The sequence below is a fragment of the Dermacentor andersoni genome, chromosome 3 (assembly GCF_023375885.2).
Source record: "Dermacentor andersoni chromosome 3, qqDerAnde1_hic_scaffold, whole genome shotgun sequence".
NCBI lineage: Eukaryota > Metazoa > Arthropoda > Arachnida > Ixodida > Ixodidae > Dermacentor > Dermacentor andersoni.
Genome location: NC_092816.1, coordinates 186442420 through 186514508, shown reverse-complemented (window position 1 = coordinate 186514508; position 72089 = coordinate 186442420). Strand labels below are relative to the sequence as shown.

At 45.4% G+C, this 72089-nt stretch overlaps 1 protein-coding gene and 1 long non-coding RNA gene across 2 annotated transcripts; both read left to right on the top strand.

Annotated features, from left to right (window-relative positions):
- The first annotated feature begins 30576 nt into the window (after nt 1–30576).
- LOC140216491 (uncharacterized) lies at nt 30577–40194 on the top strand. Its single transcript, XR_011893178.1, has 3 exons — nt 30577–30642; nt 33881–33993; nt 40161–40194. It is a non-coding gene; the product is annotated as an uncharacterized lncRNA (long non-coding RNA).
- Nucleotides 40195–46268: 6074 nt separating this feature from the next.
- Nucleotides 46269–58786, top strand: LOC129382945 (uncharacterized). Its single transcript, XM_055067161.1, has 8 exons — nt 46269–49541; nt 50138–50211; nt 51981–52068; nt 52651–52814; nt 53399–53608; nt 54417–54588; nt 55083–55168; nt 57469–58786. The coding sequence occupies exons 4-8, from the start codon at nt 52812–52814 to the stop codon at nt 57757–57759; spliced, it is 762 nt and encodes a 253-aa protein (XP_054923136.1). The 5' UTR covers nt 46269–49541; nt 50138–50211; nt 51981–52068; nt 52651–52811; the 3' UTR covers nt 57760–58786.
- Nucleotides 58787–72089: the final 13303 nt, after the last annotated feature.

Below are 72089 nucleotides of genomic sequence, written 5' to 3'. Positions count from 1 at the left end.
CAGCACAAGATGAAGCGCGAATACCCTCAACAAGCGTGCACATGTCAGCAGAGCAGCGCCGCTCACTTGGCGCAAAGCTCGACCGCAGCGCCCTAACATTCGCAGGAACAAGCCGCGCCCGACTCGAAAGGAAGAGTTGTGAAACTGAGAAAATATATATAAACCTCGGTCTGCACTGCAACTCTATGGACTGACAACCAAAGAGGGGAAATGACTGAATTTCTCATAATAGACGTATGCTATGTTGTTTACATCGGCATCGCTAGTTCCGGCGACCCTGATCACATGGGTAGAAGTGGCGTATTATTTCCATGTTGAGCATGTTACGCGGCCTGTTTCAGTAACGTTAATGACGTAATAGTTCTGCGGAAGCCGGCAAGGTGGAGAGCGGTAAATAAATAAGAGAAAATTATATATCCACCCAATAGTAAGAATTGCTATGAAGGAAACCCATACGGGTTGCTGGAATGAAAAGCCTCTCAGTTGAAGAAAAATTTGTCCTGGTCCGGGACTCGAACACGGAACCACCGCCTTTCCGGGGCAGCCGCTCTACCAGCTGAGCTAACCAAGCGGCTAGCAGGTGGCAGGGCGAAGTCGAATTTTCAACAACTCGAAGCAATGGCAAGTGTTTTAATTACCTCTCTCCACCTTGCGGGCTTCCGCAGAACTATTACGCAACGAAAGGAATGACGAAGTAAATTTTGGGGCCCGCCGGCATTGAATCGCTTGGCCAACTCCACAGGGGCTGCAAGGAGATAACGAAAGCTGCTCGCGGAGCCGGACTGGCGGTGACCTCGGACACGTGACCAAAGGCGGGGGGGGGGGGGCAGGGGAGGAGGTGACATCGGCGACACAGATGCTCTCTTGCCAGCCAGTTTCAAGAAGCCTGCCAAGGGGAAGAAATGGTTCGCGTAGCTCCTACATGAACTCCGCTATTCATATTGTGATCGTTGGGATAGGTAGTCTGGAGGACGGGCCCCAAAGTACTCATTTTCTGCAGCCACCTATTGTTATTAATTAGAAAGGTAATTACCATAACTTTGCTATTCTGGCACGTAATTGCGAAAACTGCTCTATATCTAGAGCCTGCCAATCCGTACAGTCGAATGGCAAACCTAACGTTAACGTGATTTACATGTTTCTAATTTAAAAGATTGGGTGCACCTAAAAAAAATCCTGTATTATTGGCGACAACATTAATGAAAGTTCTGGTGTATGTAGGCGCGTCTTGCACCCAGGGATCACTTTGTAACAATGGTTAGCCGGTAAAAAAAACGGGTAAATGACAAATAAATAGCGTGAGGAGCCTACGGGATTATCGTTTTCGGGTTTTATAGAATTTTGAAAAGTCGCTGCCGGCGATTTTTCAAAATTATTTTTGACCTTGAGCTGGATAATTCAAAGAGGTGGACATTACTAGCACGAGAAACCGAAGCATATGTTCAACCAGTCAACCACTCAATTGTACTTTACGGCAGATATTGCTGTTTAGCAATTGTTGCAGTTGAGCAACTGAGCATACTTGAAATGAACTTCCGGGATTATATTATTTCCCAAAGTGTGGGACGAAGTGAATGGGTGTTCCAATTACTTTTGTATTTCAATACATATAAGTCTGTTTTGTGAAAAAAGGAAGCAGAACAACCTGGCTCTGTACGGCGACATTGATGGCGCATGCTTCCAAACTGGCGTCGTTCTGCAAATTCCAGGCTTTCCAAGCTCACCAGCTACCATTCGAAAATTTTGTTACAGGCGGTAAATTAGATAACTGAGAAGATAATTTGATATTTTTTGCTAATCGGTTGATAAGGCGTTTAGAATTCTCGTGCAAGTAATTTCCACCTCTCTGAACAATCATGCGCAAGTGCTAGAATTATGTTATCTGCGACAGGCTATATTTAAAAATTCTGTTTAGCTTAAAAATGGTCACGCTGCATGCAGGAAGAGTGCTAATTATTCTGACGTGTCGTGCGCTATTCGCTTTCATATGACTTTTAAACCTAAATGCAATGCTAGTGCGGTTCTACTGTTAACTTAGCACATAACATTTCGGCTAAGAAAGTGCGTGCAAAGGTCGCAGGCTTCAGCAGTGACAATTAGGGAGATGCAAGAATTCCGGACATTGGCTATTTCCCAATACACGCGCTCTGATGTCCTTAACGCAATACAAAACTTGCAAGGCGTGAGGCACTGTGGCAATCGGTGTATGCGAAGCTTTGAGGAGCCTAGAACGACAGAAAGCTGAGCTAGTTGGTAAGGATTCATATTGCCAAAAAGAGTAAGGTGTGCAGACACGGACACAAGAGAAGTGGACGACACGAACGTCGTGTTGTTCGTGTTGTCCACTTCTGTTCTCTTGTGTTCGTGCCTGCACGCCTTACCCTTTTGGGCATGAAGGAGCCGGCAGGTCAAGAAAAGCGCATCAGTACGTACATGCAACGTATTTCGGCGCAGAACGCGTCTCATCGTGATGGTTATCAGCCACGGTGGTATACCTTCCATAAAAAATGAGGGTCTTACTCAAGGGCTGTGTTCTTAAAGGATCCCTTTAGGCGATATACTATCACCTCCGCGAGATTCGGCGTGACTAAGCGCTCGGGTGCATCGACATGCACGGCCCAAAGTGGTCGTGTGCAAGATGGTAAGCTTCAGGCAGCGCTAGAAACGTCACCAGCCGTTGCCAGCGGAGTAACACGAGACCTTGCGAAAGTGATCCTAACCCCAAGACTGATAAACCCGACGAGGTATCCCCGTGGCTGTGGCGTGTCGCCAGTTAGTGCGAGGTTGCGGGTTCGATCTAAGCCGCAACGATAGCATTCCACAGAGGGTGAAATGCAAAAACGCTCGTTTATATACTGTGGAATGGGTGAACGTTAAGAAACCCAGGTGATGCAAATCGTACCACACACTACAGCGTGCCTCACTGTGAAATAGTGGTTTTGGTAGGTCGGGCCTCCTAATAAATGAGGGTTATTTCTGACAGAATTGCTTTTACTCGTTCAGACAGCCGACGTCCATCACGACGACGACAGGCCAAATTACGCAATTTACAAACTGCAATTTAATTAAATTACGCCCTCACATGTGGCGCAGTAGTTAGCGACGGCTCCCGAGACCCGCCATCCGAAGGTTCTTTGCGCCGATGTCTTGATGCCGACGGCAAACCGCTGTCGGTAGTTCCAGCAGACGACGATCCTTTGCGGTGGTGCGCTCTCGAGGCAGGGGGTGGTACAAGAGGAGCCTGCAGATCCATAAATCGAAATAATATTTCTACGCGCCCGCTTGCCCTACAGTGGTTTCACTGCTTTTATCCCGAAAATTTACAACATTCCTTTGGAGCTCCAGAATCTACCACATTTTTATAGCCCAAAAATAAAACGACGTGTTCAATTAGAACTTCATAGCATAGACTTCATTGCAGATGCCTTGCTTACTGCGATGGCAGAGAACGATTATAATCAAAACGCGACCGCTATTGAAGCCAACATGCTTGCCCAATACATCACTTCTGACTTCTTTCCATGGTTCGTTCGCCATTTTGTTAAGCAATCGTGAGCGCACGTTGTTTTTCAGCTACTTCAATAATCGAAGAGTCGAAAACTATACTTGAGGTTGCGACAAAGATTCAGCTGACATATCAGTCGGAGTTCTGAATTACATTAATTTTATGTAATTTGAGAAGGTTTATACAGAAGATTCCTTCAGAATTTTTCTCTCCCACGAGCCATGTATTGGTGAAGGAGCGATGAGATATGTCACTGTCTGTTTGAAACATTTCTTTTTGTAAAGCAGTGACTGTATTGTCAGATGCACGAGCACATCTGCAGTTTCTAAAGGACTAGTGGACTCTTAAAGATACTGTCAAAACAAGCCTTCACACCTTAAAGTATTCTTTGATAGGTACGTGCATCAGTCCGCAAAGAGTGTACGTTCTAGCTCGCATCATTAACAATGCGTTCATATTAATTGAACAGACTATATTGCAGTCATGCATTTTACCCTCCACATTAAAAATACATTTGTCCCTTGTGCAACTAATGTCCTGTACAAAAGCCTTTGAAAACTGAACCTGGCAATATCCAATAAAAGAATACTCTCTAGAGACGCTACCTTAGCCGGAATTTCAGAGGAAATATCAGGCATTGCCGTGAATATTGGCTTTAGTTAGATTAGAAGAACTGCTGAGGCTGATACATTTATACTAATGGCCACTTTTTCGAGATAGTTGAGTATACGTGGTAGAATTTTTAATTATTATGGACATAGCGGGCAACACTGATGCAATACTGTAGCAATAATGAGAAGGTAACTGTCATCATAATAATGCTAAAGAGGCGATATATATTAAAGTAGTACAAGCCTACAAGCCTACGCTCCAACCTCCACTCATGATGATGAAGAAATAGGACAACTTTTTGAAGACGTTGGATTAGCAATGAGAAAGGTGCAAACTCAGCATATTGTAGTCATGAGCGACTTCAGTGCAAAAATGGGGTGAAAGCAGGCTGGGAAACAAGCATTTGGCACCTGCGGCATTAGTTTTGCAATGATAGACAAGTGGTCTTGGTATAATTTGCAGAAAGGAATAGATTCATCAAGAAGCGCCGTAACAGAAAGGGGACCTGAATAAGCCCTAAAGGAGATAAACAAATGAAATAGATTTCAAACTCTCTGTCAATCCGAGCATAGCGCAATATGTAGAAGTGTTAAAATAAGGTAAAGGGCAGTGACAATAGGTTAGTGATGTCTAGGATTTGTGTCAATTTGAAGAGACAAAGAGGAAAATTGTGGAAGTTCAAGCCGTGCCTCATTTAGCAACCCATCATGTCATGGTGTTTATAAACGTTCGGCTCATATTCCGACATAGCACGCCAAAGTTACTGATTTTTGACTGTGCCCAACAGAAAATCACCAGCGTCAGGCCGTTTAAGCTGCTCTGTGGGAGGACGCCAAGGTTACCGCAAGAAGACCTTCTTGGATTCGACACGTCTGTGCAAGGACGCCCCGCAAAAGTGGACATCAGCAAGAACTTGCACTGGGTTCGCCACTGACCTCGACTAGCAATAGTGCAACTTCAAGAACCGTTCAATAGGTCTTTTCGGCAAAAAACTGCTTGCTCTTTTCAACCGGTCGATTTATTCTTGGTTCTAAGGTCACTCCGTTTACCCCAGTACTGCATTTACATCGGTACTGGGGAAAATTCTTACACTGGTTTTCTGACCCTTTCCGTGCTGGGGAATCTCTGGGTCCTGTGACATTTCGTTCAACCGCGATTTACGAACTTGCTTTACGCTTCCTTCTGCGCACATTGTCGCCCATTTATGTAGTTCTTGGACGGCGTTATCTTCTGCCTGTCACTGACACGAGGCTGTGCAAGCAACGGTCGGCAACACGTTAGCAAATTATCGATTCAAGCCGACTCTGTAATGCTGAATGATTCAGTGCAGTGTCCAAATGCGTATGTAGCACCTCAGCTAGACTTGTCTCGGTCTTTCATACTGTCTCCGTTTTTTATATTCATTGGACCTTTTATGTTGCTTACCTAATTCTGACAGTTACATATCATGTCACCTTTTGTTATGACTATGCTCTCGTGCTTTCGTAACTTTCCTCCTGCGCTTACTGAAGTGAAGTAGTGTGAGCGGTTTGTAAATTCAAGTTCGCTCGCCTTATTCCTCCTCCGCGCCCTTAAAGCAAAATTATTTCAGATGAATCTAAAGAAATATATAGAGCCCCATTTCTTGTCATTGCCGAAAAACTACCTGCAGTCTGCGCAGTTGTAAATGAGCCATTCGGGCTCTGCTGGAGATGTAACAATGTCGCAGTTTCACCCAAAAGGCGAAGCCTTGATTGCGAGAGCAAGTAAGTGGACAGCAAGTATCCTTACGAAAAAAAAAGAATGATAAAACTATGTTCCTAACGAAGTATAGAAGATTTATCGGCCGTATAAGCTTGCACACACAGGCATACTAAATAAATTAAGAAGCATGGTGTCACTCGCGCAGACGCAATAATGAGCACATCTCACTCGTTGACCGCGGAGATTAGCTGTCAAAACACAGCAGTGAGAAAGCGCGGCAGCAGCAGCGAGTCAATCGACCTTCGTGCTCCGTCTCGCACCAAGAGCGCACGTCCGAAGCCTGTCCGCGTCGCAGATGGTTTTCAATATACAGCGGCCCGGGCGGGGCCGCGCGGACGCCCGGGCCGCCCGGAGTAGAACGCGCTTCCCTCCCTACCCTCGCCCCGGATCGTCGCTTGCGACGGAAGACGGTGCGCTTCAGTCCCGCTTCCCTCGCTTGCGTGTCCCGCTCAGTCCCGCTTCCCTCGCACGCTTTCACTCGCACATACTGCACACGGCGCGCGACTACAATTTGATCGCCCTTGGGCTTTATACGTAACCTGACGGCGACGGCAGAAATGCGCCTAGAGTGGCCAGATGACCTCCTGAGAAACCGCAATGGGGTGTTGTCCAATATATTGGACACTAACTAATGGCACAGTATACTCCTATTACAAGGCATTTATCCTCTTAAAATGCCGCTGTGCAATGTATTGGGCACCTGCTGGCGCCATCTATGCATCGTTGATAAAAATACTTCAAGTTCCCAACAAAACAGTTCTAGAAGGGCGAATATCAGCGACATGGCGTTTTATGGCACATGCCGAAGAAGTAGTTTTTTTCTATTTGTAACTACTTTCAGCACATATCACTGATTTAATAGAAAAGTTAATACAACAGCGAATTCGCAGAATGCAAACTTTAAACTGTTCACGTGCTTACACTTATCTACGCTTTCTTTAATTTTGCGTGTTCATTACGTTGGACGCTGAGTTATGAAGCCGTGATACTTTACCGCGCTTTTGCGATAGTCTTGCGATGAACAGCACATGAGTACTGTTAGTATTTAGCGTCTTGTCTTGGAAATCGAGTCTCTCTTACAGCGAAACTGCTAGCCTCCCAGTGGTCGGCATTTTTTGTGTCCGTCCGTGAACGAAAACTGCCATCAGCAGTAGCTCATACCCACCGAAGAAAGCAACAACGCAATGGATCATCCCACTCCTAATGCGGAGTCTACAAGCGCTCAGAAAAGTGAAGCGAGCAGTGCACACACTGATTGCAACTACGCACAGAACAGCGTACGTTTCATTAAAGAACGAGTACAAAAAAAGCCTCTATAGGATAGGGATAACTTTAATAAAGTGCCGGCAAACGATGGCTTAACGCGTCGTGACGCTGGCCAAGCGTCGACCCGGGGTTATACCCTACTCTGCACTACCCCAGTTGGGCCCGTTTGTAGTGGGTCATGAGGCTTATGCTTTTCGAGCGCACCCCGGGCCTGCTGGACGGCCCATAGTTGTGTGTCCTTGTCTGCAGACTGCAGTGCACCTTGAAGTTCGGGCGGGTAAGTCCTGGAGGTAGCTGCTGTCGGGAATCTGGCACAGTCCCACATGATGTGCCATTGGTCCACCGGACCCGCTGCACAGACACTGCACAGTCCACTCGGATAGAGCTCTGGGTGAAGCACGTGCAGCATTGCGGGCGCGAGGAGTGACGTGGTCTGTATTTGCCTTAGGATTACGGCCTCATCCCGACTGAGTGTCGTGTGGGGAAGTGGCATTGTCCGTCGAGCTAAGCGGTAACACTTGGTTACTTCGGCATAACTGGTCAATCTGTCCTTGGTTTCGAACCACCACACGGAACGGTCACTCTCGGGGGCACGGAAGGTAAGCGCTCGCGCAGCCGAATGGGCCGTCTCGTTGAGGTTCGGTGAGCATGCACACTCGCCGGCGTGCGCCGGGAACCACTTGATACGGACGGTGTTGCCGCGGTCTTGAAGTTCGAGCTTGCCGATGATGGCGGTCTCCGGCGCGCATGTTCGCCCCTTGCCAAAGTTGCGCACGGCATTCCACGTTATCAAGCAAAAATGTAATCGCTCATGCCCCTATAAGCAATGGCTCATACTCCCGTAAGCAAGCAAATAATACAATGGTTCATACGCTCTTAGAGAGGTTACACAGGCGCTCAGCTAAGGGAAGCGAACAGTGCACGCATTCATTGAATTCATCCATACAACACACAGAACAGCATGCGTCTTTTTTTCTGTAGAAGACCGGCCTCGCGTGTCTGATGAGACAGAAGGCGCAATTTTGCGAAGAATTTTCGGAAGGAACACGTCGAGTTAATAAAAGAAGTTTGCACACCAGTTTGAGCGCAATATCTGCGTTACGTCATTACATGCGCACTGGGTGAAAAAAGACCGGGTATAATGCCAGTGTCCAATATATTTGGCATCGCGCTGAGCAGGAAATATAAGGGCTAGGGAAAATATTCAGCACTTGTCACCTTCCTAAACTACTAATATATTGTGAAAGTTTGAAAAGAATCTGTCCACCGAAATGGATCCCGGATGTAGCTATGGGGGATAATTGCTAACGAAATAAAATTATTTCACTTATTAGCACTTCGTTCTTTGCCTATAGCGCAGACAGGCTGCGACGTTACGCTGGATGCTGAAAGACACGGAGGGACATAGCGCTAATCCCATCAGCAAATACGGACGCGCATTCGTCGTATGGTGATGAGGGGCACAATGCGCACCGGGGCTGCTTTGTCGCATGTGTGTTACCTTACGAGGCTTAACAGCGGAAGGCGACGGTGCAGACAGCGCAGTGTTTAATGGGATGCTATATAGTCTAAGGGTACCATTCACAACATCTGCCGGACCTTCTTGGTCTCTCGCAACGCGAAAGGGTGCGCATGCTTTCCATGAAGGCAGCGTGCTTTAATGGGCGCTGATATCATTTGTCTATGTGATTCAACAGCCTCATTTAAGGGTTTAAGATGGAAGAAAGATACCGTAGTGTGAAGCAGTTGTTTCTGCAGCTGTTTTGCACATAGATGATTTATTGTTGTCTTTGTGCTTGGAAATTTTGCAGCAGGCGCATGTCGCACGCTGAATAGGTATTGACCGGGTGGTGTATGTAGGAGGGCGGCCAGCACATGTCTATTTTTTTTTTCGTTTCAAGAAATTAAGTTGTGAGTGTGCGCCCCCATTGTTTAGTTTCTGATGCCTGTCCCGTTTTTTACTCCACAGTGTTCAAGAATAGCCGCGCCTGTTTGCCGGTACTTGCATTCGGCGCGCATATAACCTTCTCGTACTTGCCATCGACAAGTATATCTATGGAGGTACCAACCGACCACCTACCGACTGGCCTGCCTCCGCCATCACCGCCACCGCCACGCTAAACACGAGAAGGTAGGCGAAGGAAACTTCACTTTAAAAGAACATTCTCACATCTTCCAAAGCTGTTGGCGATGGTCCCCGACAACTGCCTTCCGAGGGTTGTTCACGCCGGTGTCCTGATACCAACGGCACACCACTCTCGGTAGTGCCGGCAGGCAAAGAGCCGTCGTGTTGGTGTACGCTGGAGCCAGGTGATGGCGCTGGAGGAGCCTGCAGATCCATACATGAAAATGTTCGTGGTGGAATCCTTGCTCCACAGGTGATTTCATAATTTTTATGGAGTACTTTTATAATGCCAGCCTTGCCGAGTATTTGAATTTGACAAACTGACATAGCATCCTAATGAAGTTCTGTGTTCTCAAATGAATTCGCACTACAGTTAGCAATCGCCGACAGATTACGGTAACGAAGTAGTATTAGTCACAGAGGCTGCCACGAGTAGCACAGAAAACCAACGAAGTAAATCAATTGTGAGGTATGTCCTCCGTGTATTGGCTGAATTCTTCAGAATTTATGAGTGCAAATTGTTTCGCTACTGCAAGTTTTATTCTAGACAAACAAAATATGGTACTTGAGGCCTGACACAGACTCGCTTTAGTCGTAGCTCGGACGAGCAACAATTTAGAGGAACTCTTGGAATGCTGATAGAGAAGAATGGCTACTGCGGTTTCTTCTGTTCCAGCAATGAGCTACATAATAGCAATTACAAAAAGCATTGTATCGAGGGGATTATTCCAGAGGATGTGACTGGCTCCCGGAAGCATTGACAAACGTACGAGTAGCTGTAGCTCTCAAGCGACTAGCAAAACTTAAGGACAAAGGAGCGACATCCGTATGGAGGTAGGAAATTTTTTCATACTGCCACAAGTTTGTTGATACGTTTCAACGTGCTTTGCTACGCAAATATAAGCACGTTTGAGTTTCCTTCAATGCATGTACCAATATATCACGCAAATGGAATGTATTCCATTCGTGTGCCTAACGATCGACTCGGAGAGTTAAATTGTCCTTGATGCAAATATTGTTCAATACGTATGCTTTTGTGCACTTCAATTTACGGAAATGAATGGGCTGGTTATATGAAAACAATGTGAAAGGATTCCAAGAAATATTTGTTACCGAAGAGAACTTGCATATTTGCGTGGCTTCAGCAACTCATCTTTTAGTGTACAGTTAAGAGAATGAACTTAGCGGCAGACAGTGCGCTGACAGCTTTCTTACTGCACTGCAGCCTAACTTAAATTGCAGTAAATTTCTGTGAAAATTCTCATGGTCTACTTTTATGAAAATACGCAGCATTCAAATACGTGTTAAGTGAGAACGCCAGAACAATACGATGTCTGCAATGAATTACTGCAGGGAAATGTGATATGGAACAAAAGACAGGAGAACATTTCACGACTTCTTTATTTCATTGCTTTAAAAAAAGATGGGGCACTAAGCACTAGTGACAGGAACATCGTAGTACTAGACGCTGTGTTGTTCTTTTTTTTAGAACACTATGCGAAGTCATTAACAAAGTGTCAAAATGTCGTAAGAACTCCGCAGCGCCACGACTACGAGCACGCCAACCAGCAGCAATGCAGCACCATGCACGTCTTCGCAAAAACTACGAAAGAGAGCGGCCAGTATTGGCCAGTGTGCATTGTCGCAGTGTCTGTTGTGACCGCGTGCTTCGACAAAGTAGGGAAATCACCATCCGCGTTACCGGTAATATGGTGAACTCTGATGTTCTCGGAAGATTTTAAACGTTCTTGTCGACAAGCACAACGATGAAAATGATGTTTCGTTGTTCGTGCGGGAACGTTGTTCACAACGAAGAAAGTTATTTTCCACTCTACGGCCACCGAAACGACAATCTCGTCCTTGTGCTTGTCGTCGTCTAAACTTTCCCTGTGTGTGTGTTCTTTTTGTGCGCTAGAAGCTAAAATGGGATATCAACATGCTCGAGTTTACTTTCTTTCAAGATAACAGATAAGATGGCATTCGCATATGACAAGATTTGCAATTGCTTTATGCGACAACTTTACATGACCAGACGGTTAACCGTCAGACACTTGACTGCCATGCGACTAATGCATCAGCCAGGTACAACTCATGTTAAGGTGTACACAAAGCATCTGTGTCCTCTTACATGTGTCATTTATTTTGGCTGTAGTGTTCGCACCGAGTAGCATTGGCAACAGACAAAAAAAAAACAGCTATTATACTTGAATTAACGTCACGAGGAATAAGACGGTTTCTTTTTAACGAGGTACAGACCATTCTAATAGTGCTCGAACGACATGACATTTTGGAATTCTCTAGCTAAACGATAATTAGACAGTAGTCGGCCGCAAGACAGTGAATTGTCGAGTCACGCAACCTGTTAGATTCTACATAATTGACTGCAACATGCAACGTGATCATTTAGTGCCTTCGCTGTACACGCTGCATTCATTTGTGTTTGTTGGTGCCGTTTCCGAAGGTTTATCTAATAGAACCTGCGGCAATGGACCGTGAGTGCACCCAACCTCTGGTGCTTTGAGAACGTCGACCTTCCACTTGCTCAGGTGAAGTAGGCTGAGCGGGATATACACTCAAGTTGGCTGATCTGTTTACTCTCCTCACTCTTCGGCATTGTTGCAAAGAAATCTAAAGAGATCAATGGAACGCGATTCCTCATCATTTCCCCAATGCTGCCTACAGCCGTTGTGAGTTGCAAAATAAAAAGAATAGATGACTTTCGCGTGAGATTTATAAAACCAAAACATTTATTCTAATAGCAACGAGTTTGATTCGTAGCCGGAAAATAGTGTGTGCTCCACAGCGCGGTGCTGAAAACTGCGGCTAGACATAGTGCCACTCACATAGGCAGCCCTGGGCGCATTCGCCATGTGCTCACGTTGGATTTTGGCCGCAGTAGGACTGCGTCGCCGGGTGTCTTTCGGTCGACTGCCCCTATTGCGCTTCCCCACGAGGGAAGCCGGTTGAGATTCCGCAGAACTCGGTGGCTCGCTAGTCCTAGCTTGCCGTGTCGAGTGTTCCCCCGGCTTCTTTGGTCTCTCTGTGGGCGAAGGTGTGCCCGTGCTCTGCATCAAGACTGTGTGTCCGAATGGGCGATAATATCAGCTTGGATGTGGGACTCAGCAGCCTCGTTTTTGTTTCAGACTGCATTGGAACAATGTGGAGTGAAATATTTATTAGTGAATTGCAGGTTGCGCGCGAGGATGAATTGTCATAGTAATGCTGAATAAAAAAAAAACTAGTTGAATGTACAGCGCATTCTCATTTATTTATAGAGAGCTACATTCTATGAGCAACAACCAGCCTACGCATACTATTTCGTTGTATAAAAAGGATCAGAAGGAAGATGGACGCACAATGTACAAATATAGGAAACTTGCCGTCTTCAACACGATATCACAATCTTGAAAATCTTGTTTTCAGCTTACCTTCTTTCCTTTAGCTTGGTGATCAAAAGTGAGCATGGACTTCAGAAAATTCCTTCAAGATTAGGTCGCTTGTCTTGTCTTGTCTTGTATCCTAAACAGTGGCGCATACCCACTATGGAGGCCAAGAAGCAGGCGGTTTTCCGTAAGCTTCGAAGAAAAGCGAAACTAGATTTTAATAGTGGAGCGTGGGAGTATAAACTGTAATTTAGAAGTGTAATGAAAACATTGTTAAGCATTTTGATAAAATAGGTTAACGTGAAGAAATGAAATAATAGAAATTATTGATAATTTTATAAATTCGGCATGTACTCTTTTGTCTCTGTAATAAAATTGTAAACTACAAGAAAAGCATCCCTGTGACTGGATCCCAGTGCGTCACCCACATGTTCGCTCTCACGATCCCCCGATTAGCGACCGAGATGCGCCACACATCGCTCCGTCTGCAGTGTGCCGCTGGAGAATGATTGTCCACGGCAGCCAATATATTGCGAAACAAGATCACTTATAGAGCTGGGCTCATATTTAAAATTCGGGAGTTCTCAGATCCAAACCATTTCTCAGTATCGGTCAAGTTGGCCAGGCGCAATCCCTCGTAGACGTTTTCTAATTGTTGTGCGCAGGTGCGCGTCGACCGTGTTACCTGACAAGCCAGAGAGGCTGGTTAGCCTGCTCTCTTGTGTCGCCCGGGGAGCTTTTTCTCCCCTCCCCTCCTCCTTGGATGACGCTTACCAAACGTGTACATGGAGGTCAGCACATTTCAACGTAGTGGACATTAGTCCCGGGAAAAGTAGGTTTGCAGCACTTAAAGGTCGTTCGGGGACGAGCAGGTTGAGGGCAGCGTGGGACGGATGCGGCCATTGGTGGGAAGAGCCCAGTGAGTGTCCCGGTGATTGGCTGAACATGACGACACGTGTCGTCATGCTTGTTGCCCTTTCGATACTTTATCAGAGTCGCACTAACAGTAAATCTAGAGAAGGAGCTCGCATGGCTTCTTGAGCGCGTCCTCTTTACCTTTCTACAAACTGTGTGCCTGCACTCAGAATTGCTTTTTTAAGTTTTTCTTCAATAATATTCCCTTGTTGCTTGTTACGACATCTGGCAGTGACACTGAAAGCTCGCTTAATCTGTGCGCTGCAGAGAAGGGTAGTGTTATAACGCACGATTAAACTTTTAGTTACTCAATACTGCGATGCTCGGATATTGTTACTTGGGCAAAGGGAAATAATTTCTGAGAGGGCCAATGAAAATCGAAAAGTCGCTCACAGGTAATTCTTTGGCATCAATGCCCAAAGTGGCCTTCGATATTTGTTGGACCAACAACTTTGTCGGCTAACGTCTGATGGACCTCCTCCCGGTGCCCTTTACTCGCTATCCACGTAAACAAATAATTGTAATAGACGCCAGCAACCGTTCACATTGATTGATAAGGTGGGCATAAATGTAAAGAAACTTAATATGAAGCTGGGTATTATACAGCCCGAAAATTCAGCCGTGCTACATTCGCAAGAATTGGTGTGTTGAATCGCGTATGTATGAAATAGGTAAAAACCTATTCAAAGAACAGCCTAGAGCTTTTGTCTCTATCACAGAAGTCGTGGCGTGCCCTAAGCGGTAAAGAATAGAGAAGTTGTATCTCGTAACACTTATGAAAGCTGCTTAGAAGTGATTGCATAAAACAGAGAGAAAATTATTAAAAGAGAAAAACTCAGAGTTTATACTTCCAAGAGAGATGTGCAAATGTCCAGCCTTGTCACTTTCACGCCATGAAGGAGCTGCTACAAGGCGCTTACATTGGGTAGGTGGTAACCGATGTAGATGCTTGTACCCCTTGAGACAACGTACTTAGCGCCAAATTTAAGTGCGCAAAGCTATGGCGTCTGTCGAAAATGCAACTGGTGAAATGTAATTCGTTAATGAAAAATATTTGAATTACGATTAGCTTGGGCAAGTAAACAAAGTAAGAGGTATATTACAAAAGTACCGAAAAACATGACAGATCAGACGTAATTAATTACATGTAATTTGTTACGTAGGGGTCTGCTCCACAGTCAATGGGTGACAGTTGCCTAAACGCACCTACTATACGTTATCATTAGCACGTTTGTATCTTTCAAGTGCTGCTGCTAGGGGGATATAGTTCGGATCTTTCGCCACAAGTTCAGTTATTTACAGCTAAAATGAGTTAGATATTGCATAGAATAAGGCAATCGAAGCTCCTCCTGGAATGAGTTGCGGAAAGTATATGCATGACGTATGAACAATAAGCTTCACTGTTCGTCTGAAACGCGGCTATACGCTTTTTTATTTCGTCAGTCCTGGTTGTTCCCGAGCGTAGCATGGCCCTTATACTGAGGTTCATGTCCATTTCGTGTATATCTCAAGGAATGTTAGAAATGGCCAAGAGCTTTCTTGACTAAGGAAAGAGAAAAAAAAGAAAATCTTTTGGTGTCAACCGAATATAAACACTAAAGTAAAGACACTCAGAAATTGTGCGGCAGTTCGTTAGGTTAAACATATTGCTTCGTGACTCCTGTATGACGACGATGAATTAGAACTTGATAGCCCTGAGCATTACGGTGCATTTCGAGACGATCGGGCGACGAGGATTCTTTGTACGACAGCTAGTAGAAGATGGGTCTAGTTAACTGTGATACACGTTCTTGCAACATTAAAATTTGCACATCTCTTCTATATCCATTGCGAATTACACACATTGCCTTTCCAATAAGTATTATCTATGAATGGACCGATAACAAATCATTCAAGTTCTTTATGAAATGGGGCACCAAAATTTTCATTTGGTAACGTGTGCAAATGGCCAAAGGCCGGCTCATTATTATAGACTTTGACTGGCTATTTGTCGTCCAGCGGGAATGCACTGCCGTCGGGGATCCTGGCACAGCTGAAAGACCTCGACGACAACAAAAATTCGCATGTACTGGAGGGGCAAGTATGATCGAAGAGTAGTGGTCGTTGGCCTACATTAGGTTCTTGTTTTTATGAGATGTGAAACATGGGGCTCATGAAATTGTCCTACTCTTTCACCAAGCACCAGGTGTTACCCTAGGCTGTAAAGGTTCTGCCAGTTGCATGCTCTTTGCCTGGTGTGAGCACATTCTGAGAAATTGACATGAACACGTCACATGTAACATGTAACAAGGCACGCACAAACAGACGTAGCACGGATACATAAGAAGACAACACGTTGTGTTGTCCTTGTTACCCTCCCAGACGAAACGGGCACGTGTCCTCAAATGTATTTATAAATCAAGGGTGAAATCTGACACAGATAGCTGCCGCTGATGGACTGATACCCGCCCAAGACGTTCTCTAGTAAAGAAACACTATCAGATTTTAAACTGTGTTGTCAAAATTGGCGCTTTATGGAGAGAACTTCCTTACGCACGCTATATAAGACAATCACAATAGTTGCATGGTTTGCTAAGTAATATTTTGTTTATATTTTGTGTGGAACCGGATGAAACGCGGTTGCCTTGTAGGATTTACAAGGAATATTGCTTGTCAGAGAATACGCGTATGTTCAAGAAGAAATACGCTCTAAACGTTTTTTTAATATTGCTGGCAGAGGGCCTACTTCTTAAAGATTATCGGTCAAGAATTTGGCTGCTACAGCAAACGGAAGTAGGCGCAGTTCGTGAAGGATTGGGCTGTTGTGAGAGACAATGCTAAATTACGCCTCTGCAACCTGAAATATGGGCAGATGATTTTTAAGTTTTACAGATGTTTTAGAGCGCAGCTCTTTGGCGTCCGTTCCTGGGTTTCGCGTCGTCGTCGGCGTTGTCGTCGGCCTCGTAACCAGCTCCGCCCCCCTTTCATCCCCCCAGCGCTAGCAGCGACCTACTGATACCGCTGGATGCCGCTGACGCCGCTAGAGAGTCAAGATAACGTGACTGCATAGAACACCGTCGCCGCCATGCAGAAAGAGGAGGTGTCAGTCAGTCGGTGCTATCTCTTCCCTCCTCCCTTTATCGTGTTGTCCGCTTGCTGCGCGCGCTTCTGCCCCCATCGTTTGCCGCTGGGTGTACACGCCGCCCCCCTCCCCCCTCTTCCTGCGAGTCTCCGGTTGTCAAAGCGCCGGCTCGAACTTAATTCCTTTCTTCGCTCCTCCTCCAATGCAACCCCTGTGCGGTGGCAATCAGAGAGCCAGATCGGTGGCGGCGGATCTGTATATGTGCACCGCCCGAGCCGAAATTGCCGCTGCCGTTCGCCCTGTGCGGTGGCAATCATAGAGCCAGATCGGTGGCGGCTTGACATAAAGACAAACAGCAATTTCCTAACACTTATGCGGGAGAACATCCCGTTCCTCTCGCTCGTAACGCGTCCCACGGCTGTGACAACCTCGCGAGGCACTTGTATAGATCTCGTCTTTGAGAATCAAGCATTGGTGTACCAAGTCGAACATATATCAGTCTATTTCTCCGACCACAAAGCTTCCTTCATGACTGTCAAGAACTGTTAGTGGAGTCTTTGTTAAAGGAATACGTGTGAAAAATTAAAAAAAAATTCTGTGATAGCGCATACATGTGTTGCTCGATTTCTTTGCCTCAATCTATCGAAAAGGTGAAACAGCTTATTTGCTGCGCTCAAATTTCGCATTAGGAAGTAACGTAATCGTCGGTAATTTTTTTATTTCAAAATCGCCTGTTGCAGATGACGTAATTCTAGTCCTTGAACTGGATTACTTACAGAGGTTGACAATACATGCACGAGAAATCAAAACACATACTGTGACGACCACTAATATGGGGGCCAAGGTTCGTGTTCTCAATGTTTTAAACGGTTCCCTTAGGCGGAGCCTCCGAGAACCCAATTGAGGACAAAGCCGTTGGTTTGAACACACACACAAAGACTTTTAATCAAAAATAAAAAAAAGGCGTGAAGCAAATAGAACGAAACGGAAAGCATGCACAAAATAAACATTCAAGGAAACATTGCGGTAAGGAATGCACTTGGGGCTTTAACAAGGGTGCGAGTCCGGGCTTGCCACGAGGGCGGGGACGCGTCGCAGTCTCGACGCGGCAACGCGGCGACGAGCTGGCAGAAGGAGTGGCGCCGGTCTCACCAAAGGTCGTGGCGTAGGTTGACCGACCGGGCGCCGGGAGCGCGCCAGCTCTGGCGAGGCGAGATAACGCTGGCGGCTGGGTGGACGGCGGCGGCGTTCTGGCCGGGCAGAGAGCTCGGGCCCGTAGCCCGACTGCTCCCCTCTCGCCCACGGCGCGGAAGCTCGAACGCCGGCCTCGGGCAGCAGGCGGCACGGCAGACGGGGGTGGCGTTCTGGCCGGGCAGCTGGCGTAGAACTCGGGCCCGAAGCCCGACTGTTCTCGTCCTGCCCACTGGCGCAAAAGCTCACCGGCCTTGAGGAGCTGACGGCACGCTCAGGTAGACGGGCGACGCACAGGAACAGGTTGGCAGGAGGCCCCGGGCGGGTGAAGTCCTGGTGGGCTCGGGTCCAGAACCCGACGGCCCGTCTTCAACGCCCGCACCGGTGGTTGACCTCCTCCTGCCGTCGTTTCCTGGGACTCTCCTGGCGTCTCCCCGGCGTCTCCCTGCGTGTCCTCTTGCGTGTCGCCCCCCCTTCTGCCAGCGCACCACGCTTTTTCTTCTGGTCTGGCCGATTTGGCATTTACTGATTGGCTGCCCGACGCCCCGTGGTCTTTTCTAATTGGTTGCTTTTTTCTTTTTGTCTTTCCTGCGCCGCGCGTTCACGTGCCGGGCGCTCTTCGGCGTCGTCGTTTTGCTCCTTCCAGCTCGGCGCGCGTGCACTCGGCGTCGTCTGCTCTCGACCGTCCCGAGCCCCGCACCACGTCGCGCACCACACATCACATATAAGCCCCTTTTTTAACAAGTTTTTCTGAGGAAAAACTGCCGCTCAGTGCGCGACACAGTTCACAACACTATAGTCATTGTCCGTTCACAAGAACGCACTGTAATGTTTCAATGCACAGTTCACAGAGTGGCATAGTTCACTGAGCATACAGATAGAAGACATTACAGGAAAACACAATTCAAAGAAAGCATACTAAGAAAGAAAAAAAAACCAAGGAAACTAGCACTAACACACTAACAGCGTAGCATTACGATGACATAACCTTGCTAGGGTAACAATAACATCTAGAGGCGTAAGGTTGTAGTTTCCCCTGTATCCTACTCATGTGGTCCGCCCCACGACGTTTCGCACGTTGACCTTCTTGAAGGTCATCGCAAAGCTTAATTGCTTCTGTACCCGGGCCCTCATTTGTTGTGAAGGTAGGTATAGGGGTGTCTGTCTCGCCCTCCTCCACCACGATGCATGATGCTGACTGTGGGGAACTCCCCGGTTCACGCTCTTCATAGCGCTTCAGCATGTTAATATGGAACAGTTTTGTGGTATGTCCCAAGTCCAGCCAGTAATGAAAGTTGCTTTTCTTTCCTGTGACCAAGAAAGGCCCCTTCCATTGCATCGACCGTTTGTTGGCCGTCGTTGGAAGCAGGATAAGGGCACGGTCACCAACTTTCAGCTGGTGTATCTTGCTCTTAGGATACGTTCACTGGCAAGTGTCACAAGAGCGTACGTATCTTCTCACTGCTTCTTGGACTCCTGGCCAGTAGAAGGACTCTCGAACACGATCGATCGTTCTCTTGATTCCTTGGTGTCCTGCCATCAGGCTTTCGTGCGCCCAAGTGAGCACTTGGCGACGCAATTTTTGGGGCACTACCACTTGTTGGATCGTTTTGCCTGAGGACAGCCGGCAACAACGATATAGCACTCCCTTTACTACTTCGAATGAGTAGGATGCCAATCGTTTGCCCTGGAACACTTGACCCACTTTGTTCCTGCAAGACTTTAAGGTCTTATCTTCGTTCTGGGCCGTGGTAAGGTCCTGCCTCGTTATTTTCAAGGCGCTGATATTGATAGTGGATGTTTTCGGCTGTTGGTCTCGGCCCTTGATGCCGACCAGCAAAGCATCCGGGGAATGGTCTTCTCCCTTGGTTCTTCTCGGACTTGCTGTACCATCTTCGATGGGCTTCCTCAGTCTTTTTGTCCAGGTTTTATCTGGATCATGAGGTTCTCGTGAGCCTGGTACATTTCCGATAATAACATCGTACAGAGGAGCCGTCATACACTTTACAATTGCTGTACCAGAAAAATAAGGTGAATTAATTTCAACCTTGGCCTCGGGAATTTGAATGCTGCTGCCATCCGCCAGGACAAGCTTAGCGGTGGTACCTGTCAGAGCCTTGTCTGGTACGAGGGAACGACGCACGACCAGCGTGTTGCTTCCCGTATCTCGCAAGACTGACGCGGTCTGTCCGAAGACGAAGCCCTTTAGCACTGGCATCTTGCGTGCCCCATTCCTCGTGGGAGTCTTCACCGTGCTAACTACATCTTGTTCAACGACTACTGCGTTTGACTCTTCCAGGCGCTCTTCTGGCGACAATAGGCAAGACGTCCTAGGTGGATCATTTTTCTTGGTGCAGGCCAGCGTTACCTCGCCTCGCCAGAGCTGGCGCGCTCCCGGCGCCCGGTCGGTCAACCTACGCCACGACCTTTGGTGAGACCGGCGCCACTCCTTCTGCCAGCTCGTCGCCGCGTTGCCGCGTCGAGACTGCGACGCGTCCCCGCCCTCGTGGCAAGCCCGGACTCGCACCCTTGTTAAAGCCCTAAGTGTGCTCCTTACCGCAATGTTTTCATGAATGTTTATTTTATGCATGCTTTCCGTTTCGTTCTATTTGCTTTACGCCTTTTTTTTATTTTTGATTAAAAGTATTGGTGTGTGTGTTCAAACCAACGGCTTTGTCCTCAATTGGGTTCTCGGAGGCTTCGCCTAAGAGAACCACTAAAACATTGAGAACACGAACCTTCGCACCCCATAAGTGGGGTCGTCACAAATTGGCGTCCGCGCGACAGGACAAAGCCGTTCGTTTGGATTTTTTTTTTCTAGCGGTTAGGAACTATGGCTAACACAAGAGACTTGTTGGCGCTAGCCGAACGCATGGGCCTGGAAGGTGCGGAATTGAGGGCATGGCTGAACGAGCAGGAAGCGCGTGCGCGAGAAGAGCGGGCAGCGGAGCGCGAAGCCACGAAGCAGGAGCTTATATTAGAGGAGAAAAATTTACAGTTACGACTTAAAGTCGCGGAAGCTGAGGGCAATCGTGGCGAGACGAGCCAACGGCAGCTAGAATTGGAGGAGCGAACGCTTCAGTTGCGCCTCCAAATGGCGGCAACGGACGCTGCAAGGACAGCGGACCGAGGGCCAGGAGGGAGTGCCCCATTCAGCGTAAATCCTCACAGTTTAATGCCGGGATTCAACGAAAACCGGGACGACTTGGATGCCTATTTAAAAAGGTTCGAAAGCGTCGCCACCGGACAAGAATGGCCTAGAGACAAATGGGCCACGGCTCTAAGTTTATGCTTGAGCGGAGAAGCTCTGAAAGTCTTTGGACGTCTGTCTCCGGAAGACTCCCTCGACTACGATAAAGCCAAGTTGGCGTTGCTCCAGCGTTTTCGGTTTACGGCGGAAGGCTATCGGGAGAAGTTCCGACAGAGCAAACCCCAAGATGGCGAAACTGGAAAGCAGTACGCAACTAGGCTACTGAGTTTCTTTGATCGGTGGGTGGAAATGTCCAAAACCGAAAAAGAGTATTTGGCACTTCGCAACCTGGTGGTGACGGAACAGTTTCTGAACAACTGTCATCATCGATTAGGACTCTTCCTGCGCGAGAAGAGCTACCGCCAGCTAGATGACATGGCCGAAGCTGCCGATAATTTCCTAGAGGCTCAGAGACAGCCCAATTTGTTAGTGTTCCGGCAGAAATCGGAAGGCAGTAACCCTACAGAGAAAACCGGAAGCCCATCTGAGAGAGTTCCAATGCGATGCTTCGTATGTGGAAAACTGGGTCACGGGGCATCAGACTGCCGATCTAAGCAGAGGCAACCTTACTGCGGGTATTGCCGTAAGCCCGGGCATGATGTCAAAGCCTGCTGCCCGAGGCCGGCGTTCGAGCTTCCGCGCCGTGGGCGAGAGGGGAGCAGTCGGGCTACGGGCCCGAGCTCTCTGCCCGGCCAGAACGCCGCCGCCGTCCACCCAGCCGCCAGCGTTACCTCGCCTCGCCAGAGCTGGCGCGCTCCCGGCGCCCGGTCGGTCAACCTACGCCACGACCTTTGGTGAGACCGGCGCCACTCCTTCTGCCAGCTCGTCGCCGCGTTGCCGCGTCGAGACTGAGACGCGTCCCCGCCCTCGTGGCAAGCCCGGACTCGCACCCTTGTTAAAGCCCTAAGTGTGCTCCTTACCGCAATGTTTTCATGAATGTTCATTTTATGCATGCTTTCCGTTTCGTTCTATTTGCTTTACGCCTTTTTTTTATTTTTGATTAAAAGTATTGGTGTGTGTGTTCAAACCAACGGCTTTGTCCTCAATTGGGTTCTCGGAGGCTCCGCCTAAGAGAACCACTAAAACATTGAGAACACGAACCTTTGCACCCCATAAGTGGGGTCGTCACAGATACCTATTAACTACTTTATGGCAAACATATCGATTTACGAACGGTAGCCGGTGAGTCTTCAAGGCGTATAACTTCAAATGGATTTCCATGGTGACTCCAACTTCGAGATCTGCGCAATCAAACTCCTCGTAAAATGCGCTGTTGTTCCACTTATTCTTTTTCTTCAGAAAACGCTGTTTTATGCATTGAAGCACAAAAGTAACTGGAACACTCACGTATTTTGTTGCAAAGTTCGGGAAATGTAAATATTGTAATCGGTTTCATCCTGGAAATTAACCTCAAGTGGTGACGCCTTGCGAACTCAGCAGCTACATTTTGAAAACTGCAATATGTGCCATAAGTAGTTAAGTAAGAGGGTAACTAGGGAATTTTCATTATTTAGTTGAATATGTGTTTCCATTTCTCGGGCTAGTACCGTCGGCCTCTTCGATTAACCTAGCTCAGGGGCAAGAATTTCGCTATTTGCGTTTGTCGATTTTTGAAAAATTCCGTAATACCTAAAAGCAATAGCTTCGTATGCTACTGCTAAGGTGAGAAGTGATTTGCCAAAATACGAAGAACGCCAAGACGGCATATAAGTGACGATGGAAGCTTCAACTTTGCGCACCATCTCCAGAGGCCGTCTTGTATTTCGCCAGCCTCTGCTTAGGTGTACTTATTTCATTATCTACAAAAAAAAAGAGCTTTGCTTTCCAAAACAACCATGAAGCAAATTTGATGAGTTTTGTGAGGTCTTCATAGTGCCAAGCGAGTGAATGTACGAGAAGCTTCCTAAGAATCCCTGATGTCAAGGTGATGTTTCGGGATTACGATTTGAAAGCCGTAATTCACGATGTGTTTACCTCGTTAGCACTTCATCTGCTTATGCTTTATGAATAAAAAGTCGGCTTATTCAATGCTCTTTTTTCCCCCTTGAAGGGGCTCAAATAAACGGAGTGGTGATGGGGATGAATATCCTTTATTCGCTGTTCCCTCCCATTTTCAACGTCTTCCACATTTTTGCAAATAAACAAAATAGTGGCAGCATTCATTGCCGTCGGCATAGCCGTAACGATAGTGCCACGCACGCGTAATGCGAAGGTTGTGGATTAGGCTCCCACAGGCGGCAGGTTCTCGTTTCGTACAGTTTAATTTTTCCTTTCCGTCGTTATGTAATACATTTCAATTTCGATCCCCGCGAATTACTTCTATGCTTTCCTTGACATCATTGACTGTTGGCTTTATCATGTCTCTTTATGGAATTAATTTCCGCAAGTGAATATATAAATAATTAATTTTCTTGGAATTCCATCTAAACGCCATTTGGGTTACAATCACTTCGAACTACACGATGTTGTGTTTCCAAAGAGCTGACGAGAAACTGTAGTTTTCCGGGGCGTAGAAGAGCCACCCTTGCACTCAAAGCACAGGTCAGAAAGTAGAATTGGTGTGAAGCATAATAAGGTTGTTGGCGACTCATAACGTGCCTCATACCTGCCAGGTGGACTGGTCGTACTGGAGGAAATAAGATGAGAGAGACAGATATTCTTTAGGGAACGGCAGAGAGGTCGGCATGAGCAAGTGCATTCTAGCCTGCTCTTCTGCGCAGCTGTAAGAGGAGAAGGGCACAAAAAGAAGGGACCAGTGATGACGAAGACATATTAGAGAGATGCTAGAAGGACGATCTTGCGCCACAGCTGCTAGCACAGCCATTTAACGACGCTATGGAAATATTCCAGAACCTCTCTCCATGAATATAGTTGCATACCTTGTCAAGCGACCACCGTCTCATGTAAGGTCCTTAAAGGCCTTCCGGGTGTCGAGGCGCATCAAGGAGTCAAGCTGGCGACTGACACCCATGCATGAAAGGCGTACAAAGGCATACAAAGTCCGAGCTTGTAAGCTATTGCGGAAGGGCTGCAGTCTGTGGCTCCAGTACGGCGAGCACCCATGAAGCGGAATTAGTAGCCGGTTTCTTGTACTCAGAAAAAGGAAAACCCTCGTGTAGAGTAGAGTAACTGATGCAGCATGCTGTGAATAATCTTTCTGCGGGTAATTACAGTCCCTTTCTGTCTGAGAGCGCTACTTGGATAGTTAGCTTCTTTGTACTGCTCCTTGCGCAAAGGTTTGGTGCAGAGTGCAGTACTAACCACAGGTCGGGACTGCAGCGAAGGCCATTCCACGACCATGGCCATGACCGTCTCACGCTGTCGTTCTTTGTCGATGAATTGAATTCTGTTTTTCGTTTTTCCTGATGGAGAACGGCTCATGTGGTAGGAGAGAATACTGGTCTCGAAGGGGCATTTCATCTGGACGAGACGTTCTACGACCTCTTTGTGTCTGTCGTGAACAGTACGTACAGCTGTTCCGGTGTCTTTGTGCGATAATCGTCTGTAGTGATATTGCTAGGAATTTTTTTATCTACGCGCATCGTTTTGATCTTTCCTCGTGGTTGCTAGAACAGTATGGACACATCACGGCGGCCTCGAAGCTTTCGTTTTCTTAGAATTCGCCGCATCGTATGCACGTTACATTGCAACTGCAGACTTCGCTGGTATGGTCAAGTTTCATTCACTCAAGGCTCTGCCGTGCCCTACCATCGCTCACGTCGCCGCTTTTGACGTGCAAAAGCAGGGTTGCCGACTTTGAAATACTAGTTTTACCCACAGAGATTGTCGTAATCGGTGGATCTGAGCAACTGGTGCTGATGATTAGACACGTTTAGCAAGATCATCGTCCGTGATTAGCTTGTCCACTTCCGAAATAACACAAGCTAGTGAAAAGTGCGCACAATGCCAGACAAAACAAAAAGAACGAAAACCACGCACATATTCTGATATTGCGCCATCGTAGGAGAATATCCTATCCTGTCCTATACTGATGCTGAGGTGAGGCATCCTCGGTTTCGTCGTCGTTATGCAATAAATTTCAGCCAACAAGAACTCCACCGTAGCTGTAAACGTTGCCAGAAGCAGGGAAAACACGGGGAATGCGGGAGATGGAAATTCAAGATGAGCAAAACAAGAACAATGTAAAAGCGGGAGCCAACGTCCACTTGCCGAAGCGTTGGCTCCCGCTTTTACCTTGTTTTCGTTTTGCTCCTTATCTCGGAAGCAGCGATATGTTCTTATTGTTCGCCATATTACAATCAAGCTAGAATTAAAGAGTAATTCGGATATACACAACAAGTGTGGTAAACACATATGCGCTAAGCGCAGCTTAACTGCCTGCACACTGTGAAAGAAAAAGAAGACAGTACGGACTTCGTGGTCGTATGCTCCTAATCTGCGAGTCATGTCGGCGCACTTCAAAGGCAACCAGAATGCTGGCGCACAGGTAAGTGTTAGCTCCATTGAAAACAACCTAATTACCTGCTGTCTGTATATATATGAATGACGTGATGGACTCTTTTCAAGTTATAATTTGTCGTAGAGCACAATGTGCAAAGCCACCCCAGGCTAAGTTTAGGTCAGTAGTTAGCACGTGAATGTTTCCGGTACAGCCACAATTTTGCTAATACAAAGAACGAACGACATAAAATATACGTTGCACGACAATCCCCAGAAAAGCAGTGACCTTCGTTCGTTCCTACTGAGTTTTGTTTACCTCTCAGTAATCATGAGTTTAAACTCCTGAAACTGCACGGTTAGTTATGATGGACGCCGCAGAGGGCTCTAAATTTTTTCGGACCACCGGAGGTCCTTTCACCTTCATCAAATGAACGGTACTGAAGCGCTTTTGCACGACGAAATGCGGCTTCTCCAGTAAAGAACCGAATCCGCAGCCTCCTGCTCAGCATCGCAGAGCGCCTTACTGACTGTGCCAGCGTGGCTTCCGTGTAATCATCTATATGCGTTCTGGAGGCAGTTTGAAGTGGAACTGTCCCAGTGCCTAATGAGGGAGTAGAAAAGCCAAACTATCGCATTGACAAAAAAAACTATTTGGAGGATCAAAAGATTAGGAAATAATCTGAGAAAGTAATCACGCCTCATGGGCATCCCAACGGCGCGCGCTATAAAGAAGCTGTCGTCTTTCTTTGCATTGAGTTATGAATACGAATCAAAAGATGTCAGATTGCCATTTCGCAAGTTTTCATATTTGAAAGCTCGGCCGTAGCGAAGTAGTAGCCTTTATTACATTATTGTATTTTCCCATTAAACAAGTCAGTATTCGTTGATCTATGATCCTGGCCGTGTTTTCAATACAAATAGGAGAAATGGTGCACGCATATTTCTTTTAGCTTTGTGTACATTTTAACCAATTTTTTCTAGAAAGCAGCAACAAACCAGATACGCCGTCGTTCTTGCCTGATGCTTTTCGTCTACTGTGGTATTTTTGGGCTCGCTAGATGTTTTCACCCGCCGTGGTGGCTTAGTGGCTATGGTGTTGGACTGCTAAGCACGAGGTCACGGTATCGCATCCCGGCCACGGCAGCATATCGATGGCGCCGAAATGCGAAAACACCCGTGTGGTTAGATTTAGGTGCACGTTAAAAAAACCCAGGTGGTACATATTCCCGGAGTCCTCCACTACGGCGTGTCCAATAATCAGAAAGTGGTTTTGTCGCGTAAAACCCCATAATTTAATTCTTTTTTGAGATGTCTTAGATGGGCATTCGGAAAAACACGCGCACCTCACGTGGATCTTTACTTCTGAAGCCTTATACTGTGATGCGCCGTTTCTCATCTCGTTGCTGTTTTGCTTTTGGAGATTCTCTTTCCGCTGCGCTAGAAGAGCAGCACGCAGTCTTCACTGCGCGGCCTTCGGGCACAATGAATATGTAGCAGAGGCGTTTAATAGAGGGCAAAACAAGAACAGACAAAACTGGGTACAGAAAATTATGAAAAGACGCGCTCTCACATATCCGTAATACCATAGAGTAGCACAGAGATACGATAGAGCTGAGAAACAAACCTGACCATCATCCTGTAGCGGTTATGCATTCGCGACGCGTATACTTGACGAGTCGAGCAAACCCATGACCAGTGCGTAGCAATTTGCAGCGGCGCTTCTGCTTCGGAAAGAATCAGCATCATATTTATTAAATATTTTAGTAGATATTTTACCAAGATATATCATGCTTGCGGTTGCGCACCTGAACCGTATGCCACCCACATCTAAAGAGATTCAACCTAAATTATCATGGACTTTCAGCTTTGCGTGATGCTTCGTGCGCTACCAAAATACGTTATGGCGACCGCGCATGCACGTCTTACACCACCGGCTTCCATGCATGTTACCGTGCTTGCGTAATAACGAGGCAGCACTCATACAATCTCAAACCTTCCTATTCGATCCAAATTCCCTCTTTGGGCTCGGCTTCATCGTTACAGCGACCGAAAAATGCTAAAGTCAACCACCTCTAAGCCCATATAACGCCGACGAGAAAGTATCAGCGATGTCTTATGGTTATTATTCAAAGCAAAATATTGCTTCCACGCTGCTGAGCTTAGCGAGATGTCACGCAGCAGCAAAAGTGTTTTGGTTCCTGCCTAGCACGTGGCGCCTCATCGTCAACTTTGGTGATGTGACGGATATGCGTAACGCGTTAACTGCTTAATTTCTCACTGCATCATTAAATTTAATATACGCTGAAGTACGGTAGGCAATGACGGTTTACTAAATTTCTGAGCCTGTCCACCGTTGGTATGCAGAGAGGCACGAGTACTGATTCATAAACAACATGCATAGCAACCTGTGGCGCAAAGTTATATGTCGTCTACGACATCGACGTTTCATGTTTAACACCATGGAAGTTTGCGAAGCGGCAGATATACGACAAAAGAAAATTCATCGAGACAAGATAATCAACAATGAATCAGAAGATGCAACGGATATGTCCCTACGCGAAAACAACCTCTAGCTTGTAAGTTAATTCCAAGTTTATCATGGCAATCGCATCGAGCGCTTGAATTGAATCACGGAATAGCTATTGCGAAAAGTATCAAAGTGTCGTTGCCTGTATTTATGATAGACTATCGCACGATTTGTGCGCAACACCTACTTACGTTGTGTTGAATAAGTGAAAGAACCATTTAAGAGAAACTTCAGGAAGTGTTAAAACTGTTGTTTTGCATGCCCTCAATTTCAGAATTTTCATTTCCACTGTTAGCATTACAGCGAGGCTGTTTATGTGTATGGTTCCGTGCATTTTTGGTGTCCGTCAATAAATATATTTAAACAAAAACTATCATCATCAGCAATGGCTCATGTCACTGCTCGCGCGTTCTTCTTTCACAGCTGGCTCCGTAGTAGTAGTGGTGGTTTATTATCGGAAATGATGCTTATTTCTGCAGCCCGTTGCCACTTATTATGCCAGCATTCCCGCCCTGCCGTCCTCTGAAAATTCGCGGACGGCACTTGGCGACTGCCAGTCGGTTCTTTGATGTTGAGGTGAAATTTTTTGCCTCAATAGATTGCGAAATGAAAACACGAGTGTACATAATGAAAGTATAACATAAATGAACGCGAATGTATAAAAATAAATTTGTGTGCGTACCTTTCCTCCCTATGACCACACATCAAGACAATGTGTTCGTGACTTTTTTTCCAAATTCTGTCGCCTCTTTGTCGTGTCCTACCAGTTTCACTGGCCATCAAGCTTCACAGAGTGGAATGGCTCGTGATTCTTTTTTTTTTTTTGGGGGGGGGGGGATTGTAAATCAAATATGCGCAGATAACATAAATACCCGCCTATACAACATGCGATGGCGATTATATCAGTCAGAAGTAGTTCGCTTGAAAAAAAAATATCGCCGACCGTTACAATACCCCTAATGCAAAATTTGAGTGCCTCTGTATACGTGCTTTCATTTCACGATATCTAGGTTAGCGCAGAAATTCTGTCGGGTGCGGCACGTTGCAACCAAAGCGATGTGTAGCGCGACTGCCTCGCTAATCTGGAGATCGCGGCGCGTGGGTGACGCGTGGGCATAATCCACAGCTGCCGTCGCAGGCAAACCTTCAGCTCATGCAGCGATTTGTTTCCATAAACACGACGCGCGCTATTCTGGCGTCGTCTCGTAGCCATCGTCGCCGCGAAGCCCATAGTGTGTGGTACTACGCTTTTCTTACACTTTCCAATACCCTCCTCCTCCACTTTGCTCCTCGAGCTCTCTTTGCTATCGACGTCTTTCATCTCCCGCTACGCTGCGCGCTCGCTTTCATCCTTCTCTGTGTTCGTTTGCGCGGTTATGAGATACAATGGCGCCGCTCGCCGCAGTAGGGAGGGCCTAACAGTGGAGCTCTAAAATAATTAAGGAGACATCCACTTCTTTGAAAGTTGATGACCAGCGAAGCTGTAGCACATCGCACAGCTTTCAACAAGAAGCATAACGAGAACAAGGTGAAAGCAGAGGCCAACTTTTCGACTAGTAGACTTGTGTTTTTCAAGGTAGCATATCTAAAAGACAAGTCCACTAGTCGAAAGGTTGGCTCCTGCTTTCACCGTGTTCTCTTCTTACTCATCGTCTTGAATTTCCATCTCCCACACTTCTGGTGCTTTCAGAGGTTTAGACAAGGGTACATGTATTTCTTTTATTATTTTGTAATGGTAGTGGCGATAACTTTGGAATTACTGTCATATACGCTGATTGGTTTGGTTACAAGCTGAGAAAGAATCATGGCCAAAGCTGAATCTATGCACGACTGTTGCTGAGTAGTTGAGTGAAGTATATCGGTGTGGCACATCAAACCGAAGTTCTCTAGAACAAGCAGAGTGAATCCTTTCGTATCTGGGTTTTAAATGACTTCAGTGATGCTCAGAGGGGTAGTGTCCACACGGCTCACTCATGCAGTGTGTGTGCTTACACACACAAACATACAAACACAAGCACACCCACACACACACACACACACACACACACACACACATATATATACATATATATATATATATATATATATATATATATATATATATATATATATATATATATATATATATATATAATAGTCGTTGCACAAATCTCTCTTTAGTTTGTACGGCACAGACATCTCCACAGTCGGTGGCATTGCCCTATTGCGAGTCAAGAGGACAAGGGGACAAAGGGAAAGGCTGCACATAAATATTTTTGTGTGCTATAGGCATCGCTACGAATATGGCGATGCCTATTGCTCGGGAGTTCACGTGCTGTTCACAAATGATTCCACTGTACCCACCGACTTTAAACAAAGCATCTGGAATATTTAATTTATTAATTAATAATGACTATCATTATTATTAGGGGCGTAGTCCTTGAAGCCAACTTCACCTCCGAAGCGAGTCAGCCTGGTGTTGCACTACACTAGGATCTGCCCACACTTTTTCCCACAGACAAGACAAATGCATTGGGGGGTAGAGGTATACAGCTTCGCTGTAATAAGGTAAAAGTTTTACTACGCATTTCTTCCATCATTCATTCTGCCTATACCTTACAGACCGAGGGCGTTCAGGGGGAAGGCACAGGACTGAAGAAGAAAGACTCGCTCATCGTGTTACGGTGAGAAGCGCGCGTTTTCCTTTGGCTTGAGTTCCATTTGCCCGCATGTTTTTAGTACAGCAAATAGCAATTATCACACACATACAAAAAATGTATGTGAATGTAAGCTGCAAAAAGCCAGCTGCAGGAGCACCAAAACTATCTCGCAGGACAATTTATACTTTTGATTTAATTTTTACAGTGGGGAAGAGATGGTCAGCTAAAGACACGTCTATTGCTGGCAGGTCGTCAGCAAATGTGACTCCGGCGAGACAAGCTAGCACAACAAAATTATAAAGAAGTGCACCATGTAAACTGAACCGCGCAAAATTACATATCTACCTGCAATTTAAATAACAAATGCAATTTCAAGTTTGCTATGCACGTAAATCACACTCTCAAATTAGCGTTATCGATATTTAAAGCTGTCTGGGTAAATCAGGCTACTACAATAGTAAAAAAAAACCCGACTTCTGCCGTAAAAGGCGACTTTGTAAGCCGGAAAGCGCAAAAATGAAATTCGAGTGGTGGCGCCAAGAAGAAATTCTCACAAACAGCGCTCCGTTATGTCAAATATTTCTCACTTCTGCTTAATTGCTTAACTGTAACAATGCACAACATTTCATTGTGATGGAGTCTAACAACGACATTTACCGGTTAAAGTAAATTCACTGCGCCACACCTGCCAAAATATGCGGAGATTCTTTGAAATTGATAACTTCACTCGCATTCGGCCAAACAGGAAGAAAGTTTTGCTCTTATTTGCTCTTTAAGTAAAGAACCTCGCACGGCGAAATTAACACATAGTTCTGAAAGGATGTTTTATTAATTTAAACTAATTACGGTTTCTATGTAGTATCACTTTAATAAGATCACAGGGTATTACGTGAGGCGCTACACGCAATGCTCTTATGAAGAAAATTAATGCAGTAATGGCTTCAGAGAAAGTCGTGGCAAAGGCTTCTGACGCTAACCACTCCGCCCCCACACCGTGCGCAGTTACATTTGTTGTTAGAGATTTCGCGATTACGAGAACACCAACTTAATACCTGGGTCCGAAAACTAGGTAAACCTAGCGAAATTGTCAGAATATGAGCCGCGCGCTGACGTAGGACAAACGAGTTCACCGCCGCATGAGTGGTTATGACTTCTGTCGCCGAAACCGTTCAGCCGTGTCCTCATGGAAAGCGCCCACACATGAAAAACGGTAGCACCAACTTTCTGTGTTGTTCCTACGGAGGTGATCAGTTCAATCCATCGAGTTTCCTACAAATGTTACTAGGGGATACCTTGGCGCTGGGATCGCTCATTTTCCATAGGAATGATGGGCAAAAGAGACGGATTTCTCTAATATACGCGCGTGATGCTGCAGACGTTCGTGTGGCTTTATTTGTTACGATTGCTCCTGCGGCCACGGTGACAGCGACCGACCGCTTCGACGAATCTCTGGGACCATTGCGGGCATGTGATTCATAGTCTGCGTGCCTAAAGATGAAGAAATCGCGAAACAGAAGCAGCAGCCGCAACACCCAGGAGCTGCAACGCTTACAGCGAGAGGACATCCTGGTGCCCGTTAAGACGTCTGAATTGGCCGCTCCCATCGTACCAGTCCTCAAGCGAGACGGCAGTGTCAGCACCTGCAGGGATTTCAAGGTTACCATGAACCCCGTCGCCACCGTCGAGAAGTACCCGTTGCCCCGGATTGAAGGTCTCTGGTCAGCATTGTCCGATGGACAGAAGTTCACCAAGCTCGACCTCAGAGATGCTTACCAACAGCTGGTGCTCCCTGGTGTCTTCCGGAGGTATGTCACAATATCGCCACCTTTGGGGCTCTTCCAGTACACGCGCTTACCGTTAGGTGTGGCCTCAGCCCCAGTCACATCTCAGAGGGAGATGAACAAGCTCTTCAGGGGCATGACGCACGTGGTGGTGTACGTGGACGACATCCTGGTTACTAGTAGTGACGACGGGGACCATCTGAAGAACCTGCACAATGTCTTGGCACCACTGCAGGACGCCGTTCTCAAGTTCAAGCTGGAAAAGTGCATTTTCCTGGCCCCCAGTGTTGAGTACTTGGAACATGTCATTTCCCAGGCCGGCCTAGCCCCGGGTCCCCGCAAAGTTGATGCTGTGCTCACGGCACCTAAGCCCAAGGACAAGAAGGAGCTTCAGAGCTACCTCGGCCTTGTCAACTTCTACAGGAGTTTCCTGTAAAACTTGTTGGAACATCTACAGCTGCTCCATCTTCTGCTTCGAGATGGTCAGTCATTGTTCACCACTACCACGCTGCGGAGCGTCTGTCTGACGGAGGGTGCCTCGAGCCCTCCCTTGTTCGTGAACCCGGACGGATCGTGACAATGTGCATTCCTAACATTCGCGATATGTTGCTAATTTAACGCAATATTTTGTAGGAAGAGAACAGTTTCCAGAGTCAAAAATTCATTTGAGGCGAGACGGAAGAAGTTCGAAGAAATCCACGAGCTGACCACCATTCTCAGGCTGATTGAACAACCATGCTTGCAGCTCCTACAGACACTCCAGGCAGAGTTTCCGCTAGTAATTTTTCTTCTAAACTCGGTGATGCAAACCAGTAAAAGATCGTTTACGGCTCCTTTCACTGCTATCTCTCTCGTGCGCTAATCACTTGAATCACACGAAGACGAAAGCGCTGCTCATCCAACGGAGGCGTAATATGGAATCGACTAATGCTACCATATGTGAAACGTTTGGCAATGATATTCTTTTTGGTCATTTGCATTTCACTGTCATTTCGCTTCCTATGAATAATCTACAATAGTGTGTTTTTTCTGTTGGTGGGAATTCCGCCTACTAGGCGTTTACTCAAAATTTCATGATCCACATAATACAGAAAAAAGATACAATTTTGTTTAGTCAATGTGTGGATGTTTTTCACTAAGTAGAGCTAAGCACTGGTAAGATAAAGAGCGAGGGGCCTAAGTAATGAATTCTTTAAAGACAATACAAGGTGGCTGTACAATTTCTGCTTAAAAACGGGCAAACTTATTTGTTCGTTGTTTTGTATGTCTGGATGAGGCAATTTCTGCACCGTTAATTTCTCTTGAATATTTTCGCTCTACCATCTTCGGCACTATGCGGACGAAAAATTTGTTTCATTCTTTTCATTTCATGTGTAACAGTCACTCTGGCTGCCTGCAAGCCACACGACGCTGTCACCACTATTTCTAAATATCAGTTCGACATACGCTCTAACCATTTGTGCTTTCGTCACTTGACACAGGAAGCGGCTCCAGGAGAAGACAGTGACCGAATCCCCGTCCATAAGCAAGAAAACCGTGGTCGCCGTTGCCGCGACACTCCTTCTGACTGTCCTCCTGGTCATCTACATCGTCGGTGAGAAGAATAGCACTGCTACCTTTCCAGCTTTTATGTGGCGCTGAATGACGCATCGGTCATAGTTTTGGCGTATATGTTTGTAGATATATAAAAATATATATATATTGTTACGATAATGTTCCTCCCAAGGAACGTCAATAAAGGAGACGCTTTTGATCTGGCATCCGCATTCGACCTTTTGGTTCGGTGCTTGCTCTCCTCGTAAGTGTCGTCACATCGTAGTAGCGGCCAATAACACAGCAGCAAGACTGACAATGGCGAAGCTAACTCTTTATTTGGCAAACCTATGCCCGAAAAACAGGCTATACTCAGAGCAGCACGATAACGGGAAACATCGTCGGCGATCGCCAAATATCTGATCCACCTGTCAACCACGTCGGATTTTATACATGAGTCATCGAAGGTCCCAGAGTAATCGCAGGTGCCCGCGTGTTTTCTAAAAAATTCTACACAATTCGCATCGCGCATGCAATCATACCTTCGTTGGCAATAGAACTCGGTTATATACTTCGATAAAATTCGAGGTATTGAAATGCATGCGAGCACGTCCCGCGCTCGCTTGCATTGGAATGTCTTAGACGGGAAAAAGTGGTCACCCGAAAAAAATAAACAAGTACGCATGCCAATGCCCCCCTCTCAAAAAGCATCGTCGAAGAAAACAGGAGTGCGAAAAACAAAAAGACACGTAATAAAGAAAAGCAACAAAACAACAAAGAAACAAAGTCCAAAGTAACACACTCCAAAAAAAGAAAGTCTAAAGTTCAGCTATGCAAAGTCGCTGAGTTCGTTAGCGCTGGTAGAAGGGCTTAAGTCGCACAACATGCATTACTCCAGGTCGTGAGCGGCGCCGCTTTGATAGCGAAATGCCGTCTGGAACGACCTCATAGTCAAGAGCGCCAATGCGTCGGATGATCTTGTAGGGTCTGAAATAGCGTCGCAATAGTTTCTCGCTGAGTCCTGGTGGGATTATCAGGATCCAAACCCAAACACGGTCGCCGGTCTGGTATTCCGCGGAGCGCCGTCGAACACTGTAGTGCAGACTGTCGGTCCTTGGCTGGTTCTTGTTGCGCAGGCGGGCGAGCAGTCGGGCTTCTTCAGCGCATTAGAGATAAGGAGCGACGTCAACATTTTCTTATTCGGTGACGTGCGGCAGTATGGTGTCGAGAGTCGTCGTCGGGGTCCTTCCGTAAATCAGCTTGCAAGGTGGGATCTGTGTTATTTCTTGCACTGCGGTGTTGCAAGCCAAGGTGACAAACGGAACCACGGCATCACACGTCTTGTGTTCGACGTCGACGTACATCACTGACGTGCCACTTAGGTGAGCATCTCGTTCAGTCATTCCGTTATACCATTCGTCTGCGGGTGGTAGGCAGTGGTCCTCTGGTCTGGCTATACTGCAGGATGGCTTGAGTAAGTTCAGCAGTAAAAGCCATTCCTCTGCTAGTAATGAGGACTCTTGGCACACCATATTTCAGCAGCATGTTCTAGACGAAAAATTTGGCTTCTTCGACCAGACTACCTTTAGGCAGAGCTTTCATTTCGGCATAGCGGGTAAGGTAGTGATGTGGCCGCGACGATCCACTTCTTTTCAGATGTCGACGTAGGAAAGGGCCCAGCAAATCTATCCCGATCTGCTGAAACGGTCTGCAAGGAGGCTCGATCGGCTGTAGTCACCCCGCTGCCCTTGTTGGTGGTGTATTGCGTCACTGGCACTCTCTACAAGTCTTGACGTAATGGGCGATGTCGGCGATCAGGCTTGGTCAGTAGTACTTCTCTTGTATTGCGATCATACGGGAAAGCCCGAAGTGCCCAGCTATCTTATCATTGTGCAGGGCGTGCAGGACTTCTGAACGGAATGCAGCTGGCACGATGAGAAAGTAGTTTGGGCGGACTGGTGAAAAGTTCTTCACGAGGACATCGTTTTGTAAGAAAAACAAACCCAGTCCGCGCCTCAATACCCTTCGTAAATACGTCGGTCTTGCCTTGCAAGTACTCAGCAAGGGTTATCAGCTCTGGTTCCGCTCACTGATGTTTGCCAAAGTCGTCCGAACTTATTGTGCTTAAAAAGGCGTCTTCGTGTTGGTCATCTTGGGGTGGGTCCACGGGAGCGCGAGACAGGCAGTCCGCATCAGAGTGTTTTCGGCCTATCTTGCAAATTAGAGTGATGCCATATTCTTGCAGTCTGAGGGTCCACCGCGCCAGACGTCCTGAAGGGTATATAAAGTTCGTTAGCAAACACAACGCATGGTGGTCGCTGACGACGTTGAACGGCCTGTCATATAGGGAAGTGCAATAATTTTGCTCTGGCCTCAATCATGCCAAGGCATTCCTTTTCGGTCGTAGAGTTATTGCCTCCCGCTTTTGACAGCGACCGGCTAGAAGAAGCTATCACCCGTTGAAGTCCGTCTTTCCTCTGGACTAGGACGGCACCGAAGCCTAGGCTACGGGTGTCAGTATGGATTTATCTATTGGCGCCCTCGTCGAAGTGTGCAAGTGCCGGTAGCGACTGCATGTGTCGTTTGAGTTCTTCAAATGCGTTGGCCTGCGGGGTTTGCCGCTTATACTTGACATCACATTTAGTTATATCTGTCAGTGGCTCGGCGATGCATGAAAAGCCCTTGGCAAAGCGTCTGTATTACGTTGCAAGATTGCGAGAACGTTATCCAGCACATCCAGTCCGGAGTTTGATTCGATATCACCGTACAGAAGTAGGCGCAACGAACGTATGCATAAATAAAACAAGTTTTTGCAGTGCTTCAGTAACGACAGTAGCTCACTGAGGCACGACACTTAAAGAGGACAGCCGTTGGTACTTTTCAAACAAGTACAGCGATTCAAGTAACCAACCTGAAACATGAGTACGGGTGCGTCTCCATGTCCGAAACGGTGTCATGCCCCGGCGCGGCGTATGTGGATGGTCGATTAAATGCGGCGCAGCCAATGTTGTCAGTCGAAGCAGCTGGCTTTGATGATCCCGGTTGCCAGAAGACGAAGTGAGCACCATCCAAGGCTGGCAGTTGCGTCCAATTCGTGAAGCGGTCCGGTGGCTGCTTCCAGGTAAACGGGTCAGTTGCGCACGGGGCAGCAGGCAACGCCAGATGAAGGGACACCTGAAAGGTGAGCACGGGGAAGCACTTCATGTCTGGAACGGTGTCGTGCTATCTTGTGATACTTCCAAATAAGCTGACTGTAAAATACAATATGGTGAGAAAGTGTATTAAAATATTTGGGATAGCCAAGACTAATGAAACATTTATTAATAGAGGCTATGAGACGAGCTCTCACAAATACAATATTGTTATTTCCTTATAGCTATATATACAGAATAAAATGTCGAGCTATTTTAGGCGTGTTCTAAGAAGAAATCGGGTCGCCTTCTTGGGAGTGCAACATATGTTGAGTATAGTTTAAATGGAACGCGTCGGAGTGTAGTAAATTATTTATCAAACAGACGGTGTAGCCCTACAGGAGCGATGACAGCAGTAGAACAACGCGCTTTCTCTATTATTGAATGAGCAGTCATCGTGAACCGGGCATAAGAGTACAACACTGATCGCAAATCTCTATCTCCCAAGCATACACGCATGCACTCACATGCACAGATGTGTGTCTGCGTGCGTGTGTGTGTTGTGACACTGGAGGGTTCTGGTATGGAAGTCTGGCGTCAACTGAGGATCGCTCTGTAGCATAGGCCACCGGTGCGTCTTGTAACGGGTAGCTGGCCGTTATGAGCTGGCTGACCGTTGCGTGCCTCTTCGGTCCTGTACACTGTCTTACCCGCAGTCTGAGCGATTTTCTAATAAATCATCTCTCTCTTTGCGTCGATATGCGGGCAGCTTAACCAACTCTGGAACAATGCGGCAGTCTTTACTTGAGCTACGCATTTCGCCATCCGGCGAATTGCCCTCTACTGCATTGTGCAGCTCACGCTGTGCATCGCCACAAAGATTGTCGGTCTCTATCGCTTTCAAACACGCGCGAACTGAATGATTCGTACCTAAATCATCACTCTTTTGGCTACCTAGACTAACGGACATCTTCACCAGTCCCCGAACAATGCAATTGTGTACCTTCGAGTGACGTGCTCGCACACCTGCCGACTTCCTTCATTTGCATCGTCCAGTTCGCACGGCGCTTCGGCATGCAGTCTTGCCTCGACAATTGTGTCCGCGTCTGTCGGGTCAGTAGTACGCTGTACATCGTTAGCGCCCTGTTTAACAATACCTGCGACGCACCCTTGAACGTGTAGTTCACCTATCAACGTGCTGCTAGTCTCAAATGTACGTCTCTCTTCGGCTCTCGACAAAACCACCTAGGGACTTCCTCCCACTTTCACTGTGCTCTGCGTAGAGCTTTATCAAGTTGCTATTGTTTTTATCCGACTGCCTGTTCCAACGACTCAATCTCTTATTCCCGTGCTACCATTAACTTCCTCGTTATTTCCCTTTGTTCCGCCCTATCTTGTTGCTGTGAACTACCTTTCAGTTCTTGCCTAGCTTCTTCTTGTTCATCCATAATTCTTCCGGTTCCCTCCTAATTGATTCTCGCTCCTGTCTTTTGATTAGAATTTTGTTACCGAGATGCTCGACGATTTTCAAGGGATTGTCACTTTGCAGAACGGTACTACAAATCTCTGCTTCCGTTAAGTCCTACTCTACCTCCGCCTCAAGCTTGTCACACAACCACAACGGTTATCTCTCGTCAAACACAATAGGACAATGGTCGCTACCACGGGATATATATATATATATATATACACAACTACGATGAAGAAAGCGAAAGCCCAAGCGTCACTGCTGTGACTTGGTCGCCTAAGTGTTGGATACGAATACCCGACTCGCTGCTGCATCCTTCCTCGACCTTTGCTCAGCGCACCGATTGCACACGGTTTCCGGTCGTGAGCAAAACATAGCACGTCGCATATAGAAAGAGCAAGAACACGTAATTTGAACTAGCTTCATGTCCACAAGTTGTATTAATAGCTGAATGGTTACTCCTTAGAAAGCTTCTCCTCCTGGAAAGTACAATACGATACCGCGAACCGTGCGGAGTGATCCTTTAAGACCGCACTAGTTGCGCAGCATGGCGCGGCGTTCCTTGCCGAGTATGAAACGAATAATTTTTCCACCAGCTCTACCAAAGCGTGAGCGGTGGGGCTGGAGTCACACGATAAACACGGCACGGAATCAATTGTGCCGCAAGCTTGATGCACGCGGCGAGATTTCGGGCCTTGCTTCGACGTCCTGATTTAGTCCATGGACTCAACCAGCAATTTTATACGTCCTGTGAAGCACTCTGGACGTCGTGAATGCAGTAAGCGATGGGACACTCATGCCTCCCTGTCTAAACTGGCATCATGGCCACCGGCACACGAGTATTGTTACCGCATTGCCGGTGTAAACGAGGTGTAGTCGGCAAAAAATATCCCCCCGCAGAAAGTCGGGGTTCACTCAAACTCAATGAATGGAATTCTTATTCAAGCTTCTTTATGTAAGTTCTGAAATTATTTTGGCAGCCTCCTCTGTTCACATTCTTTTTTTTTTTACTTTTCCAGTCGGCGAAGGAGGTACAGGGCAGGAAGACTGATGGCATGTTCTGAGTAAATACAGCTACCTAAAATGTTGCTAGCCGCTCCGCTTTTAGTGCGAATTTCCTCTGACAATGAATCGAACCTTATATTCGAACAACTACGGTGACCTCCTGTGAGTTGTAAACAGCAATCTTCAGGGATTTGCTAGTGAACTCTGCGTAAGCCCGCAAGGTGGGGGATGGCTCATGAGAGTGAAAACTGTCATTCATTCGTTTGTCACGAAGCATGAAAGCAATGCCCATGCGTGTTTCTCGGAAAGAGATCTTCGCACTTGACGAAGAATTCATGCCTGTCGGCGTGCCACATCTGGAACTAACGTCTTCCAGCGTGGTCGCTCAACCATTTTGGCTAGCCAGTAGCACAAGGTTTGAAGACATGGCATATCAAGTTTCTCTGTAGCTTCGTGCTGCTATCGGTTGGTCGAACGGCTTTTCTTTTTCATGACATTTATGTTTTACACTGGTGGATATACGAGCCTGTTGGCCTTATCGCATTTCCGAACAAGTGAGTTGCGTGAGCGCATTTCCGGTTGCGGAAATCGAATGCTGACGTCAATTCGCAATTTACTTTTCAGCAGGAGGGACGCACATGCCGTTGACTACCACAGGTGAGCCCGAAGTGCATGCTTCTGTTGCGCAAAAGGGAGCCGCGCGTGACATTCCGCCAGCTAGCGCTTCTGACCACATGAAACTTCAGTGGTGACCGGCAAATATGGCTTTGCTTTCCTGCTGTAGTACATGTGGAATGCATTTTAACGTAAAAGTGGGATCGGGTGAGACCGGCTTTGCTCTTTCAGGTTATTAGTCGTTTGGATGATATGTGTTGTTTAGGATGACCCCCCCCCCCCCTCCCTCTCAGATATTAAACAACTCCCAGAGAACAACTGTCAGAGAACAACTGCCAGGGAAACAACTGCCAGAGAAGTGTTTCTTTAACAAGAAACACTTTCTCAGAAGGTCCCATCTAAACCTATGTCAACGAGGAAATTATTTTGCTTGAGAACACTGCGCCCGTTTTCAAAAGGTGTCTTTCATTTTAAAGAACAATGTAAAATACAGCGACTCAGTACAAATACAGTACAGGCGCTACTTTTTAAAGTAGCGCCTGTACTTGCTCTCTCGCTCTCTCATGCACACGGAAAGACAAAAACCTAGGCTAAAATTGTTTGCGCGAGAATTTCCTGCTAAGTGTGTTGTGGCAAATATTATAAGTAATAACGGCCGCGATGAAAGCACTTAAGCAGAACGAATTTACACGCAAACCGCCCTCACATACGAAAAACTTCGGTAATTCGGCCACAGTCTTTTAGTTATGCTATCCATCTTTTTATTGATTGTTGATAATTGCGCACTTAAAAAACAGATTTACAACTTTGTAACACAAGAAAGAAAAAAAACGATATCAGGGTTCTATCAAAACACCTCCTGTATCTACATATAATGTCCAAATTTCATGTAAATGCAACGCCCTCAAATATTTTGCTAATTTATGTCTAGGATATGGAAAACTTTCGTAAACGTTATAACACTGTCACCAAAGTAACACGCCTATATATAAATTATATCGGCTTGAGATCGTTTAGGAGTTGCAGTTCACAGAACTGTGATGTCAGTCTTTAGTGCAGAGTTGCCTTTTTGTAAATGCTCCGAGTAACATCTTTTTAAGCTTACAAATTTACGGGAATATTTGCAAATAGCTTCGACCACTAAATCGATACCTCGCAACAGGTAATGTCTATAAATTTCATCTTTCTCAGTTAAATGCTGCAACTGTGGTGTCCAGTCCGATCGTTTCTGCGCTTCACATCGATTTGAATGCGCATTGTTGCCCCGAGCTCTTTCTTAGCCTCCTGAATTTTCCTAGTAGTCTTTCAAACACTCGCTTAGCACTCTGGCAATTAATGACATTCGATGCTGCGGCAATATGAAATTTCGCCCACTAAAGTGTGATATGGGATTCTAGCTTTTCGGGCACTGTCGCTACGGCGGACGCTGCATTAGGAAAAGGTCTATAAGGATAGAATTGTTCGTAAGAGAAAAGTCTAGTAAATCCTGTTTCAGTTAGCGAAGGCGGCTAGCTAAGGGCAAAGAGGGCTTTCGAATGCGAAGCCTTGTGAATTTGGCCCAGGTGGTTGCATGGTGCTCTGTTGTTTGAGTGAATTCCAATAATTTCTCTTATATGTGATGTAAGATTTTATGAATATCGCCGCAGCATGACAGTACGCCAGAACATGGCGCAACTTTGTTCTAGTGCACTGCCTCAGGACAAACACTCACGCAGCAGCACTGACTTGCTTTTGTTCTTTCTTTTCAACGAGGCCTCAAGTAAGTACTTTTTTGCTGTGGCATACTGCGGACTATCACACGACGAACACGCCAGTTCTGAATGTTGTTTAAACGTACATGCAATGTATTGATCTCGCTTTGCCGCATCCGTATACAGTGCGCGGACACACCTAAGATGCTTTGATAGCAATATTTGCTATACTGCATGAGTTTGCGTACGTACACGAGATGATGTTTTTAATTATTCATCACTTGATTATTAAGGAATATGAAGAAACAAGTGTCTCAAACAGAGCGTCATATTCATGACCTTAACGCCTCGCGCGCAGATTCAGCAGTATCGTAGCTCAATGCAGTACGTTTCGGAAGATAGCCGTTTAGTGATTCGCATCCGCCAGAGCAAATTATGCCATCACCTGAAGTTTAGTAGGTTGCACACCACATAATTCTGTGACAAATAGGTTGTGCCGAACCGATAGAATATGTGTTATATAGGCGCCAGCCAATTAAGTTGACTAGTTTCCATGACGTCACGACGAAAATGAACCTCCTGCCTCGGGCAACTAGATTTTGGAGAGCGGAGGCACTCAGTGGAGGGAAGCACAGTGCGGTCTTGAGGGCGAAGCGTGTATCGCTTGAAATTCAGTCAATTTCTTGAAACCCCGATTCGTATATGCGGCACATCGTAGTGGGGGTTTCCAGGATAATTTTGTTCACCGGTGTTTCTCTCACGTCACCTAAATCCAATACACGAGTGCTTTCCCATCCCTCCCGCGCCCTCCCCCCGTCAGAAAGAGATACGGCTGCCGCGGTCAGGTCAGGAGCCGCGATCTTTATGTCGGCTGCACGACGATATAACCACTAAGCTACCAGCGCGGGCCCCGCACCGAGTTATTAAATCACCTTCACGTGTATCTAATTTTCTTCTCGGCAGCACTGCGAATGCAGTACTACCCTATAGCGCCCTTGCCATGTTGTCGCTGGTCGTTATGACTTCTCTGCACAAGTTACCGTGGGTAATTTTGAATGTTTAAAATTTGACATTCGTTAAAAAAGTTATCAATTTCACATTTTGTTAGTTTCGGGTCTGACGTTTCGTTGCGTCGCCCGTTTCCCAGACTCCCGCCGAGTACTATTAAACTGAGCTTTGTGTAGTGACACGCTGACTTTTGCGAACGTTCGAGCTTTCTTTTGGCACTGTGGTGCGAATGGTTAGATCGTACGAAAAATTACGCCTGGTGTGCAATAGTACTTCACGTTCATTCTTTTCGTCACCTCATACCAGTGATTGGACCATAGCTATAAGAAATCGTTCAATGCTGCCTGGAAGGTGCATTCATGTCCCATCAATTTCGAAACTTATTCAAAGTGTGCTAGTCGCTGACATTGTGAGTTCTCGGAGATAAGAACAAGTTGCACTGTAGCGCACATGCCCAGTAACCCTGCATTATTTATTTGCGGTCACTGTCTCGGGCAGTGCTCTTTAGGGATTTCTGGAGCAGATTTGTACTAGAATTATAGCGAGCATCAAATAGAATATCAAGAAGTCCGAAAATCCTAAATCATAACACCTTCCTACGAATTTCGCGCTAGCTATTGTGAATTTGTCTGCTATTACAAGTATCTTATTGCAAAATGAAAAAAATAATCCTATAGCAAAACGATATCTGAAATATTTGCTACAGCTGAAGCCAGGAACACGTTGCCATTTGAGGTATACTTGCCGGATTTTTTCTTTGTTGCTAAGACTGTCGACCCGGAGTATAAAACGCTGTCTGATGGCGCTCATCTGATAGCGTTCCCGAGAAGTGGCTCATGCGATTTCGGAAGAGCATCAAATACGTAACCTTAAATGTTAGTTAGGCGTTTGCATAGCTCTTCAAGGGCCAACAAAAGTAGAAACTTCAGTTTGTTACGCGGTTTGCTTTTGTTCACGTCAGTAAACTTCTGGTGGGCGAAATAGTGCGGGACTCCCTACTACGGAATGCGCCATATCGGATCTTTATTTCGGCGCGCTGAGCTCAAAAATCGAATTTCTGTTTATTATTTAGACGATTGCCAAATTTAGCTAAGGTCGACATCGGTTTACTTATACAAATACATGCGAAACACAGAAAGGCTCTCATCACAGAAATAATGAACGAACTTGAACAAATTGTCTACCATTTAAGCTAGCGAGTGGAATTCCACATATTCTAGAAATGACAATTTTTACTAATCGGCTTATGTTTCTGAAAGAATCACTGGAAATTTGTGTGAAATAAAATTTAAGGACGAAGTTAACTGATTAACTGCTAGGTAGATGAAAAAGACAAATCTGATTTATAATTTTGCAGCTTATGTAATATTGTTGCACTGTGTGCGATAGTCTTGGGAAAGTTCTATCCCTGTAATTCACAGCTTTATCGACTCCAGTTTTTTTTTTTTTTTTTTGCTTTAGGTTTGGTCTACGCGTGCTGTATACATAACGGAAGGGTCACATTTAATTGCGAAGTTAGAGCTGCAAGTGTGATGTCAGTTTCTTAATCGTAAAATAATAGGACTACCAACAACTTTTTTTTTATTGCGATACCAATTATATGGACACTGCAGGCGCATTTTTGACGTCGCTGGCGTCGCTGTGAGGTTTCGTATAAAATACAAGGCCGATAGAGCCGTCGCTGCGCGCCATGTGCTGCATGCGCGACTGAAAGCGTGCGAGGGTAAGCCAGAGACCTTGGCTTAATCTCGCGCAGGCAACTGAGGAAAGTGCTGAGGAAGCGCGCCATTTTCCGTCGCGCGCCAGGTTCCTGGGGGAGGGTAGGGAAGGGGTGGGGGGCGCGTTCTACTCTAGGAGGCAGGGGCGGCCGTGCGCGCCCACCCGTGCCGTTGCGTCTTCAAAGCCATATGCGACTGGGCCAGCGTCTGGCCCGCGCTGTGTTTTCGTGGCCTAGTTCGAGTTGATGCGAGACGCAGCAGCAGGAAGGAAAAGTTGATCGCCGCTGCTGCCGCATTTCCTCATTCTGGCATTCTTAAGGCGAGTTTTCACGGTAATCGAGTGAGATGTGTTCATGTTTGCTTGTGCGCGTGGGACACCATGCTTATTAGCTTATTAGCTTATTGAGCATGCCTATGTTTACAAGTATATATGACCGATGAAACTACTATCTTTACTGTGTATAGCCAGATGTCCACTAATTTGCTACCTCAGTCGATGCTTCGCCTTTCGGAAGAAACTTCGTATTCTTTACAATTATTGACTACTAAAATAAGCAACCTATTGCATACTAGCGGTGACATTACATAATTTTTTTCTCTGTGCAACAAATGTGATCAAAATCAGTGCAGTGAATGCCGAGCCTGAACAAGTCTTGTTTATGAGGTGCTGAGGGGGCTTAACCAGTAAATCTTCCTCTTACGATATTCTTAACGTATGTAGTGACCACGTCAATGGTGACTTACGACTATTAGGGTAACACATATGCAACCAAGTTCAGTTCAGTCAAAAAAGCAATAACACCCGATGAAATACGCAAGCTGTGACATCGACGCAGCATTTATTTTTGGCACTTCTCGATGCTTTTGCTCACGCTTTCAAAGTTTATAAATTACCTTAAAGCAGAGGAAACAGGAAACATGGAATGCGGTTTGAACCTACAGAATGTAATGAGTTAGAGCGAATACACTTACTAGGCATCCAAGCGCTGTTGCCGTCAAGTGCGGCGTCGGGCAGGATCCTAGGCGTCGACGTATTCCCGTAGCGCAGCTAAATGAATTCGGAAATCAACACCGTGCGTGTTTCTTTGAATGAACATTTCTTCACTGTTTCATCAAAATAGCCTGAAAATAAAGATACTTTGCCCCGTAGTGACTACAACGCGTTCTGCTAAAGAATGCTTTGGAATAGTATTCATTTTAACAGGTTGGTGAAGCATATTCGAAGATCCATAAAGAGACCCTAGGCAACACGCACGCATATGCGCACGTGCGCAAACATTGTTTGAGAGGGTACAAATTTATCTCGTGACATTTTGGTTCTTAAGAGTAAGGTTTAGTTTGGGGGATTCTATCTAAATACATGGGAAAGAAGAAATCGTTCCTCTCAGGCACGATGGCACCAAATGAGATTTGTAACGTTTAAAAGAAAAAGCTAGTCTAATGACTCTTGCTAGCGAATTTTCAATTCTAGTCGCCAATTCGTAGTGAACTATCGTTGAAAATCGCGAATTTTCTGAAAATGAAACAATGAAGTTTACAAGTATGTCGGTCAGCAATGAAATATGATATCAGAATTCTGTAAATTGCTTCTAATGGTACATCGAAAGCGACCAACATTATTGTAATATGCACATGGCTCTCGATTGGACCACAAATGTGTCTGTCTGATCTTTGCAAAGCTCTCGTAACAATGTAAGAAATTCACTTAAGATATTAATTGACATACCAAATTTGTCCACTTTGGATGCTCTAACGGATGCAGTTGATAAAACTGCGATATCTACAGTTGGCGCAGAGCTACAGGTTCGTAGCTCTCGTAGTTCTGTATTTTTGTAACTCAATTATTTTAGGATGTCTTCAAAAATTCAGGCCTTAACAAATGTTCCCATTCTAACAGGTACTAGAATTTAACTAGAAAACGTTTTTTTTTTTTTGCTTTTCGCGTGTCTTTGAGTAGGCGGCATCGCAGTTAGCTCCGAGGTAAGGTTTCCTCTTAAATTGGGGCAGGAATTATTTCCTTACAGGAGCTGCTCCTGTCGAAGCACTATAAAGACAGGGCAGTGTTAGAAGAGTTGATGAAATTTCGCTAATTTCTCTTCTGTTCATTCCAGCGTAACGAACGCGGGCGCCATTGAACAGGTGAGTCTAATGTAGTACACACTAAACAATTTCTCACCCTTAAGGGTGTAAAAAAGGGTGTTCAACAGATTTACACCCTACTGCACACCCTTCCAGCACCCTGTTTGGGCGGGAGCACCCTACGAGCATGCCGCAAGGGGTGCATTTACCGGAAGGGTGTAAACGAGGGTGCCAGAAGGGTGCTATAACTAATGGGTGCTGAAGTGCTGATAAGGGTGTACAGTAGGGAACAAAATTTTGTGGCCCATGTGATCAGCAAACGAAGCGGATAGCTTTTAGAGGTCGCCCGGTTAGCCACCGCGGCCTCACCAGGAGCCTTGCCAACGTAGCGATCGGCTGAGTGGCGGTAGCGTCTGGCCGAGGTGCAGGTCTAGAAGGTATGGTGCGCAAGCTCATTATACTGTCGGCTGTGTACGGCACTTGGGGAGCTGAAAGAGCAGCATTTTGGACTTTCCACATTTGTGCGGCCTCCAGCCAGCGCTTAATAAAGCTATCAGCTTCGTTCGCGGAACACGTGGCCCACAAACTTTTGTCTTCGACTGTACATGTAGTGTAGTATATTTGTTAATGTACACAGGATACAAAGAAAGATTTAAACTAACAAGGCCACGGGAACACAATAAGGCTTTTGTGCAGGACAAATATTTATTTTTCTTGCAAAATACGAGTTTATGTCACTTCTTACCTTCAAGAATGCATTGTAATTATATATGCATATATACGTAACGGTTTCAACGCAAAAAGCAGCACAGGTTCACTGTTTCACATCGTTTACATTTGTTATGTTCCTTCGAAGTCGGTACTGCTCGCATCCTCTTAGCCTTGCAAGCTTGCCTGCGCAGTTTGGGCCTTAGAACAGCGACGACACAGACCGAGCACAACGCCCCAACCCATGCGCGCCATTCCAGAACATGAACACAATAAAAAGAAATAAAAAGGAGAACCAACAGAACACAGAGTTTCCGACAGAGCAGTAACAACTAATGGCAGGTCTTCTGCTTTTAGAGTTAGACTATTACCAATAATTTATTATTACGCGTTTCCGAATAATAATTTTACTTAGTGATTATGAGTTTCTTTTTGCTTTTGATTGCTTCACTGTAGCGATTGTTATCTTTTCACGCACTGCAGTAGGTGCTGAACATGGTCAGGTTTAATACCATTGCTGGCAACAAGGGTGAAGCTTCAGGCTCTCATTCTCTGAGTAAAAACGCAAAGGACTAACGCAAACCGTACCCTAAAGTGTCAGTAATTTTTTCAATATCTAAATTGTCGCGCCATCTATGGGCAGCTTTGTATACTGCATTTTATAAGGCAATAGGCAAAAAAATTAGCGTGGCTGTGCGCTGTTCTTGCTACCAGTCGGCGCAAAATATCTGTTTCTAAATAGTTTGAAGTTTATTTAGACTATGGCATTTCTGCGGCATGCTGTAATGACAAATTTCGCAACTGTCTCTTGTTCTGACATGGTTACTTTGTGCGGTTTGCCGCGTAATTCTCACTGCTCTCACTGCTGCGTCGGTTCATGTTTGACTGCCTGTTGTTTGCAAGTGCCAGGGGTACTGTGTATGGAAATTTGCTTGCGATGCCACGCTGCCTAGTTAGTGTGCCCCACCTTGGTACGGCAAGGACATATATCCTTGCGGATGGCTACCTCAACGCGCTCAAAGAAGCAATTTGCGCGTGCCTGGTTCTGGGCGGCAAAGTCGACCTGACGTCGAGCTCGTTTCAGGCAAGTGCACGTGTTCCCTTGTTTGATTCTAACTGCACCTGCTAATGTAGCGTTATGCGGAAGTACTGACGATTATGATGAGGGAGGCTCTTCGCGACATGTTTGAATCCGAGTGGTGTTTACATCGCTAAAAGAAGTGTATCGCTTAGCATTAAACTGAAAGTATAATACTCGTTCGCGCTACATAATTCTCGCACAGGCGCGGTAGCGCTGCAAACCTCGCGTTGCGCTTTTTTCGTTGCGGGGTGCTTTTCTCGTCGCGACGGTAGATTGCATTTTTACATCGAAGCCGCGTATCGCCAGACTCGTTATGTGCTTTAGTGCGAAGGCGACCAGCAACGAGCATTGTTGTCCATGTCTCTTATGTCGCCGCTTAGTTTTCGACTCTCCCAAAATTTGCCTTGTCGCCTGGAGGTGCTGCTTATACGGAGTGCGACTAGTCAGTCAGGCGCCCTCAGACCGTACACGCTTGCCCTTTGCCATACAGCTGCTCCCCTTGCTCAGTCATAGCGCGCGCGCGCGTGCAGCCTGTCATCGCCACTGTACCACTGTCCGCCATATACATAGAATTACTTTTGCAGTGGCTGTGAAGCATAGCAGAAAAAGAAATAGCATTGTGCATGTCAGCAACTAAAGGCTAAAACATTTCCTGTGAGCTACATGTTAGCGCGCTCAAAGGTGTGATGCGTGTCATGCCCTGTACGAGCGCCTCAGTTACTGTGCCGATTCGTTTTAAGTGCTTTGTGGAGGATCGCTCGCCAAGCAAATGCTTATTAGTGCATTTCGCTCATATGACAGCAAATCCAGGGGCACATTACTAGACTGTTTTCTAATCCGAAAACAACAGTCCGCTGTTGCACATTTACAGTGGTTTGCAGCACATGAAGTAATGGAGGCAGTTTACAGCCTTGTCGTGCATAGAGATTCCTCAGGTCTCTGCACGATATAAAAACCAGTTGTACTTTACCGCTTTCAGATACTGGACAAGACGTTCGATGAGTATGTGGATCTCTCTCCTGAGGACACTATCCCAGACTTGTCGAAAATTTTACTGCGCCCACAAGTGGACAGTGAGCAGCAGTGTGCGTCAACATCGACTGAGGTATTTGTATTTGGTAGTCGCGTGTTCTGCGAATTCACAGCTTAGTTACGAATTCATGTGTCGGCTATTTATTTTAACAGTGGAGCTGTTTAAGCCGAGCGTTTCACATGCGAACAAAAAACTAGCACAGCGTTGCCGATTCCGCTAAACTGAGCTTAATCCAGTTGGAGCTTGGTTATGAAGTTGGTTCATTTGTAAGCCCAGGTAAGGTAGGGGTAATTGTTTCAATCATAATTAAGCAACTTATAATCGAGAGTCAAACAATACTCAATCGATACCTAATCGATAATCGATCAATAAATTTTGGAAAAACTTCATGTAGTTCGCCGGTAAGCATGGCAATGCGTAGTGTAGGCGAATCGATATCCAAACGATACCTAATCGATAATTGATCAATAATCCGTAAATTTCAGAAAAAGTGCTTGCTAGTACCCCGGTAAGCATGGCAATGCATCGTATAGGCCAATGGATAGCCACTCAATACCCAATTTATACCTAATCGATAATTGTGAGCTAGGTTCGCATCAGCTCCACTGTCTCTTTAGCATTGCGCCTCCAGTGCAAGGTGCAAAGTATGCTATTTTTTTTTCTTGCAGCACATTGCGGCGAGCAGTATGGTGGCCAGTGGCAGCGACGATCATGAAAATGGCCTTGGAATTTCCTTCGATCTGTAAGTGTGTTCGAGTGTCACATTAGAATTTTAGGTAGTCTCACAGGGTCGCAGAATAATATTGGTTTCGCCTGTAATCATGTTTTGAAGAGAGATTTATTGAATGGAAAGGCATAGAAGTCGGCCTAATACATGCCTATAGCCTAGTACTCTGCACTTGGGAGGGGGAAGAACAAACAAAGATTGTTGAGAAAACCAAGGCACCTTATAGAAAGATGGTTGAACACGAAACTTTATCCCATCTGAATTAAAGTCCAAAGCCAACCATCACGTAACGAAACCAAGAAATGCCGAGCCACCCGATGCAATGCATATGTGATTTGATTGCTTGTTTACGATTGTAGTCACTGGCGTTTGGCTGTGTTCACCTGGTTTTGAACCTTGGGATCAGCGCTGCCATGACGTCTAGCTTCTGTTTCAATGCGCATGCTCGATTGGATCAGAACGGCGGCGCCAATGTCAGTAACACATATAGCTCACTGGTTTGTTCGCGGCTCCCACGTTTATATTGTCCGCAGTGGCAAAGAAAATTGCTGCGCCTGAAATTCTGCACATCATACGCGCTGCAGTTGTGGCAGTAAATTTTATGAATTCGCATCATACTGAACTTTGTTGCAGATGTGACTGTATCACTGAGATTCTGTTCAAATTTAACTTCTCTTTCCTCATAATAATTACGACGGGCTTTCTCAGAGTGAGAATGTTTATTAAGGTCGAAGTACCATAAGTATTCCAAAACACAACACGCTTTGTATATCCTTGGCGAGTATTGTTGCAGTTAGTCGAGGCGCAGTTGATTGTAACTTTCCCAAACAAAAGCACGAGAATGTTCATTGCTGTCCTTATACTCATATCAGTGCCTCCTAATACCAGTGCTGTACTAGGTCTGGAACCTTAACAGTAAAATTAGTACTGGGCTTGGTTGGCACTGATATCATGCTATTTAGAATAATCTTATGCAATAGAAGAGCTAACATTAATTTTTTTCTGTGTTTACCTGTAGCTCACGTAGGGCACTGATATTTTTGTTACTGTAGCAACGTGTTGAAGACTGAGCTCTGAATGGCAGCTTTCTTGTAGGCCCTTTTTTGCAGCACACTTTTGTGCTGCCAAGCCTTGGCGATCTCCATGACAGTATTAGCACTGGTAGCCCGATTTCGTCCGCAGCGTTCCGAAAAATTGTGGACATGCTGTTCACAGAAATGAAGAAGATGACACTAAGTAAATTACCTCTTATTTTTGATGGCTGTGGGGTTAGAAATGCCTGCTGAAGTATAGGCCAGTCGGTACGAAATTTTGCAATATTCTTGCTACCACACTTAATGTGTAAAAATGTGACCGCCAGGTTTCCTGAATTTTTTTCGATTCTTTGGGAGAATGAGTAAAACAAAATGTTACTAATTGAAATTCGTGTACTTCGAAAAGCCACATAATTAATAAAATTGCCATTATCCCATAATTAGTAAAGGAAATTCGCTGGCTAATTTGAGCTGGAAGCACGCACTGTTCTGCACAAGTTCGAAGATGTACGCTGGAAAAACCTGCCGATTCGGAAATTTTGTGTGGTCAGACAGGCTTTTAATTTACGTTTCACTGCATTAGATTTCATTTATAAATTCATTTAATCTGCAGACCTTGGAACTACAAAAATTTACTTGTTCTCCTTAAAGGCATTTGCAAAATTATTCATAGCTTCTCACTGTGTTAGGGGCAAAGCCATAATCTCGCTAAATGTGGACAACAATCTTAATATTGCGAATATTTTTCAGGTTCCCAACTCGTACTTTCTATTCAAGGGTGACCTCACTTTTGCTTGAGAAATACCCGCAGCTGAAGGACGTAGTAGGAAGTGGAGCTGTAAGTAAATTGTTATATTACTGGGGACCGCCAGCTGTGGGGATTCTAGGCAGTGTGGTTCTGGGCACATCCATTATCGTACAAATCCTTGAGCATGCAAATTGATTGAGGCTGGCAGAGATAGCAATATTCCCATACACTGCAAATGTAATAACTGCAGACAGAAGCTTCACCAGACGTGCATTTTCATATTAGGGGAAAATGCCTAGGAAAACCTATGAAGCTTTCATTACCTACACGAGGGGAGAGACTTGTGTCAGCACGCATTCGATCACGCTCGTAAAGAAACTGCTCTACCTGAAATCTTAAGTTCTTTTCTCTCAGAAATTGTGTGTGATCTTCTTGTTTTTTTGGGGTGTCCCTAATCTTTCCGTTCTTGACAGAACTTATTGCACATGCTAATAAAACCACTTTGAATTGGTAGTAGTCAGCATGTTTCTTTCTCATTTGTGTTGTTTGCACTGCTTTGCCTTTTCCTTGTTTCTTTAATGCGTACTAAAAATTTCATTTGACCCTTTCCTTTACTATAAGCGACCTCTGAATTTGTGCACAATATTATTTTATTGTTCATGCAACTCTCAGGACTCCTGGAAGGTAGCCTTGCTCTACAGATTCAAGAATCAGCGAAGGGTTCTTCCGTGCGATGGTCGCGAGGGGGCGAGAACCGTGCAAAGTTTGGGTCACGCAGGAAGGGCAGGGAAGAAACAGCCACGGTGGAGCTCCAGCGGCACAAAGTGCAAAAGATGGTGAGGGGCATTCCGTAGTCAGATACAATATTTTGATTCGTTTATCTATGATGATGTGTAGCAAGCTAATGGCGAGCGTAAAATTTTCATTTGCTAATGCTTTCAAATGTTTCAATTTTTTTTCACTGAATAGAAGCGCTCCGAATTTAATTCTGTCAATTAGTGCTCTCTGTTGTTTTAGGTGGCATTAAAGTATTTTGGATGCGTGATTGAATTTATGCTGGCGAAATATTTATCGAATCAATTTAGGTAGGCAAAACTAAAAACCACAAATCAGAAAGACCAATGGCAAAATAACGCAAGGGGACAGTTGAAACGCCTTTGGGGTACTAACAAAGTTGTTTGGTGCTCAACCGCAGTCTTTTGTGGGTTTGTTCCCTGTCTAGCAGGTGGGAACAAGGCCATATGTTAATCCATACAATTAGCTATGTAGTTGTGTGTTGGTGTAAATGTATCACATGAAAAGGATAGTGAATGGGGCCATTAGCTTTTGACAATACCTCTTGGACATTACAGCAATGTTTCCTTGCATACGGCAGGTGTATTTATGCCGCAATCAGCTGTATTGATGTTGCTTCCCACAGGATGTTGCTATCTCTACGATAGCCGGAGAAGAAAAAAGTTTTGAAATGCACACGGAGTGGCTCAGCTGTGAATCGTGCAAAGGCTCTCCTGACGAGGATCAAATCAATGAAAGGATGGCCTCGACATGGCGCCAAGAAATTTCTGACGTCGCAACAAATAGTATTCATGAGGCGAAGAGGAAGTACCCATACATGATGAGCTTTGAGCGGGTAAGTAAACTTTTGCTACTATGTATGAAACAGCATTTACATTAAGTTAGCCTGCATGGTTGAGGAGGCAGCTGCATATAAAAAGAGCTAGAGCTTCTGTAACTGGTTGAAAAACTAATTTTAATGCACACACATGTTCTATTGTACTGCAAAAAACACTCAACTACTGCTCTCTAAATATTGTTCTGACGAAAAAGTTATTGCTCTAATGCATTTGGGCAGAAGACTCATTAGCTATGCCACCAAGGCTAGCCTTGTGCCACAGACACATGGCCATCAAAGGTACACCACAAGGCAATGAAAGTCGTTCAACGCTTCTATCAAGACATTGACATTTGTAATGACGACTGACTGAACTACATAGTGTGTGTACATAGTGCTTATGCGTGTGCAGTGCTTATGTGTGAAAAATACTAGAGAACTGTGTTGAAGATATAACCTATGAACTTAGCGAAAGCAACACTCCCTTTTTTTTAACTTCTTGTAGTAAGTGAGAAGGGGTAGCCGTCGCCAAGACAGTGACAACTCCTCGAGTCATTTCTATTCCAATAGAAGGTTAAACAATGAGCACCATAAATTGGTTTTCTTTTCTGTGTGACTAGAAATTTTCAGTTTCAAGTACAGCTTCAGAAAAAAGTTGCCATTTCTATTTTGTAAGGTCAGAGTGCTCACTTGGATTGTTTACATCTGTCTCCTGCCCAATCTACAATGTAAATGCTGTGCTTGTAGATACCATGGTAAAAATAACTGCTATGTATTTGCCGGGTTTTTGTTGTAGTGCACTTTGTATATGTCTTATTTTGTGCAGTTTTGCAGTGACTTTGCAAGACTAACTAAGATTGACCCTTCACCTTGTATTGCAAAAGGAATCAACAAAATTGTGAAAATGGCAGAAATGAAACGCATCCCTTGCGAAGCAAGTGTAATGGTATCACTTGAACTGGCTCGTGAGATGTCACCGGAGAGGCTGCGAACACGACGTGAGTGCTATTACAAAGGCTTAATCGGCAGCTTTTAGACCTACACTCCGCGACAAATTATTTTTGCAGGATCTCATCTTATAGGCATAACATTACAGTACATCTGTGTTTAACGATTTGGTTCTTTGAAGACAGTTCTTGAGGTTTTCAACTCATATCTGGTCTAAAACTGAAATTCTTTAATGGTACGTTGTTTGATGTGTAGAATGGAAATAAACTGGCATAGTGTTGCACAGTTGCATGCCTAGATCAAGAATATTCTGGGCCATGGCAGGCACTATAGAGTATTGGAATACCCATGGGGAAGGTCTTCAAGGTGCAGTGGACATAAATAATGGGATGTTACCCTAGCACCAGTGTTCAGTTGCTTTTAGGGACAGAAAATCACGGCGCGAATAGTTTGCAAAACCAACCTTTGTCACAGATTTAGGGAATTTTAGGAAGATACTAAAAAAGTGCATTAAAGTGTTTGCTATAAACCTTTCGCTTTGCAGACGTCCTAACAGTTGCAGCACTTCGGATACTGTCTTTCAATGTCAAGGAAGTTGATGGTCTGTCATCTTTGTTTGTGCGAGAGGAGGTAAGTTTCTTGCGAGTTTGTTCTGGTACAATGTATGATTAGTACCCATGAGCTTTGCTTAAAACTGGTCAGCAATGCACGGTGCTTTACTGTGATAGGTCTACATCGAACACGGGAAGCATAATATCAACAAATATCTGGGCCCATCCAAAAAGGAATAAACGACTTTTAAATGGGCGACTTGAATTCCTGTAAAGACAAGTTCTCATTCTGCGTAGTCAGGCCCACGTGATCTCTGAAAAACTTGATTTTTCAAGGACGTAAGTGCAGCGCAATAACTCGTAAATAATTTTTTACAGCATGGCAGGCTAAATAATAATGCTGCTTGGAAGTACTCCCGTGGATCTGTTCAGGATTCCTTGCGTGGCTTCTATATACCACAATTCTAGGTAGAACCTCCTCGTGTGGTTAGCTTTAGTGCCAATGACACTCATGTTTTTCACGAAATGTATACATATGTTAAGCATGTGTTGGTTATTCTCTTGTGTATTTGGTACCTAGCAACGTATAGCACATCAATAAACATGGTAGATAAATACCACATACGGACAGTGGCTGTACTATTGTGTAGGCTGCTCCCCCAATTTTGGGAGCCAATAATATAAAAGCAATCCTAAGAATTATATTCCAAACAAAGTAGTAAAGGAATAAGTAAAGCAAGTACTCTAAAAGCATAAAGGTGTTCCCCAGGGAGCTGCCACCTACTCTACTCTGAATGCATGGTATGTTGCGTCTTCAGACTTTATGCGCTTATCGTTACTGGCGTTTCGAATGTGAATGGACTGAAGAGACTATTTCATTTCAAGGGTGGTGATGACAAGGGCCCGAGCAAGCTTAACATTACTGAAATTTTGAATGCCAATGGGCTAAAGAGAGACTTCAGTTACAAGTGTGGTGATGAGCAGGGCCCGAGCAGCCATGAAGTATTAGTAGCAAAGAACCTGGAATATGTCTTGCAACTAGGTACCAGAGAGAGAGATGTTTATTTGAAGAAAGGCGGAGAGGTCGGCTTGAGCGTTAGTTTGCACTGGCCTGCTACTCTACACTGGGGAAGGGGGGAGAGAAAAAGAGCGATGAATGAGAAGATAAGAAGGTGCATATACCTGTATACATGTCCATCACGTTGAGGTCATACTAGAGTCGTGCTTAGAGTCCAATGGCTTGAAGGAAAGCTATAGTCACTCCAGTGACCACAGCTGTGCTGTTGGTGTCAGGTCAAGGACCTAATACAATCTCTTAAGATATTAGTCTTTTAGTCACTCGTTGAATAGTAGGAAAAAGGCTCTGCCGTTCTCGCACATACGCTGGGCATGAGCAAAATATGTGCCCAAGTGTTTCTGGCGGTTGGCAGTGATCACAGTTGGGACCAATGTCACTGCAGCTGATGATATGCGTATAGCGCCTGGTGAGTGCAACACCAAGACGAATGCGGTGCATATTTTCCTACAAATGATTCATTAGACATTAGTATCCATTATCAATCAGTATTATTGGCCTACGAACGCCGAATAATTTATAATTGAATTTATTCTTAATGCTTCTGTTTTGATTTCACCTTAACAATGTCTGTGATGTGTAGTTGCTGTTTAGGTCACGTGAGACAGAGAAAAAGCTGCAGTATAACTGCTGATACATAATTTGGGGTCTGTAGCTCTTAAAACACGTTTGATTGTTGTAGTGAATTGAAACTATACCAGTGATTATATTGTCGTTCTTTCTTCATGTCTCGCGTGACGTAGTCAACTGCACCTCGTAACCACCATTGGATTGATGAAATTGAAGTATAAGAAAATAAATTTTAATAAGAATTATTTGGTGGTTGTAGGCGAATACCATATGGCCAACCATTTATTATGTCTACCACATCATTTAAAAGAAGAAAGCACGCGACTAAAGTCTCTATAGTCCTTTAAAATGGAACTGAAAATTCCACTTTCAAGTATGGGCCAATCCCCTCCCTAAATTGCGAGAAGTGCGCTGTTTTAGTTTTCATCAATGTTTAAATTAAGTGTGAATTGGCCTCAGCGAATTCTGTGCAACATATTTATTATAAAATAAAGCTGCAATCTCAAGAAGTGGGGGCAATTCTGGGCGTGGTCCCAAAATTTTCGTCGGGCATAAACCAAAATTGCATGCATAAATGTCAGACTAGCCATTTGTATTGTTAACATTGTTTGTATTGCGTTGAAATGATGTATAACCTGCAGAAAGCTTCATAAAGGGTGACTGAGTATGAAGAGGTGACAATGTACTATTCATGGTCTATTGGTGATGATGCAATATTTTTTTTGCTACTACAGGACCCGAGCGTTCCTGCAACCCCTTGCATCGTATTTTCTGGAGCAGACGTTGTAGAGGCTGACCTTCTCCACATCAAGGTGGACCGCGAGAAGCTGTTTGCGGTGAAAAATGGGGAGGAGGGGCTGGCGGCTGTCTTATCTGCTGACTGGCTCTTCAATATCCAGTACGACCGCAAGTTGTTCAACACTCTTGTCGTGTTGGAGCGCCTTTTCCTCGGGCTCACATTGAGTGCCCCTAGAGTAGTGGCTACAAAGTTCTTGAACAAAGTCACCAAAAGTGAGCCATGTTGAATGTGCTGTTGGCCGTCTTGGCCGTAACAATATTGAAGTGGTAACAAACTTTTGACAACAAAGTGGTAACTTTTGATAAAAGAAATTTAAGTCTAGCAAACTTCCGTTGTGGAGCCAGTGGAGGCAAATCAAGTAACCTATGCATTTCGGAAACAGAGTCAATGCGATAATACCGGGAAAGAATGAACCTTGCAGATTTTTTCTATATCTTCTTAATGCGATTTATTAATCCTGATTGAAACGGATCTCAGATGACACTGGCATACTCTAACGTCGGTCTAATGTAAGTTAAATATGCAAGTACTTTGAAGGGTGTGGTTGCCAGCTTTAATTTTCGGCGAAGGAAGCATAACTTTTTTTTTGCAGCTCCACAAGTTCTGTTTACGTGTGATTTCCAACTTAAGTCTTTAGAAATTGTTAAACTTGGGTATTTTATCGTTTCGGCTTCAGTTAGAATCGTTGAGTTCATCTCATAATTACGCTCAATAACATGCTTCCTTTTGTTTGTAACTCTGAGCAGGACTGATTTAGATTCGCTAATTTTCATTTTACTTCTTATGGCCCAGACTTCTACAGCTTTAAGGGCTTGACTAAGTGACGCCTGGTCGTTTTGGTTATTGATTTCACGATATAATAAACAGTCGCCTGCAAATAACAGGATGGTTATGTCGTTATTTATGTGATGAGCAATATCATTTATTTAAACTAGAAAAAGAAGCTGTCCTAGAACGGATCCCTGTGGAACGCCTGAGGTTATGTTTAATTGGTTAGATTTGTTACCATTTATATCAGCGTATTGTGTCCGATCTGTAAGATATGAGCGGATCCACATAACATAATTTATATTCATTTCCATCAGTTTTTTTTAATTAATTCGTTATGTACGACCAGATCGAAAGCCTTCGAGCAATCTAAAAATATAGCGTCGACCTGCTTTCTATTGTTCAGTTGTATTGTTCTATTTCTATTGTTCATATGTATTCATGTTGCATTAATTATTGATGTTCTTAATAAATTTACTTTGATACCAAAACTATCCCGCACTCTCATATGTATAAAAACACTTGTGTCACGCATGTCTCAAATGGGCAAAAGATCACCAGGTGCTGTGTGGTGTATATTATTTGCCTTTGTTGCGAGGGAAATATGACTGTTGCAGTTCAACAGTCGTATATTTCCTTGGAAAGCAATGGTTCACATGCATTGCTTTCCTGATTAAATTTTCCATTTCACATGGCATGCATATGTGCTGCTAGGGTCTTTGGATTGATGTTGTGCATTGTGGTCCAAAAATAGGTATAGCTATAGAACATTTATGCAATGTGTGACAAGTGGCATGCATGGGTGGGAAAGATGCCTATTTTTGCACTATATATATATATATATATATATATATATATATATATATATATATATACATATATATATACACACACACACACACTGTTTTGTCCAAATATCGGTTGCTAGCATGCGGCCTGCCTTGACTGTGGAGTAGAGCATTCTATGTTTTTCGTGCATCAATCCTCGGCTTTTGCTGCTGGGGTGAATCAATGTAGAGCACCCTTCCAGCACCCGTTTCATAGGGTGTTATGGTAAAATAGCACACTTTAATAAGGGTGCGACCACTACACCCTTTAAAATTTTATGCTGTGCACCCTTCCTTAAGGGTGCTAGCCTCTGCACCCTTTCCTAGCACCCTTTTTAAAGCACCCAATAGGTGGCAAAGGGTGTTCGTCTGGGGACAAGCTAATTTACACCCTTATGGGTGAGAAATTGTTTAGTGTGTAGTCCCGTGGACAGAACACTCGTTCGGTTCATATCTTAGTATTTTTCCCTAAGTGTCCTAGTAGAAAACAATGCGTGTTAAACGTGACGTATAATTCTAAGCGGCAAGCACTAGCATTAGTAAGTTCTTTCACTGCTATTGGGAATGGGTAAAAACTAGTGAAAAAGTTTGTTTGCCTATAATAATTGACAAAGATGATTTAGGATGCAGCAATTGAAACCTTGTCTCCTGCGCGGTGGTTTTCAGCGACCTTTATTGCTTTGTCAGATTGCAATGACGCCGGCGTGGGCAATGTAAAACGGCCAATGAGGAATGGAGCATGGAGTTAAAGAGCCACTTTTAAGTTAAGCTGAAGCTGTCTTTCATTTGTGTCATATCTCAATCGGAAATGCCTTGGATGCGAAAGGGTTGAGAGTGAAAGCTGGTGGGCGGCACATGCATGGTGCTTGGCTCTTGGTACTCAACAACGCTCAGCTGTTATTCTCGTTGCTTCCAGTTGCCACCTAATTTTACAGGTAGATTGTTCACGATAAAATCAGTTTTACTCATTGTCACAATTCCATACCCTTGTGCTTGTGTACCTGTTACGCCGCGTGATGCATTTAAACAGCACTTTGCAGTTTCAATACATCACTGTACTTTGCAGGTGAGCACAATAAATGTGTCAGCAAAACCTCGCTTTCTTTCCAAGGGAGTATCCCGATTATCATGTGGTTTGACGAACTCTCACCTTGTCTCAGATGATCGTGGCTCAGTTATGTGCAAAACGCACAGCGAACGCAAGAAACTGGAGCCCCTGTTCACGAAAGCGTTCGTACTTGTAACCTGTTCGTAAGAAAAGATGTCAGCCAGTAGTAACGGCGGACATTTTGATCCCTAAGTTGCTGGCAAATGCAAAGAGCGCTTACAAACAAAAAGTTTGCGAATTTGTGCTAGGAAGTTTATAAAGAACACCGAATGTCTAGGCAAATTTTCCTGTGATTATGACATTCGTTTCTTGGAATCTACAGTCCTTTCACATTCTTTTCACATCACCACTTTGTAAAAAAAAAAAAAGCGGTGTTCATAAAACACGAGGCGTGTGAGGGCAGAGTTGAGTAACTGCAAGGCTGAACTGAAGCTTTATGAGAAATATGTTGTTATTAAAGAATGATATTTGCATAGCTACAAGAATTGCATGGCATGCTTACGTTCAATTTCGGAGGCCTGCTTCATAACTGTTTTCTCCTTCAACCTGTATGTGAATCAAGTTAGATCTTTGATGGCTCTTCTTTATCTAATACTCTGCAAGCCATCTAAGGAGCACTAAAGAGAACTGAAATGCTTCGGAACGCGCTTGTATTGCGCGCAAACTATAATGACGTACAATTTTACTCAATACCAGCAGGCATAATAGATTGCATGGCGTTTCTACTAAAGCTCCATTTTTTGAGGAATGAAAAATTTAAGTGTCCTTCGCTATCACGAATAATTGTCCTTTTTATTTATACAATTGCACCCTATATTTTTCTCTTATAGCATGCAGAACACCTTTACTATGTTAGATTAAAACGAGAACAAGGTAAACGAGCGAGCCAGCGTTTCGATAAGTGGACTAGTCTTTTTCAACGCCACATACGCTGTCCTGGGCACAGTATATATAGGTATGGTTCTTCTAAAGGGGACATAGGGTTAGGCAGGTAGGTGAGGCAACGACCGAAGATGTGTTAGTGTCGAGAGTGTAGAATCGAGAATAAAGGGGTGTTATGGAGACGGTCAGTTATAGGGTCGTGTGTCAGCCGGCGTGTCAACGGCCGTGCGCATAGCACACCTTTGCTATCTTCTTTGCAGGAGGTCAGTCGGCTATCGTCTCTCTGAAACAGATAATAAAATGAGTGGCAGAAAATTGTGCTCGTGAAAAAATACTGAAATGTAATAAATACTTAAATAAAAAAAAGAAACGGAAGAAAAACACACTGAGCGACCAAATGAATATAACGAAGTACTGTTGCCTATAGCTTCAAGTTTATCATAGCGAATAGGTTCTAAAGGCTCCCTTTGAAACGTTTATGCCTATTAGTTGCAATGTCGTGAACTTATGGATGAGGTATGATTCTCTGTTTGTTTCTTTCTCATTCATAACGAAAATTTGATTGTAAGATGTAGACTTCAAGTTCGATTCTATCCAATACCTGGAAACTTTCGGCACTACCATGGGAACACCATTCACTCCAACGTATGCGAACATTTTTATGGGACAGCTTGAAGCAGACCTGAGAAAATCCTACCCTTTCAAGCACCACACCTATCTGCGTTACATTGACGACATATGTATAATATCGGAAAACGGCAAAAAAGCATCAACCGACCTAATTAGCCGTTACAACCGCTTTAACCCGAGCATTAAATTTACTGCTTACCACTTTCCTAGTCAAATCAACTTCTTCAACAGGACGCTCTACATAGAACACTGTGAACAACATTTTACCGGAAGCCTACAGATAGTCGGAAATATTAGGCTACAACAGTCATCATCCGCGACACTGCAAGCAAATAATTTTTGTGGGACAAGCGAAACGAATAAGAAGAATCTGCAGCGAAGACCACGATTATATTCACCACCTAAATGACCTTAAAACAACGCTAACAGAAAGGGACTATCCCCAAGTTGCTCTCGATAGAGCTTATGATATCGCTCAATATTGGAGACAGTCGGAATTGGCGAAGAAGCAGCCTGTACCAGAATCTGACACCGCCAGCCTTTATAACAAAATATTCGATTGCCCTCACAAACATAAAGAACATCCTAAGAAGATACACCCCAATATTATAAAGTGACGAGCGTATGAGAAAAAAGTTCCCGGATGTGCCAACGGTCACCTATCGCCGCAACAGGAACGTTAAAGACATGTTAGTGCACGCAAAACTAAGCCAACATCATTCCCTCTTAATAGAAGCGTGTTGTCGCCCCAGGTGCAAAACATGCAGGCACCTTTAAAGTAATATTAAACTTAAACCATCGCAAATTATTATACACGCCAAGTGAAAACTAGCTTTAGTTGTAAAAGTTCGGATGGTATTTATATGCTTGAATGTTCCTCCTGTAAGAAACAATATATCTGTGAAACAGGGCAATCAATCAACATCAGGTCAAACGGACATCGCGTGGACACAGCTAAAAGCTTCCCAAAAGCCGTCGGCCAGCTTTTCAACCAACCAGGTTATAACATTGGTCAACTGAAACTCTACATCTCGCAGTCAGGTTTCCGTTCTGAACGAGAAAGAAAATGCAGGGAATCGTGCCTCATCCATAAGTTCATGACATTGCAACCAACAGACGTAAAAGTTTCAAAGGGATCTTTAGAAGCTATTCGCTATGCGAAATCTCAAGCTATAGTGAACAGTAATTATTTTCATTTGCTAGCTTAATGTTTTTTTATGCCTTTCTTTTTTCTTTTATTTATATATTTATTCCGTGTCAGTACTTCTTGTTTCACAAGCATCGTTGTATTGTCGCTCCTTTTATCTCTTTCAGAGAGACGATAGCCCACGGACCTTCAGCGAAGCATATAAAAAAGGGCTGCCATGCACATGGCCGTCGACACGCCGGCTTAGGCACGGCCGTGTCACCGGCCGTGTCCATAGCACGCCGTTATTCTCAATTCTACACCCTCGCCTCTAACACACCTTCGATAGTTGCCGCATCCACCTGCCTTACCCCCTTTCTTCTAAAGAACCCTACCTATATTTACGGTGCTGAGAGAAGCGTATGTCGCCTTGGAAAAGACAAGTCAACTTGTCGAAATTTTCGCTCCCACTTTTACCGTGTTCTCGTATTGCTAATTGCCTTGAACATCCATCTTCCGCTTTCCCCCACGTTTTCCCTAGATTACTACGTTAGGGCAGCTAAGAACATGAACATTCTGTTATTCATCAGTGGAGAAGTTGTTGGGTCAGCCATCAAAAAAAAAAAAAAAAAAAAACAGAGGCCTATAGAGAACTACACTAATCCGGTGTAACATGTACACGTTTTCTATCAGGCAATATATTTACCTGAGAAGTTGCTTCTCTCATTTTTACCACTTGAACAGCGTTCTGGCAGGCGCTCTTTGCAGACATCAGCACGGAAACATATGCCTTTGCACACTTTAATCAAGTTGGTGAAAATAAGATGAAAAACCGTCGCGAACGTTCTTGAGTAAACGAACATCTGCACGATCGCGTGGCGGCCGATTATAAACAATATTTTCTGCCAATTCGGGGTTTTCTACATCATTGACATGTGTTGAAATATACCACTGTTACCTGGAGAATACCACCTACATTTAAAAAGTGTGCAGTGATTACAGCATTTGCAGCGCTCCGATGACATTGTTTTACAAGCACCTTCTGAAGTGCTCTACCAACGTTACGTCCTTTTCTTATTAGCGTGAAAGACACAAATGGCTCATTGGTCGAAAAATTGGCCGTCCGGTGTTATGGGATCAAAAGTGGGGGTAGAACCCTCTATCTTTTATGGGGAGTTGAACATACGACCTTTGGTCTTAATAAGGGCAATGCTATTTAAGGCACATGTAATTAAGGCGCTCCGACACACGACGCTTGGTGGGAGAACACAATAAGCAGTAACAAAGCATTCGAATGAGAATGTCAAGTAATTGAATTATTGTCTCGCGAGCATGCAGGCAGTCGCCTTCATCTACCTTAGCGTAGGGCTAAAGAGACTGTCAACATTTTATTCTGATGCTTTGGCGCTGGTTTCTGTTATAACAGAAAGATCTCACAGACGACTTTGAGAGCCCTGCTCAAGAACCTGCGGTAAGCTAGCCTAACTTCTTATAGCTCATAAATGCGTCTCGATAATATGACTTCGGACATGTGTACCTGTTTATCGGGTGACCGCGTTTCACCGCCTAGCAAATGCTGTCGCTCAGCGAAGTACGCGCCTGCATGTATCTGAAGTTTCTGGAATGTTATCGATGGTTCTATCTGCAGGCTGTTGTCACCGAACTTTGTGTAATCTCACTGCGTGTATGCGCGACGCGAATTGCGTTGCACTTTCTGGAAGACAAGCGTGAAGTTCGATGACTCATGTATAAAAGCAGAAGTGCTTGAACTGCTAATCCGATTTTCGACGTGCGCCGAGTTGGTTCGCCACTATCGCTGTTCTTCAGTTCTATAGCCTATTTTTCAGGGCACAAGTTCACCCAATAAAGCGGAAGTACTATCAATCGCAGTTCTCCTGCTTTCTTCACCGTCACTACTACGTGACACTGTAGGTATCCAGTCAAGCTTTCTAGAAAGGATGCCACACAAATGGACAGAGAAGCGTAAAAAAGCTTTCCTTAATGCCAGCGTTAAATCTAAATTATTGAATGTGACTGCTTTTAATTTTGCAGAGTAAAAATGACTTATTGCTGACAGGTGCATCATTGTATTACATTGGTGCATTTATTCAGGCGTGTTCGTTTTGGCTAGATTGCTGGTTAAAAGGTGTATTCTGTCGCATTCGGAGAATCGTACATAGAAAACACGTTTTGATAGAGAGTGTACGAATAAACTTTTCTGCTGTGACGGTAATACCAGGAAAAGAAGATCTACCTGAATCTTGTGCAAAATTTTTGGTGTTCGTGCCTGATGAGCTACTATGAGAAACACTTTGGACACGTTTACTTCGTGTACAATGTGATTAATGCTTGAAAGTTCAGCTCGCGCTACGACATAGGTTTTTTGTACATCTTGCGACATTTAGAAACTGGATTAGGTACTGCTGCCTCCAAGTTCCAAATGATCTCTCTTTTAGGGCATTAATCGCATTACAGGGTCAAAAGCACATGTTTCTCGAGCACTGTTCGCATATTTTACATTCACAGGCAACCACAAAAAACGCATAGTTTTGATAATGTGAACTGATCCTTAGCATGACAATTATATTCGAACAGTATTATATCGCTGTGAATTGGCAAAACGGGGATGTCTCGTTTTACGTACCGCTCATATTATTCTAAAATGAGCCCTGAAATGTGAGCTCTGAAGGCAACGAATGTTTAAGCTATTTTGAATGCTGTTGTCGCAACCGAAAAGCCGCAAATACAATTAAAGCACAAACTCTGAGCACGTGAAATGTTGAGGACGTAGAAAGAGGAAACAAGACAAGCACTCTTGCTGTGTCTTGCCTGTTTGTCCCAGTTCTTTTTTCGAGTGAATTTGCATGTGGTACCATGTGGTACAAACAAGGCCAAACGTCTAGCCTTCTCAAGTTAAAGCAACACGTTCTATGTTTCAAGTGCAAGAGGTCTTGCCAAAGTTGGTCGCCATGGGCACGGGAATAAATTGACTTGAAGATTGTAGCAAATAGACATGATCTGTTGTTACGCTGAAGAGAAGTCAACTGGTAAGGCACATCACAAGGTAGACAATTACGGCCTACTTGGCAAGGAGTTCGCGCTCGATGCGTTAGCTTCACTGGTGTCCGCAGTAACGTTCAGGCATGCGATATTTCTGAAGAATCCAAATTTCTGCTAACAAACCACAAAAACCTGGCTACTTCGAATTCGTTGATGCTGTCATGGGCTTCTTCTGTATAGCTGTTCTAACAATGCACCCTCGGGCTTTTTATAACCATGACTTTAACCTCCACTTACCGGGGTGCCTCAGGGTATATTCCGGCGCTGTGCGTATCTCGCGAAGCTTATTCTTTTTCTTTCGTCATCAGCGCTCGTTCGATTATACATGAACTGAGTACTCAAAATGGCGCGTACGTTTTAGCTTATCGCGTGGCTGCATCGCTAAAAAAGCTACCGCTTGTAAAGCTACGTTCTCTGTCGCCAATGATTTACCGGTCATGTGTCCGCATTCTTGTCGCCGCCATATTATATTTCTGCGTAATCCTGCGTACCGTAAACAGCCTTCTCGTAGCAATCCAGTATCCTAGCCCTTCTGCGCCAAGGTTGGTGTGGCGTCACAGTCACATATTAGTGAGGCTGACCTATCTCTAGCTTTGTCTCATTAGGAGTCCTCTTCCCTTTTTTATGAAGGTATCATTTATTCTTACCAAGAAGCACGTCCTCATGCTTAGTATACTCCCGTTTACCGATGAAGGTCAGTAGACATGTTCTGGCTTCAAAATTGACTGTATTGAATTTCGTTACACTATCACTCACACTATCTATAATACACAAGAAGTATGCCACTCAGCTGAGCCAATACAATCGCATTAGGGAGAAGCTGCTCATCCTACAACTTATTCAAATTATTGTTGTCGACAGCATACAACAAAACAGCCAATGCTTTCTTTCCTCCCAGTGTTTTAGGACATATTTATCGAAATACATTTCTTTGCAGGACACCAGCACGGACTTCCAGTACTTTCGTGACGCAGCAGCTAGTGGGACACGTGACGTGTATAACACGCTGCCCATCCAAGAAAGTGCTCCGCACGACAACACATCAGATACACTCAACTACTCTGACCAAGACGACGAAACCGCTCGATTACGCGCTTTAATTTAGACTCACAATGAATTCCTAAATATGGATCGTAATTTTGTTACCCATCATAGAAAGAAGCATATTATTGTGGGTTACATTCTATACGAGTTAGTTTAAATTTTCATTGAACGTGAATGAAGTTATCTTGATATGGTATTCATTTCATAGCGCAATAATTAAAAGAAAATCACGGAGCAGTCAATTTAAATGGAAGCTCCTAGCGACCGTTTACGATCGCTAGATATTCAGTGCATTGTAGATGATTAGCCGAACAAGACACAACAACAAATCAGTTTTCGTCCTTCTGAGGCTTTCATAAAGCTTGAATTGCACTTGCCTCGAGTGATCGATTGATAAATTTGGTCGGCGTCTTTCACACACACAAAAAAAAGAAGAAAAATGCGGCAGAGAGACTTAAGACTGCTTACGTGTGGGAATGCGAAGGAATTGTATACCATTTGTAGACCTCGGAACGCCACGAGCGCGCTCATGTTATACACTCGTGACGTGCGCCACCTCCCCATTGGTTGAATCGTCATGTGCCCAATGACGCATGCATTAGGCCACACCTTTAGTGAACCAGAACCTTTGAATCGACGTGACTTGGGGGAAGCGTGCTCGTGTCGCAACGCGGAGGCCCGGGTAGGATACCCATCGAGACCAAAGCATAATAAATTTCCTTTGGGAAGCGATTAATGTAGTTTATGTAGAAGAACATCCCTGAAAAACTTGACGTGAATCCATGCGCCCTATCTCGCTCACGTCCTGTGTGGGCAAGGTCATGGAACGCATGGTTCTCAGAAGACTTCAAGCACACCTGCACGAGACAAATCAGATGCCGGCAACCATGTATGGATTTCGCCAGCACCTGAGCACCCAAGACGTCCTGATCCAATTACACGAACTAATGATTAAAAGAGCAACGAGGCACGCGCCCCGGGGTACACTGGCTTTGGACCTCAAAGGGGCCTTCGACAACGTGTCCCACGCCAGCGTGCTCGAGAACCTGCGCAAGACAGGGTGTGGCCGCAAAACCTACGGCTATATTAAAGATTTCCTAACCAATAGAAAAGCAACTATCCGGATAGGAAATTAACGGTCAGAGCCTGTGGAGCTCGGAGACAGGAGTACCCCACAGGGGTATGTCCTGTCGCCTCTGCTTTTCAACCTAGCACTCCTGCCCCTGCCCGAACTACTCAATAAGATCGAGGGCGTGGACCACGCGTTCTATGCCGACGATATAACGGTGTAGACGAACCGCGCGGGGTCCGATGCCTGGGCGGAGGAAGCCCTGCAGAGAGCGGCAACGACTGTCCACGAGTATGCCACGACCTGCGGCCTGAGCTGCGCTCCACAGAAATCGGAGCTGCTCATGGTACAGCCCGGAAGACCAAAGAAAGAGCCGCCGCCGAACATAATCATAACCATCGACGGCAGAGAGATCAAACCAACGCAGCAGATCCGGATACTGGGCCTGCTGTTGCGCAGCGACGGCAAGGCGCACGCAGCCGTCAACAAAATCAAGACAACATAAGAGCAAGTCCTGAGCATGATCCGGAGAGTCACCAACCGGAACAGAGGAATCAAAAAAGAAGACGCACTGCGCCTGGTGTAGGCATTCGTCGTGTCACGCGTAACGTACTCCGCCCCGTACCTCCAACTTGCGAAGGTGAACCGCGAGACGCTGAACACGACGATAAGGAAAGCAGTCAAACTCGCCTTGGGCATCCCAGTCTACTCGTCAACGCAGAAGCTGCTGGAAACGGGTGCCCACAACGCGGTGGAAGAGCTGGTGGAAGCACACCTCTCCCACCAGAGAGTAAGGCTGAGCCGGACAGAGCACGGTCGGGCCGTCCTACGCAAAATAGGATGGCAAATTGAACAGCAACCGACAACGGAGCAAGCAGCCGACAACGGAGACATTATTAAGACCAAGCCCCTCCCCCGGAACATGCAGCCGGGGAGGAACGAGAGACTCTCTGCGCGGGCCAAATCACTGGCTCGACAGCTGGGAGAGTACCCCGAGGTTCTCTACGCGGACGCCTCGCTTCGCAAGCACGGAACCAGAGCAACGGCGATCGTCACCACCATCGATAAACTGGTCACAGGCGCGTCGATACGGACGACGAATACAGCCGAAGCAGAAGAAGTGGCCGTGGCCCTCGCACTCGCACAACCGGGAGTGAGGACCATGGTCACAGACTCCCAGACCGCCTACGCAACTACTGCAAGGGGAACATCTCTCCCGCGGCACTAGCGATCCTCACCAAATGCAAATCACCGGGACGGGCCGTTGCGCTCGTGTGGGTCCCGGCTCACTCGCAAGTGGAAGGCAACGCACTCGCCGACCACTATGCCCGAGAACTGTCAATCCGGGACGAGGACGAGCCAGAGCTACCACACCCCGTGACAAGTTAGATAGAAATCACGCAAATGTACAGAAGCGGCAGATGTAGGCTTCCCTGTCCGCATCCGCAACTCAGCCGAATGCAGCAAACGATCGTCCGACGCATGCAAGCGGGGTCGCTAGCGCATCCCGTGCTTTTGCACAAGATGTTCCCAACAGAGCGTGACACTTCATGCCCTTTTTGCAGACGGTCAAAAGGCACTCTAGCACACATCCTTGCAGAGTGCACTAAGCTCAAGAACCCCTTACCATCCCTACCCCCGACCTCCCCAGCCCCAACCCCCCCGAGCGATGGGAGACCTTGTTGTCCAGAGCAGACCTACCGACCCAGCTCGCGCTGGCGGCTAGTGGCCAGGAACTGCTAGACGCATATGGGACCTGAGAAGGTTCTACCCCATCTGGTGCCAGCGCGCACCAACCGTCACTAAGGGCTCAGTATAAAAGTTGATTCTCTCTCTCTTTCGACGTACTTTTATTCTTTGCGCCGTGGCCCATCCTGATACTATCGTTCGGTCATGCCGACTCCGTTGATGTCGACTTTCTCGTAATGGGGCATACGAGGCTTTCGAATGAAAACATGGGATAACATCTCATTAAAACCACATACGGTCGTGCCATGGCTCATGCGCCACGGGCACCGGTGTTGACACCAGATGGTGTTGCGGTTGCTTAAGCTTCCTGCGTGATCTGCTGATTCCGGCCCCTTGGGCTACAACTGAAAGGGAATGACTTTCTGAACAGCAGGCAATGCACACTTGTTTAATTCCTTTGTTGAGCACTATGCTTGCTCACACCTGACAAGCGAAGCATTGCCCGATCCAGGCAAGTGGGGTGCGTCGATGTCCTCCTCGCCCGCCGTTCCGTAGGCGTGAGCGAGGAAGACATCGAGACACGCTGCACGTCAGCGTTTGAACGCATCGCACCACAGCCGGTTTGAAGCACGCGCCTGCCATACGCCAGACACGCGCTCCACACTGACCCTGGTATGGCATGCACTGTTTTGTCAGGGTCCTTAAGCTATTTTTTCGAACTATAACACATACATGTAGAACGTGGCAAAGCTTGCATCGAGATAAACGCTAGCTAGAGGGCATCGCGAAAACGCAACGGTACCTACAATATGTGATTCCCCCGGTCACTAGGCTGCGTGATCCGGCGCTGCTTTCGGTATGGAACGCTTGTCCCTCAGATACCTATCGAAATGACAGGTCTATATTGAACCTAGCATTCTTACTTCGGACGCTCGCGCAGTAAGCAGTTGGCCTCTCGACAAGTGTAGGGGGCGCTGCGGATGCTCAGGGCCGGTATTTTGTAGCGATAGCTTTTCGCGCTTGGCCAGTGGTCAGAGCGATGGTCTGCTCACATTATCAACGGGATCAGGCGGCCGTGTGCGGTGGATGATAAGAAAAGCATAGAATAAGGCATGAGGCATCGCTACAAAATAGCGGCCCAGGAGTGGACGCAGGCCACGTCGGCTAAGAGGAATATTGGCCCAATAGTCCGGACAAGGGCGAAGATACAAGACGATTCACTTAGAGGACAAATCCGAAGTTACTGCGGTGCCTCCAAAGTTAGTTTTGGACATGCGCCATCCAGAGTGATGACATATAGAACAACAGCTATGCATTGCGCTCTTTGTGACATCATCGTTCACAGGACGGAGGTTTGTTCAGGAGCACATCGCCACACTGTTTGCGAGCATTGCGGAGCAACGTTTCCTGTAGGAGCGCACACAATACAAACGCCACACGAGTGCGAACTTTGCTGCGTGAGCTGCGGAGGCGACCATGGCGCCCAAAGGCTACCACTAAAGATGCCCAAGAAGGAAGCAAGCACATAACCTGCAAAACTGCATACAGGATAGAACAACCAGACTCGGAAGAGAGGCAGAAAAAGTGGGAGAAACCGTACAAGCAACAGTGGAAAACGACGAAACCAGGAGGGTACGATGGAGACAAAAAACACTTTCCGCCGTTGCACACCAGCAGCAACTTTGACGTCTCAAGTGAACCATAAGCGGCAGCACATGAAGAAGGCAGAAAAAGGTGTATAACCAACCAAAGACAAATCGCAACAGATTTCACTTTCGCTAGCTCTATTTTGTCTATCTGTACATGGTCTGCTATAAACACGGTCACAGGCAGTGACGATCTTCCTACACTTTTTGAGCTTGTGCGCCCATTGACTGAAATTACTAAGGATTCAAACACGCTTATTTATTTCAGAAAATTCAAACAGGGCTTACACATGGCTTTACCTAATCAGCAATATGAAAATTTAGAAGAAAAGGCCATACATTTATTTTCTGTTTTAAAATATTCCGTATAGAATTATCAATTCCTCTGCACTCCACTACATCTATCTGTTCCAACCCTCGCTGGAACGCAGGGTTCTCCCGAGATTACAGAATATGAAAAGCCACGTAGAAAAAACTACTTCATGACCAGTGTCCTAGCAATTGGAGATATGACAAGGTCATGGCAGCAACATTGAAAAGAACAGTTCCAAATACAACAGACAGATTTGAGTGTAAGCTCTATGACTTTCTTTCAAAGGCCGCCAAGAGGAAAAGACTTTAGATTTCTGAGAAATAATAAGCTCCTTCTGGCACAAGTAAACGTCAACTCCACGGTTTCAACACGCGGGGAATTAACCAAGTCACTG

What these genes read in the sequence shown, in the direction of transcription:
- LOC129382945 (XM_055067161.1), top strand. An exon ending in GGAGAGGCTGCGAACACGAC is followed by an intron (nt 54,589 to 55,082) that starts GTGAGTGCTATT and finishes TTCGCTTTGCAG; the next exon opens with ACGTCCTAACAGTTGCAGCA. An exon ending in CTTTGTTTGTGCGAGAGGAG is followed by an intron (nt 55,169 to 57,468) that starts GTAAGTTTCTTG and finishes TTGCTACTACAG; the next exon opens with GACCCGAGCGTTCCTGCAAC.